The sequence below is a fragment of the Nuphar pumila genome, chromosome 3 (assembly GCF_984573655.1).
Source record: "Nuphar pumila chromosome 3, dmNupPumi1.hap1.1, whole genome shotgun sequence".
In the NCBI taxonomy this organism is placed as follows: Eukaryota; Viridiplantae; Streptophyta; class Magnoliopsida; order Nymphaeales; family Nymphaeaceae; genus Nuphar; species Nuphar pumila.
In genome coordinates this window covers 112,305,083-112,377,171 of record NC_143251.1, presented here as the reverse complement: position 1 = coordinate 112,377,171, position 72,089 = coordinate 112,305,083, and the positions used below count along the sequence as shown (strand labels likewise).

General features: G+C 37.3%; 2 protein-coding genes and 1 non-coding gene across 3 annotated transcripts; 1 reads left to right on the top strand and 2 right to left on the bottom strand.

Moving 5' to 3' along the window:
- The first annotated feature begins 10,929 nt into the window (after nt 1–10,929).
- On the top strand, nt 10,930–11,571 carry LOC149843326 (uncharacterized). Its single transcript, XM_090000885.1, has 2 exons — nt 10,930–11,415; nt 11,524–11,571. Exons 1-2 carry the CDS (start codon nt 10,930–10,932, stop codon nt 11,569–11,571), a joined length of 534 nt encoding a protein of 177 aa, XP_089857011.1.
- Nucleotides 11,572–23,170: 11,599 nt separating this feature from the next.
- LOC149843325 (proteasome subunit beta type-6) lies at nt 23,171–46,557 on the bottom strand. Its single transcript, XM_089999722.1, has 8 exons — nt 46,311–46,557; nt 45,487–45,563; nt 42,628–42,683; nt 42,354–42,426; nt 35,559–35,670; nt 24,904–24,977; nt 23,800–23,874; nt 23,171–23,480 (listed from the first exon to the last, which is right to left on the bottom strand). The coding sequence occupies exons 1-8, from the start codon at nt 46,432–46,434 to the stop codon at nt 23,349–23,351; spliced, it is 723 nt and encodes a 240-aa protein (XP_089855848.1). The 5' UTR covers nt 46,435–46,557; the 3' UTR covers nt 23,171–23,348.
- Nucleotides 46,558–54,180: 7,623 nt separating this feature from the next.
- On the bottom strand, nt 54,181–54,283 carry LOC149843324 (small nucleolar RNA R71). The gene has a single exon (XR_016431198.1). It is a non-coding gene; the product is annotated as a small nucleolar RNA R71 (small nucleolar RNA).
- Between the last annotated feature and the right edge of the window lie 17,806 nt (nt 54,284–72,089).

Below are 72,089 nucleotides of genomic sequence, written 5' to 3'. Positions count from 1 at the left end.
GGGAAAGGAGAGGATAATTTTCGTCACGGATGTGTTAAGCCGGACTTCAAATACTCACTTTCACCAAGAACTTCAAGGAAATTTTGTCAATGTGTCAATCAATTACCTGTTGATTTCAAAATTTTATTGCATAAATCTTTACCTCAGTTTACCTTCAGCATTACTTCCAAAAGAGTGAAGCTTTTGCGAAAAGAGATTCAAACTTCAAATTCTTTCTATTTGGCCAACCAAAGGGATGAAGGATAAATCCTCGATATGGCCAGCAAAGAAAATTCAATGTTTTGCAAAGCCATAGATGATTGATAGTGATCGCAGTCAATGGCACATTTTTAAAGGCTATTCTTGTAAAATGAGGCAGTGGAAATATCCTGAGTGCTAGAAAAGAGAGCATTTATCCAAGCCCTGTCTCCTCAGAATCACCTAAGCTGCAATTAAGTATCCGCAAAAGGGATCTCTCACCTGTCGTCAAGATGAAGGCGAATTAGGCGAGTAGACCCCCAGGGCCAAAGAAGATTCGAAACATCTCCAAGATGACGGAGTTTGTGACGGATCCTTTCAGAGAAAGTCCAAAGCACTGTCGAGATGAAGGCAGATGCGATGAACCTCTCGACAATCCCTAAAAAGATATTTAATTTTAGCTATCCTTCAAAAAAATCTCCAGCCAAGAAGCCAATATCGTCAAAGAAGGATCGAAACATCTCCAAGTTGAAGGAGTTTGTGATGTACCCTTCCAAAAAAGAGAAAGAGAGGAAGAAGAAAGAGAGAAAAAAATCAGAACATCTCCAAAATGAAGGAGAATGTAGCCAAAACAAAAGAGTGCAGAAAGATTACCATGAGAGAAGCTCTCAGGATATCAAACTGCCAGATCTATCAAGAATCCTCTTTAAATTTGTGAAATTCTATTATCAATATTCTTTTAACAACTGCTTTCATAATATCAAATTCTTTTTCCTGCTCATATCGAAGAAATTGATAGCTTCTTTAAAGAAGGTCAATCGCAAGTAATTTGGATTTCCAATCTCGATTCTACAAAGTGAACCTTGTTTGGAGGTAATGCTTTGGGTAGAAAAGAAAGAATATCTTTGCAACAATATGCAACATTTTCAAAAACTTTGAATCCACAACAGAATTCTCAACATTTTGACAATATTTTCTAGCTATCTTGACGTGAAGTGAGAGCTTGATGTCCGTCTTTGATACATCCTGACACCAATTTTTAAATCCCTCTTAAGGACTTGATTCCTTCCCTTATTTGAGAGCATGAACTCTCAGATTTGCACATTTTCCGGTGTCCCCACTGTCCCACCATAGACAGTCCCATTTCGGTTCGAGGTCAAACCAACAATCTTTTATTGCGAAAGGCAATTTCAAAAGCTTATTTCAGTCTCAGCAATGAGGCGCCCAAAATCAACCCCTTTTCAAGCTTTAGGGACCCCATTTTCCTTCCTTTTGCAAAACCCCTGTCGGATTTACTGTGCAAAATCCGAAAGTTCCATCATGGTCTCTTCCTGCGAGGATTCCATTCATTTTCCGCCCGATCAGGATAAGGGTACAAACCTGAGCCTCAATCAAAGAGGTATTTCATTTTCCGCCCAATCAGGTTAAGGGTACAAACCTGAGCCTCATTCAAAGAGGTATTTCATCTTCCGCCCAATCAGGTTAAGGGTACAAACCTGAGCCTCATTCAAAGAGGTATTTCATCTTCCGCCCGATCAGGATAAGGGTACAAACCTGAGCCTCATTCAAAGAGGTATTTCATCTTCCGCCCGATCAGGATAAGGGTACAAACCTCAGCCTCATTCAAAGAGGTATTTCATCTTCCGCCCAATCAGGTTAAGGGTACAAACCTGAGTCTCATTTCGATGAGATATTTCATTTCCCCAATCAGGTTAAGGGTTAAAACCTGAGCTTCGTTCCATGCGAGGTATTTCTGTCTCATCCAGGTTAAGGGCAAAACCTGAACTTCACTCTCATAGAGCAAATCTTCCCTCTTCATTCTTCGTTCCATATCTACCATCTTCCTCGGGCTAATTTCTTCACACCCAGTCAGATCCTTCTAACTGGGGCATTTTTTTATATATAGCCCAAATTTGGTGTGTTTTTCTTTGCCACTAAGCTGGGCCATGAGCCGGCTTAGTAGCAAAGAGGGGCATCTATAAACACCCCAAATTTTCACTCACCTCTCCAGCATTTCCACCAAGCATCACCATTCAACCTTTGAAATCGTCGGAGGGCAAAATGGTTATTTTCTGAGCCCGGACCTTGCAAAATTCTAAATTTCATCTGGAACTCTCAAAATTTCTCTATGTTTAGCTCAGATGTTCAAAATTTTATTCCTGACAAAAGACAGGAATCTCCAAGTCTTTGTTCAAAATTATATTGCATAAGACATGGCATTGCATATCATTGCATGAGCATTTCATATCACTGCACAGCATGTCATTTCGAGGTCCAGAACTCTTGATTTCAAAATTTTCAATCCAGATTAGAATTTCAACTCTTTTCAAAATTGATTTCAAAACCTTGGGTCTTCAAAGTTATCAATTCTTCCCATTTTACCCCCAGGGCTCTGAATTTCAAAATATTTCCTCAGAAAAACAATCTGGATAATTTTCAATAAATTTCATCTCAGACTTTGCCCTTTTGTCAAACAATTTCAAATAGCTTCATTTTACAAAATCGCCCTACAGGGACCAACTCTTTCCAAAAATTTATGTTTTTACCAATTAGTCCAGAATTTATGAAAATTCCAAAAAGAGGTTGTTGTTTTGTCCTTATTTCAATAAAGAAGCAATGTGGGACCCACATTGAGGTGGTGTCACATAGGCTTTTCTTTTGAAAAACCTAAACTTTGAAAAACCCAAAAATATAGGAGCCTTGCCCCCTGGATCGGCGCCACTTGTCCTTTCTCTCTCCTCCCATTTACCTGCCATGTGTCAGCATAGGGTTCACCTAGAGTTGGCACCACATGTCACCTTCTCTCTTCTGCCATCCTTTGACACGTGTCAGTGTGGGGCCACCTTAAGATGCCGCCACATGTCATTAGTCATCCTCTTCATTTTATGCCACGTGTCAATGTCTACCATCTTCACCCTGTGCCATGTGTCATTCCAAGGTCACCATGAGATGCCATGTGTCATGTGTTGTCCTGTTCAGAAAAAGTAGAACTTGTCTCCCCTGAGGTGGCACCATTTGAATTATGTCTTCTGCAAGTGACACATGTCACTCTATCCTTTCCTCAGGAAAAGCAAGCGACACGTGTCAATCTCCGCTCCTTTCAGAAAAAACAGAGGACACATGTCTCCCTCCTATTTTTCTCAGAAAAGTAGATGACACATGTCATCTCCAGCTTCCTTTAGAAAAAGTAGAAGACACATGTCACTCTCTGCTTTTCTCAGAAAAAGCAAGTGACACATGTCACCCTCTGCTCTTCTCAGAAAAAGCAAGGGACACGTGTCTCTCTCTGCTTTCTTCAGAAAAAGCAAGTGACACATGTCACTTTCTGCCTCCTTCAGAAAAAGCAACAATTCAAATATTCAAACTCCAGGCTGAGGTGGTGCAAATCCTGAACTTCACCTTTTCTATTTTGTCTGAGATGGTGCCACATGTCCACCCTCCATTCCTCCAGGGCCAACCTCCATTTGAAATTCAAATTCTCCTCTGAGGTGGCGCCATCTGAAGAACATTCTCCAGCAAGCTGACACTTGTCAGGTATGGAACCATCCTGGACTGCTACATGTCCAGATCTCCTTTCATCAGAAAAAGTAGAATTCAAACTCCTCTGAGGTGGCACCTTCTGAGCCCACTGCTCTGTTCTTATGACATGTGTCAAACACCTTTTGAGGTGGCGCCAATCCAGAGTCTCACTTGGCTTCAAATTTTATTTTTATTTTATTTTTAATAAAAAGTAGCCCACCATGAGGTGGCGCCACCTGAGGACTCCCTACAAAAGGTGATTTTGAAATTCAAACTCCAAGAGAGCACCCTCTGAGGTGGCGCCATCTGAGAGTTTCCTGCAGAGAGAATCAAGCAAGCTTTTGAAAAATTCCAAATTCCCCTACTGAGGTGTCTCACCCACAAAATTCTCATTTTTTTATTTTCTCAAAATCAAAATAGCACCCCTGAGATGGCACCACATGGAGGGCTCAGATTGAGCCTGTTTGAAATTTAATTTTTTTTTAGAAAATCTATAAAAACAAGGCTCCACGCCCAGCATAGAGAGACTATTTTTGTGAACTTGAAAATTCGACCTAGCCTTCCTGAAAATCCGATTTTAGCACTTTGGAATTCACGCCCCTTTGGCTCAGTGAAGAAGGTGTAGTGGGTCGATTTTGGTGAACCATCCGAAGCCCGGAGCGAAGGACGAAGGAAGCTCGTGATAGCCGCCCCTTTCAAGAGCTTCTACGCTGCGTAACGAAGCAAGGTGCACTTCTTTTCTCCTTGATTTGATTTCATAATTCGATTCGGGAGTCGTTTGAAGAAAAAGCTCATCCGAGAGATGGATTGAGCTATTCTCATAAAAGGACATATATAAAAATATTTAATTATGCTTCCTTGATGATTTTTAGCATTCATGCATTTAGCCAGGTTTAATTTGCATTTTATTTCATTAATTTAGCACGTTTCATGAATTAATTAGAATTAATTTAGCATTTATTTCAATTTTGCTCATTTTCAGTAGTTCTCTGTTTTTGTAAGTCAGTCCACACATCATTTCATGCACTTATTTTTTATTAAAAATCCTCAAAAAATCATGGAATGCGCCCTTAGGTGTCCCTAGAATTGTTCCAAAAATTCAGAAGCATTTGAAATTGTTTACTGTGGTAAACATTCAAAATGGCAAGTCGGGTTTTGTTACCTGGGATGCGTTTTGAAAATTATTTTCCGACTTGTAAACTCTAGATCTCCCTCATGAGAGATCCGATTTTCGATCCGAAAGATGTTCTGAACTAAGGAGAATGTCTAGTTTGTAACCTGATTTTATAAGATTTTTCTGATTTTTTGTATGTCTAACAAAAATCCGAAAGTTCGGGACACGTGTCAGAGCCTGATTTGGGCCTCTGAGATTTTGGATGGACTTAGGGCTTTGTCTTATCTTTGTGTGTTGCTCCAAATCCAAAACTGTAAAAAGTGAAAGTTATGTCCGAGGTGTCCTCTGTTTGCATCTGAAAGCCTGTGATTTTTAGAACAGTGTTGATACCTGCTTCGGATTTTTCTTGTCAGTCCTCTGTTTTGTCACATTTGTTTGTTCTGTCAATTTAGGATTAAAAAGTTATATTTTTATCCGGGTTTATGTTGATCAAATGCCGAAGTCATGAACATTAAAGTTGTTCATGTAGGTGTCGTGAGTAGCTCTGTTAAATATCATAAATTTCCACGGCTGTTTTTTATTTGTTTGGCATTTTACATCAGATTGGGGTGATTTTTACCTCTGTCAGAACTAAATCCCTGTTATTGAACTCACCATGGCTCAAATCCTGAGGCTGTAAAAACCAAAATTGTTCCATTTCGGGTCCTTTAACAGTCTGCAAAATATTAGAAGTTTTCATGGTGTAAATTATGCATTATCATATTAAGCATTGCATTTGGTTCGGATCCATAGGCAAAATCCATCATTTTTAGGACTTCCTTTAAATTTTAGCATTTAAATCATATCATTTCGTAAATTTTAGCATTCTAGGATGTTTATCAGAGTGGGTAGATGCTTCATACCGAATTTGATGTAATTTGGAATCCATTTGAGGTTCGGATTATCCATAATACCAAAACAGGGTCCCGCAGGACCTAGATCCAAGCGAAAAACAAGCGAAATTCGTTATTTTGGATAAATTGCAATATGTCAAATTCTGATTTTTACAGTCTTAATGTGTTTATCAGCATGTCATCATGTCTCTTACTGCATTTTATTCAATTTGAATTTCAAAATCTCAATTTTATCAAAATTTCCTTCAAAAACCCTGATTTTAAAGGTATAACTTTGATTTTAGGGGTATTTTGGTCATTTTAACCCCAATTCCGAATTTCAAATTATTTCTTACTGAATTTCCTGTATTTTCATCATTTCAAATATCAAGGAAAGCATGAAAATGGGGTTTATATCCAATTAAATCCAATAATTTCATAGTATTATTGGAAAATCTTGGAAAAACCCACATATTTGAGCTAACCTTATTTCAAGTTTGGCAGGGACATTCAAAAGAAGGAGCTGAAGTCTGAAATTTTCTTTTATTTCATTTATTTAGTGATGTAATAATGTAAATTTTGGAATAAGAGATTTAATTTCCTGCTTAGCCTAGGATGCATATCATATAGTTTAAATTTATGCAATATCCTGCTTATGTGATGCATGCATTTTATTTCAAAAGCACTATGGATGTTCACGAATGGCACGTGCACCAACTCTTAGGGAGTTGATGAACTCGGTGGAATCCATATTTACGGCCCTAGTCGGAATATGGACGAGACCCAGATCCATCATCTTTCTACTAGTCACATTGAGCCTACACTCTTAGGCTATTTTAAAATGCACATCATATTTCCAATGTTTTCAAAATTATTGTGCATTAAATCAATTAAACTCTAAGCATATTCATGGCCACAGTCAGGATATGTGAAGGATTTATTTTGACTTAATGCACATTTTTCCAACCAAATTTCTTAGAAAATCTTTCGAAGTGCATTCATTCACTCATATCATTTGCATCATGAAATCATTGGTTTTCTCATGATTTTCTTAAGAAAACTTCATTCTCAAAGAAACCGATTTCTCAAGAGACTCTGAGTATTTTCCAAAATCGGTTTTCCCAAGTCAAGTTTTCACAGTTTTCCATGAAAACCAGTCTCTCAAGAAACTTTTAAGTTGGATTTCCAAGATCAAAGTTTCCCTCGATTTTCCATGGAAAAGTTTATTTTCTTATGATCTTCAAAAAGAGTTTTCCAATCTTTCTCAAGAATCAAAAAAAAAAATTGGTTTCCAAGTATTCCAAGGGTAAGATTCGCAGGATTTCAATTTCTCAAGTTTTGAATTTCCCTCTCCAATGAGTTTTCCTATAAACTTTCCATCATTTTCCTGAGAAAATTCTCAAAGTCCAAGTTTTCCTGAGAAGTGTTTCCCTTTTCAAATGTTCACCTTTTTCTCAAGAATCACTTCTATTTTCTCAGGATTTTCAACCATTCATGATTTTCCCACAACTTTATGAACTTTCTCATGATTTCAAAAACACCTTTCATCTGATTTTCTTGAGAAATTGACTTCCATCCTTTTCCTGAGAAATGTTTTTCCAACTCCAAATGTTTTCTAAGCATACATCATGTTTTCCAATTTGCATTTTCCAAAATCTCATAGCACATGCCTGAATTCTCTGTGCATTTAGGATAGAACACGATTTTGATGATTTAACTAAGTCAAGCATAATTTTGGTCCTTGGTTCGATTACCCCTGTTAAAGGCGGCAGGAACGGTCGAACCTCGTACCGACAGGTCGAGCCCCATCCCATGGATTTTCCCGCAATTTTCAAAACGGAGGCGAGTATTTCAAAACAATTTTCAAAATCCGGTCAAGTTTGAAGCGCGAAAGCATTTTCCTCTCTCTCTTCCGCAAGGAAGGGAAGACGGGGGAAAGATTTTGCGACGATAACATGTTGTTGTTGTATATAGATCCAATATCCAAATCTATATCCAAAGTCTAATTGGATCCTAGTCTTGATCAATTCTTAATTAATATGGGTCTTGGACAGAGTCCAGATCTATAATAATTTGGATCAAATGCATTGGATCTAGTCTGATCCAAATCCAGAATTGGCCAGTCGAGGTAGTCTTTTTTTGAATATATAATTACGATTTTGGACCAATCGAAGCCCGAATTCAAAAAAGTAAAGTATCATTACGCTCATAATTTTGATACGCATTCAATGATATATAACTCAAATTTTGCATCTAAAATTCGTTTGAATTTAACCAGAATTTCGCTCGAATTTTGCTTGAACTTAAAGATAAAAAAACAAAACCTTTATCACCTTTTGATTGGCTCATTTAGACCTTGTCGATGAGACTTGGGCCAAGCCCAGACTCAAAGAACATCGGCCCTATATCAAGGTTCTACTGATTTTTCTTCTATACTTTAACAAATACCAAAATCAATTGTGTAGCTTGAAGAAACGTTTGAGCAATATATGACTTTCTAGATCACTGATGAAATACATGTATCTATACATACCTTCCCAATTACCTCCTTTTTCTCTACAAGTAGAATAGCAGGATAAATACAACCTCGTATATCATACCTATGGCTGCATGATAATTGATAAATAATATGTCAGAACAATAACCAAATAATAACGAGTAGAAGCATGCTTTTTTTCACAATGACATGCTCACCGAGATAACAATAGAATAATCAGTCAACATCAGAAGATCCTACTTCATTCCAAAATAACTACGATCTGAAGTCTGAACATGTAATACTAGCTAACATGAGTATATTCAAGAAAAGTTGAGCACAAGATGTTATGCAATACCAAGGAAACAAAAGGAACAACAGGATAGATGCAAAACCATAAACAAACAGGAGCCATGGCAAGAGTGAAGATTTACATCAAACCAAAGAGGAAATAGAAGAATTCATGGTGCTGAAGATAAATACTTTTCAGAAAAGTCAAAGAACCGTTAAAAATTTCTGTAGGAAAAGGTTAATAAATGCAAATCTTTCTAAAAAATAGCCTTAATTGCAGAAGGTCAGGCCCAATAATTTGAAGAAAAAGGAAATTAAATGAAATCAGATCAGACAATCACCATGAATCTATATTTTGATGATTCCATCTGTTGGGTGATCATATGACGTCGACACAGCATGTTCGGCTGATCAAAACCGTGAATCACCACTTTGGTGATGCTGGCTTATCCAGCATATAGCTAGATCAACAACCTGTGAATGTTGCTTCCGGTTGAATGTCAGAGTTGTGTTTGGAACTCCATGTGAGTTTGTCAAATACCACAGTACTCGTGCATGGGTTTGGCAAAAGACGGCTTGACCTTGGTTTTTGTTTTTTGTTGCACCATTGTTGCGGACCACAATGACCTGGTGGGCGTTGTACTCATGGGATGCGGTTAGTCATTTTCGCAACCCAATCGGCCCACTTTAACCAAGTGGGAGTGTGTACACCGGGTTTGGGCGACAGCTGTGGAGAGGGCCACAATGGCACCGATACGTCAAAATGTAAAGTGCATAAGAAGGGACAACAATGCTTGTCGCCGATATGTTGTTGTTCTAGGGTACAAAAGAGTACAACATAAATTTAAATTGTTGAATGTGGGTTTCGGGCCAAGCCGATCCCAAGGAAACTTCACTCATTGGTGGTGCGTATGTCACCCAGACTATAAAATGCATACAATCGGTGTGAACCCCGTGGCGGGTTTAGGACTTTTGGAAAATTCTTTGTGGTGCGATGACTCGCACAGGAGAAACAAACAAAAGAATGTGAAACATCAAATCACATGGTTCTGGGTATACCTGGAAGAAGGTATATGTTACCAGACCCCTCGTAGTGCGATAGCTCGCACTTGGATATAAAGAAAATGTAAAATGAAATATAAAACCTTTGAGACTCTGGGTATACCTGAAAGATGGTATATGTTACCGGATTCTCTGGGCTCTGGGTACACCTGAAAGATGGTGTATGTTACTGGACCCATGGTCTACCTTAGAGAGGGTAGGTGGTACAAGCTTCGTGGACATTCTTGTTTTCGTGAGAGCTAGGTGTCTCACTAGGTCCACAATCCACAAAGTTAGGGGACCAGGACTACCACTGCGTCCTAGGTGGTAGATCCAAGTCTTCTGCAGAAGTACAGGGTGCATCCGAATTCTTGTTCTAGCCACTGAGGAGTTCTCTCTCGGTCACTGACTGTCCCCTTTGGATATCAGTACGGCTAGTCATACGGGTTATTAAATAATAGACCCCCGTATGGTCTCGGTCTGCTACGAGGTCTATGCTTGTGCGTACCCACAGAGTAAGAGTAAAATAAACATTAAATAAGTTAAGTTAAATTAAATACTCATTCTTGAAGAATCGTGAACTGTTGATATGACTTTCGTAAAACTTGTAGAATCTACAGCTTATGCTAATGTGAATAAATGTATCTTTAGTTCAGTTATCTTTTGTACTGTATCATGAATTAGAAAGCATAATCTTTTTCTTAGAATGATATAAATTTCCATGCTAAATATATCTGCAATTGTTGCACATATTTGTACACAGGACACTGAGCACCACATATAAATATAAAGCTTCTTACGCAGACAGGGGAGTCTGACCCTTCTGCTTTAATTTTTTTTCAGGAAGCAACTAAGTCGGAGCATCGTGGGCGTCACGTATGGAAGTAGTCAAGAGATCTCAGTTTTTTAGTGTTTTATGTTTAAACTCTGATTAGTAGATTTACATTTCTGTTATGAGATGTAATTAATGACATTAATGCTTTAATTAATGAATGATATGCTTTTAGTACTTCTCTATTTTACCCTGTAATGCACCCGACTTGTGTTTTTCTTACTTCCGCTATTTCAAAAAAGAATTACTCCAAAATTTTTACTATAAAAAGTTGAGGCGTTACAGCTTTGGTATCAGAGCAGGACTGAATAATTTGAGATCTTGGCTCTTTCAGCGACCGCGATGGCTCTGTAAGTATGTAAAAATGTTGTTTTTATAATGTAGAGATAAAACCATATGAGTATGTACGATTATTTCACAAAATTATAGCTGAGGTTATAATGACTTTTAATTGCTCAAATAGATGGCTTGGGCAAACCGCTGCAACGACATTATGGAAACACTACATAACCTAACCGAGGTAATAGGTCAACAAGCTACGACAATGCAACAGATGGACAACAATCTACACCAGGTTGCCCATGAGAAGAGTACAAACGGTGGGACTATGTCCTACAAGAAATTCATGGACATTGATCCTCATGCTTTCTCTGGAAAGACGGATCCGAAGGCGGCTGAGAGTTGGATACGGGAGATCGAACGTATCTTTCGTGTACTGGAGGTGCTCGAGGAGCGTCGAGTAGACTTTGGGACTTATCATCTCAAAGACCATGCTGAAAAATGGTGGGAAACCACCAGGGCAGTCAAGTTCCAGGATGGTTCTGTATCTTGGACGGAGTTCGTAGAGGTCTTCAATGTTGCCTACTTTCCGAAGCATGAGAGGGCAAAGAAAATGCAGGAGTTCTTGGACCTGCAACAGGGCGAGATGCCCCTAGCCGATTACATTACTAAGTTCCATAATTTGGAACGCTATTGCCCAAATGTGTATAAATCGGATGAGGATCGGGCAATGAAGTTTGCTCGAGGCTTGATGACAGGCTTGAGAAATCGTCTGTATACTCGAGGGCCCAAGACCCTTGATGAAGCCATTCAGGTAAAATAACTATATTCATTGTGATACAAGTCTTATGTTAAGTTATCAAAGTTAACACTTAGACTATCAAGAAACGTTGACTAGTTATCAACTATCCTTGTTATTCAGGTTGCAACTCTCCTCGACGATGACTGGAATGATGGACAAAAGTCGTAAAAGAATAGAACGAGGATTCAGAAACCCGAGTTCAAGAAGAGGTTTGGTGGAAAGCGTTTCAACCATCAAACCAAGAAACCAAGGCATGACGGAGGTACCAGACCCAAGCCAGGGCAAAATCAAAGGTGTCAAAAGTGCAACTGTTTTTACCCCGGACAGCAGTGTCCCCGTGAGACAGGAGGTTGTCTCTACTGTGGAAAGATGGGACACTACATCAAAGAGTGCAGGAAGAAAGTGGCCGACGATGCGCGGCGTGGTACTGGAGGACAACAACCTCAACAACATCGTGCACCACCACAGCCTCAGGCGGCCCCACAACGCGTAGCGGGTCGTGTGTATGCTACTACAGCTGACCAACTGGAGAAGGGAGACCTTGTGCAAGGTACTGTGCTTGTTTCGGGCCAAGCTGCCCTTGTCTTATTTGATTGTGGAGCTTCACATTTATATCTGTTAATTTTGCAAAACAACTTAGTAATCTCACTGAATCATTGAACCATGAATTAGTGGTATACAACCCCATAGGGCTCAATGAAACCTGTGTGAACTATATGCCAGAAGTAGAGATCATATTAGGGAATCACAACCTACCTGCTAATTTAGTATTACTCGATATGACTGAGTATGATGTCATACTAGGCATGGATTGACTATTTGAACACTATGCCAGAATTCTTTGTGGGGAAGGGAAGGTCATCTTGTCCCGACCTAGTATGCTAGAGGTTGTATTTCATCTGGCAAGACCAGGTATTCAAAAGAGAATGGTTTCAACTCTCAAGGCCCAGAAGTACCTCCGCCGAGGAGACATGGCTTTTCTAGTTAGTATGATTGGAGGTGAAACAAAACTTACTCCACTTGAGGCTTTGGAAATTTTCCACGATTTTGCCGACGTATTTCCAGATGAAATTCATGGACTTCTTCCTCAACGGGAAGTCGAGTTCGGGATAGAACTGATGCCAGGTACGAAGCCAATATCAAGAGCACCCTATCGGATGGCACCAGCAGAGTTGGAAGAATTAAAGAAGCAGTTGCAGGAGTTGATGGAGCGTGGCTTTGTACGATCGAGCACCTCTCCATGGGGAGCATCGGTCGTGTTCGTGAAAAATAAGGACGGGTCTATGAGACTATGCATAGACTATAGAATGTTGAACCAAGCAACTGTAAAGAACAAATATCCTCTACCCCGTATTGAGGATCTATTTGATCAACTGAAAAGAGCAAAAGTCTTTTCTAAGATTGATTTGAGGTCAGGTTATCACCAGTTGAGAATAAAAGATGAAGATATCCCAAAATCAGCATTTCGAACAAAATATGGGCATTTTGAGTTTATGGTAATGTCATTTGGACTCACTAATGCCACAGCGGCATTCATGGATCTGATGAATCGGGTATTCAAGTCATACTTAGACTCCTTTGTCATTATCTTCATTGATGACATACTGATATATTCAGAAAATACGGAGGAACACAAAGAACATTTGAAAATAGTTTTGGAAACCCTCTGAACACATCAATTATACGCCAAGTTCTCGAAATGCAAATTCTAGCTTAAAGAAGTCATGTTCCTTGGACATGTGATCTCAAAAGACGAAGTTTCAGTAGATCCTGCCAAGGTTGAAGTTGTGATGAATTGGTCACAACCAAAGAATGTCAGTGAAATCTGAAGCTTTCTAGGATTAGCTGGCTACTATCGGCGATTCATTCAAGACTTCTCTCGAATCGCTATGTCAATGACAAAGCTTCTACAAAAAGGGGTAAAGTTCGAATTGAATGAGAAGAGCGAAAAAAGCTTTCAAACTCTTAAAGCTAAACTTACCACTGCTCCGGTGTTAGTCTTACCGTCTGGAAGCGGAGGATTCATGGTTTACACGGACGCTTTTGGTACTGGACTGGGATGTGTATTGATGCAGCACGACAAGGTCATTGCATATGCATCACGACAATTGAAGATTCATGAGAGGAATTACCCCACTCACGACCTGAAGTTGGCAGCCGTGGTTTTTGCTTTAAAGGTTTGGAGACATTATCTATATAGAGAGCAGTTCGAAGTCTTCACTGATAATAAACGTTTGAAGTACCTATTTTCTCAGAAGGAACTCAATATGCGACAAAGAAGGTGGCTCAAGTTCATCAAGGATTACGAATTTACAATCTCGTACCATCCCAGAAAAGCAAATGTTGTTGCCGATTCCCTTAGTCGCAAGGCTGAGGGAAATTTATTTAGCTTGATAAGTCTTGGGTGGAAGATGATTTCTGAGTTCACATAATGGAGACCTTTCTCCGACGATTAAGGCATACCTAGGCTGTCTAGCCTGACGGTACGATCAGAACTGCGAGAGCGGATCATGATTAAGCAAAAAAAAGACTCGCAGTACGGGAAGATATAGGCATTGGCGTTGCAAGAAGACATTGTTTTTCAGCGCAAAGAGGATGGAAGTATATGGTTTAAGGATCGACTATGGGTGTCGAGCGACCCAGAGACCAGAGAAGAGTTATTGGCAGAGGCACATAAGAGCAAGTATACTATTCACCCGGGCAGTACCAAGATGTTTAAAGATCTACAACTCAAACCAAAGAGGAAATAGAAGAATTCATGGTGTTGAAGATAAATACTTTTCAGAAAAGTCAAAGAACCGTTAAAATTTTCTGTAGGAAAAGGTTAATAAATGCAAATCTTTCTGAAAAATAGCCTTAATTGCAGAAGGTCAGGCCCAATAATTTGAAGAAAAAGGAAATTAAATGAAATCAGATCATACAATCACCATGAATCTATATTTTGACGATTTCATCGTGCAAGTGACTCCAAGAGACAACCAAAGGAGATAGTGTTAAAACACTTTCCATTCTGCTACTAGGAAATGAATAAAATTCTGCCTCAAGATAATCATTTCAGAAAACAAAGACAAAAACGAGACAAATATGAATACAAAACAAACCAAAAACAAAAAGCAGGGGAAACGAAAATGATTTTTGCTAGCCAATAAATTCACGTTATTAGTATAATCAACATGGGAAGAGAAAATGTACCACTTGTAACATCAAATCAAAGATTGTGAAACCGAAAGAGAAAAAACAAAAAGGAAAAAAAAATTCTACTACGAAAAAAACAAGAAAATGTATCAATGTATGATTTTGTAGTGTGCGCTGATACCAAAGATGTAACGACCCCAACTAATACGCATTAAAAAGTGGCAAATTTTTTTTTTAAGTATTTACGGAAACATTCCTAGAGACCCAGGGCCTTTACAGTCATAATCAATCTACAACCACAAGGGATCTTACACTACCATCATCCTAACCAAACTAGCTTTATTAATTAAAAGCATAAAGTCTGAGAACATATGCAAATAAATATAAATAAATCAAAATATGGAGTCACTCTGTCCCTAAAGGAATCTGTCAAGCAGTCGTGTAGCCCTCATATCTCTTCGTAATACCAGGTCCCCTCACTAGGCCTCAGAGGCTGTGAAAAACACAAAAGTAAGGATGTCAGAATCAAATATCCTGTGTATGAGTCTCTTTAATGAATCAAATAAGTAAAAAGAACATAAATAAGATTCATGCAATATTTTAGAGGGATACAACTATGATAAATTCAAAATTCAATTAACCATTCATGCATTAGGGAACTATTAATAAAGAATAAAGAATAATTATTAAGGAAGATAGAACAATTATTAAACAATAGGAACCATGAATTTAGCAATAGAGAACATTTATCATGCAGTAGGGAACAAATATCATGCAATCATTAACTTTACATAAATAAGGAAACAAGTAAATATGCATGGTCTAATGCATAATAGGAATATGCATGATTTTAATGCACATGCATGAGTAAACTATTATCTTTTATCAGAGCTTTCTTTTATATGCATGTCCCTATTAAATGAACACAATTTTAGTTTCTCTTTTTATTATCTTTGTTCACGGATACTCAAAATGGGTGAAAGAATTTTGAGGTCAAGTTAGGTCCCTAGTTGTAGCTTAACACACAATTTGTATATTATTACTGAGTTTCACACTTAGCCCTCGATTGATATCAGGAATCAACATCATCCATCAGAACATTAGAAATCAATATCTAATGCTGGGACATTATGAAAATCAACATCAACTAATGTTACTTTCTTGGTATATCAAAAATAACAGTCGTGTTTACACACCACCCCCAAATAAAGTGACAAATTTTCTAAAGTCATGGCCGGGAGAGCACAACATGCGCACAGGGTTTTAGTATCCTCATGGTCCCCCAAAACTACAAGTCCAGAATTTTCACACTAAAAAAGGGACATCCAAGAAGCATGAATTACACTATTCTCTTCTTTTATCTTTTTATTATTTCAATTTCTTTATTTTGCAAAACCAACAACATATGTTTTGCAATTCAACATGCAAAACTCATCACAGGACCATAGCTTGTGGCAACATGGAACAGTGCAATTAGAATAATAATATTGAGTGTGATTTTTGTGATGCATAAAAACAACTAAACAATGTGCAACATTCGCTCAAGGCTCACAAGACCTACGATGATCCACTTTCGATCATCGATGCACCCAAAGCAAAAATCATAAAGAACATCACTTATGCATTCATTTCACATGCTTTTTAATGCACATTCATATATGTTAATCAAGGATGTGCATGAATAACAATACTCATATGCATGTGTTCACATGATCATTCTAAATACATGCTTTCACTCATGAATCATCTCAAACTAAAACATGTTCACTCATGCAATTTTGTACATACCGAAACACAAATTTTCAAGCTTACACATGCACATGTAAATAATTTTGCATGAAGACATTGATCAAGCATAAACAATCAATTCTAAACATGTGAAAATCTCCTTCTTAACATGCATAAAGCCAAATTTATTAAAATAAGCAAATCTAAAAATTTAGTACACCATACTGAAATTTTCTTTATGCTCAAATCAATGCATTTAATGTGTAAAAATGTGAACATTTGTCATACTTGAATATGAACCCCAACTATACATAAATCTGAACATAAACAATGAAATTTGAAACATGAACAGTCTTATTTTGACATTCATAAATTGTCGCATGAATATGCAATTAAACAATCCATTAATATGTCATATACAGGCTGAAATTCAGAGAAGACACATTGCTAGTTTTTTTTTTTTTGAAATCGGGCCAGAACGAGCCTAGCCGACCCAGTCGGTTGGGGCTCAAACTCTGCCCGACCAGCCAGTTGGTTGGACCCATACTTAGCCGATAGTGGGTTGGCTGGGACTCCCTGTGAAACAGAAAAAATTATTTTCGTTATACACATATATACATTTTTTTTCTTGACCAACCAAACCCAGCCGACTCAGTCGGCTGGGCCTGGCAGGCCCATCACCTGCCCAGCCGAATCTGGTTCGGCTGGGCCTGACAGGTCATGTTGTCGCCTAGCTGAACCTGGTTCAACTGGGTCGGCAACAACCCAGCATCACAATAATAAATATATATATATATATATATATATATATTATACTTCTTCTTTTTTTCATTTTAACAAGTGTATGCCTGCCCAACCAAACTTGTTCGGCTGGGCCTGGTAGACCTAGTAGGGCCTGGTCAACCGAACCCGGTTCGGCTTGGGCTGCCAACCAGCCCATCAAATAATGGGTGTTTTTATAACATGTCAGCCCCAGCTAACAATCGACTGGGACTGGACTATCCTAGTTCAGTCCAGTTGACTGAATCAACTGACACTCTCTCTCCCTATATATATATATATATATATATATATATATATATATATATATATATATATATATATATATATATATATATATATATATATATATATATATATATATATATATATCTTATTTAAAAAAAACCTTTGGACAACAGTCTAGTCCAAATCTGGACAATTGCCTGGGACTGGACAGTAGACTGTCTGGTCTCAGCCAACTGTCCAGGCTAGGACTAGACAGTTGTTCGTCCTGTTTCAAACCAAAAATCATCGAAAATCCAAAATTTTCATTTTAACAGAATATGCATATATTTCTATTTCCACAGATCTGATTCATTTTCAAGGACTACAGTCCCATGTCCATCTGTCCATACATACATATTTGTCTAAGGGATAGTTCTATCTAGGATGGATAGAACGGACATGGCGCTCAAATCTAGCAAGATCTGCCCATCATCAAGATGGACAAATTTGTTTGCTAAACACATAGAACAGGTATGTCCAAGGTGTCCATGGGGGCACATATATATATACATGTTTTCTTCATGTATATGTATATATATATATATATATATATATATATATATATATATATATATATATATATATATATATATATATTGAAAGGAATGCAAAAACATGTAAAAAATCATAGAAAAACAAATCTCATATAATCTAGACTTACCTTCATCGATTCCCATGGATTAGATGATGAAAAATCAAGATGAAATTCATGGTTCCCTGCAAAACCGTTGCCTAAAGCTTATTTACGCTCTTTTTCTCATCTGAGACAAGAGCAAACACCCGTACCTTTTTAAGAAGTTCAAAAAAGATGGAAGAAATGCCGGATGATCAGATAAGATGATGGATCATTTTTCTTGTTCTTCTCTTCTTCTTCTTTTGTTCTTCTTCTTTTGTTCTTCTCTTTTCATTCTTTATTTTTTTTCTCTCTTCTCCTCTGTCTTTTCCTTCTTCTTTTTTTCTGAACTATATATAGAGAGGATAGGGGGTGACCCCCCCCCCTCTTTTTCAGCCCTTCTAGAATGGGTTGGAGGGAGGTCTTCCCCTTTTGGAAGTCTCTCTCTCCCTTACTTTCCAATTTTTTTAAAATTCTTTATTTTGACTTTTTCTAAATTTTTGTCCTAAAGAAGTCTTTCTTCTTTTCTTATCTCTTAGCAATTTAGGGAGTCCATTTAATTAACCAAAAATGAAATTCCGAATTAATTTTAATTTTAAAATAAATAAATAAATGATTAATTATTTATTAATAATTAAATATCTAGAAACTTTCAAAGGATACCTTATCCCTTGGGAGTCTTTTTAACTCTAGTTAACTTCAATTTAAATATAAAAATTAAATTTAAAGTTGTATTTTCATTGGGTATGGATTTTAGATCTGAATCTTGATCCAATATCCAAATCTATATCAAAAGTCTAATTGGATCCTAGTCTGGATCAATTCTTAATTAATATGGGTCTTGGACAGAGTTCAGATCTATAATAATTTGGATCAAATACATTGGATCTAGTCTGATCCAAATCCAGAGTTGGTCATTCAAGACAGTTTTTTTTGAATAATTACGAATTTCAGACCAATCGGAGCCCGAATTTGAAAAAGTAAAGTATCATTACACTCATAATTTTGATACGCATCCAACAATATATAACTCGATTTTTGCATCTAAAATTCATCCGAATTTAACCAGAATTTTGCTCGAATTTTGCTTGAATTTAAAGGTCACAAAACAAAACCTTTATCACCTTTTGATTGGCTCATTTAGACCTTGTCGATGAGACCTGGGCCAAGCCCAGACTCAAAGAACATCGGCCCTATATCGAGGTTCTACCAATTTTTCTTTTATACTTTAACAAATGCCAAAATGGATTTTGTAGCTTGAAGAAACATTTGAGCAATATATGACTTTCTAGATCACAGATGGAATACATGTATCTATACATACCTTCCCAATTACCTCCTTTTTCTCTACAGGTAGAATAGCAAGATAAACACGGCCTCGTATATCATACCTATGGTTGCATGATAATTGATAAATAATATGTCAGAACAATAACCAAATAATAACGAGTGGAAGCATGCTTTTTTTTTTCACAAAGACATGCTCACCGAGATAACACTAGAATAATCAGTCAACATCATAAGATCCTACTTCATTCCAAAATAAGTACGATCTGAAGTCTGAACATGTAATATTAGCTAACATGAGTATATTCAAGAAAAGTTGAGCACAAGATGTTATGCAATACCAAGGAAACAAAAGGAACAGCAGGATAGATGCAAAACCATAAACAAACAGGATCCAAGCCAAGAGTGAAGATTTACATCAAACCAAAGAGGAAATAGAAAAATTCATGGTGTTGAAGATAAATACTTTTCAGAAAAGTCAAAGAACCGTTAAAAATTTCTGTAGGAAAAGGTTAATAAATGCAAATCTTTCTGAAAAATAGCCTTAATTGCAGAAGGTCATGCCCAATAATTTGAAGGAAAAGGAAATTAAATGAAATCAGATCATACAATCACCATGAATCCATATTTCGACGATTCAATCGTGCGACTCCAAGAGACAACCAGAGGACATAGTGTTAAAACACTCTTCATTCTGCTACTAGGAAATGAATAAAATTCTGCCTCAAGATAATCATTTCAGAAAACAAAGACAAAACCGAGGCAAATATGAATACAAAACAAACCAAAAACAAAAAGCAGGGAAACGAAAATGATTTTTGCTAGCCAATAAATTCACATTATTAGTATAATCAACATGGGAAGAGAAAATGTACCACTTGTAACATCAAATCAGAGATTGTGAAACCAAAAGAGAAAAAACAAAAAGGAAAAGGAATTCCATTACGAAAAAGAATTGGCATTAAAGAGCCCACAAAAAAATTCTTCACATGAAGACAAAAAAGAGAACTAGAATTCCAACACGTAAAGAAGTGAAATTAAGGATCCCACCCAAGAAATTCTTCATGGTCATGATTATTGGGATAGACTTTTCACAAACCAACATTCTAGAAATATGATTTCTATAAATTCACTATACAAAAGAAGTAAAAAAATAAAATTGTAACCATGAAAAGTGCAAAGTTTCAATATCCAAAGGGCATGTAAGAAAATGAACACAAGGACATCCAAACTGCTAATGGTGAAGAGGGTGGTGACAAATACACAGATTTAGTTCAACATACATATAACATTTTTATGAGAATGGGGGGTATTGTTGAAGAATAAAAAGGAGGAGCATCTCACTAGTTGGGGAGGAGGGCAGGGGCAGAGGATGGCACTCTCTTGAGCAGTACATGCACCACCTCGTCCGCAAGAAGGCTGCCATACACGAATACGTTGTGGAGTGCAAGAGATGGGGAGGAGTAAACAGACATTCCTCTCTCTCTCTCTCTCTCTCTCTCTCTCTCTCTCTCTCTCTCTCTCTCTCTCTCTCTCTCATGAATCAGCTCCATGGATCTTGGGTGGCATGCAGTGCGTCTGCTGTGAACATGGAGAAAAGGAGCCCACAATTTGCAGATTCGGCATGGCCGAAGTGTAATAAAAATTACACTTTTCTTTCAAAAAAAATAAAAAATGACACGACACTATATATAATGATACGTAGGACACAATTATTTTAATGTTTTGAATAATAAATATATTCTCGTATATTAAAATGTTTAGAATGTATTTTTTAATCAATAAAAATGAAAGAATCTGTTTTCTCGTATGTTATTTTTGAGAAAATTTGCTTGTTCGTGTCTCATTGCCGTATTTGGCTTGCATACGTATCCGTGTCCATGTGATGTAAAGGAAAACCGTGCAGAATGTTTCGGATGCATTGCCACTGCATACCCATTTTCAGGGAAGTTTTTGGATTTGTCATGCACGGTACCCTATTGGATATGGATATGCATAAGTTCTTACAAATATGGTTGGGTAAACCTGAACGGAACCAATGAACGAAACCTATTAGATTTGACCCAATCATGTTTCAATTAACCCATGAAATGTGTAAGGCCTAAAACTTGGACCTATTTGAAAATCCAGGTTGGCTCTTGGACATGAAAAGAGAAATTAAGACCTGAACCTCTTTATAACCATTTGACCCACCCAATTGATTCTTTACAATATGCACTCAAACCGACCAGAACTCAAGCCCAATTTGTACCTGCTATTTAAACTCGTAGCCATAACAAAATTAACTAAAAAGGACCCGAAGCAGTTTATAGACAAACTAGCAAAAAAGCAAAGAAATGTACTCTCAGGAATAGATTTAAGCCTTGCAGGAGTCTAGGCTCCTAATTTTGTAGAGTTCAACAGTCAAGTGCAAGTCCCATGACTTGGTTTTAGTAACCTAACTAAAGCTCTGATTGGAAGTCAGAGATGGGAGGAGCTAGGAGTGGAGATGGTATTTAATGAGAGTGTAATTAATACCACCTACCCTCAATGGTGTTTGGGAACCCCGTTTTGGGATGAGGCTGGTGTTGGGAGTGGAGATGGGCTATTTTCAATTACATCCTCACAAATGTTGTTGACAACTCCAGCCTCATCTCTCATTTTCATTTCCACTTCCATCATCCCTCTCCAACACCGGTACCTAACACAGCCTAAGGCTATGCTAGAGAGCCAGTGTGGTATTGAAATGCCAAATCCAATAGCTGTTTGGGAGCTGGTATTTGGCAACCAGCTGGAGTTGGCATTTCTTAGCGTACTACCAGCTCCCAAATAGCCAATTCAATAGAACGATAGATCCAGGTGTAATCTCATAAGGGGTGATTGGAAGAGTGATGAAAGGACACTTGGAAATCATGATCTCGTGATGATATAGTTAAAATTAGTGGATGGGAGACGGATGGTGTGGAGGCGCATGTCTATTGAGAATTTGCCATATCAATGCATCCAAACAGCGGTGGGCATTGGGGCTTTGGTGAATCCCCTCCAACACCGGACTCCTGAACATAAACTAAATCAAACTTGATTTGTTTCCGGACTCGGATCTGATTCTGATTGAAACCATAATGTGATTAAGCTCTGTTTGGGAGCCGTAGTTGGGAGTAGTGATGGGGAATTCACTAAATCACAAGCATCTCCATTGATTGAAGTCTCCGCTTTGGGAGGAGACCCAGAGAGGAAAGCAGTGTTGGAAAGGGAGATGTTATAAATGCATGGATTTCAAAAACGTTCTCATGAGGATGTTAAATCCACAGATTTCATCGCCACTCCCGATAATACAGCTCTCAAACATAGCCTTATATTTAAACTGAACCCAACCTAACCCCCACCCCACCCCACCCAATTAAATTTTGATCTAATAACTCATGGGCCTGAACCAAGTTTATCTAAAATGAACCCAAGCCCCATTAAAAGATTGAATTTTGGTTCAATTTACAAAGTCAGATCCAAGCTAGAATAAGACAGACCCAAAGGGGTTTGGCCTAGTGGAGTGGAACCTAGGCCGCTAGGCAGGTGGTCTATATTCAAATCCAATAAGCATCACTCCTTGTGCATGCCTAAGTGAGCCGACTCCCTGGAGGTAAGGAGTAAGCCCACAGAGTTTTATGCTGCTAGAAGAGCAACAATAAGTACAGCAGGCAAAGCCAGTGCACCTAGGTCTCTGATTCTGAGGGTGGTTTCTCTCTATAAATATCAAAAAGCTAGCATAAGGCCCAATCACGCACTCAAAGCACGCACCTCTCTCTCTCTCTCTCTCTCTCTCTCTCTCTCTCTCTCTCTCTCTCTATATATATATATATATATATATATATGTGTGTGTGTGTGTGTGTGTGTGTGTGTGTGTGTGTGTGAGAGAGAGAGAGAGATCATGGAACCGTTCCACATTGTTAATCATTGCATTGTGAAGAATTTGTCCAGTCACAAGTAACACGCGGTGCTTGATAATTTTTCATGTTTTTAAGAAGAAAAATAAAGCGTTCAGCAAGGTTGCTTTCTTCTAAAAATGTATGCGGCTACGCCCTAAGCGAGAGATATAGACTAAAAAAACACGGGATTTTTTTCCTTAGGCATGAAAAGCCGCAGAAGCACAGCCAGTAACTCAAGAGGTCATGGGCTCAGGCCCAGAAGGTTGAAGCAAATCCAGCAGAGAATTGGTGGGTTCGAGCTCTTCATGCCACAGGGGAAGGGTGTCTCCTGGATAAAATTTCCTTTCCACGCCCTCTGAGTTGATCTAACACACAAGAAAAACTTATGATAGATAGAAAATCACAAACCAATATAAAATAATGCAGTCTGAAGTGAATTATGTGCCCCTCACATTAAATAACAGGAAGTAACCATATTTGGCCATTCTAAATTATCAGACAGATGCAGGTCATTTCCCCAAGTAATTAGAAGGAATTGGCAGCACTAGCTTTTGTGGTTTGGAAGTTTGCTATAGTAACAATTATGGTAATTGAGGAATGGTGCTCCGAATTCCAGCCATGCAAAGTCAGTGATCAGATTGCACAATGCATTAATACCAGAAATGATGGGGAAAGAAAACTCACAATGACTGTGCGCACAACTCCCCCACTAGCTCCATCTCGAGCAATGGCAAGAGATACGGCCTTCACCACTAACCCCTGCAATTCAGTAAATAATGTCAAAAAGTATAATGAAAGGCAATTTTGAAGAACAGATGCCTAGTAATAGTAATTTATAATGATGATCAAATCAGACATTAAACAAAACTGGTTGGTTATTCTTAGAAAGAAATGGCTCACTTTAATTTCACAAATAGCACAGGTTTGTTCCAGGTTGTTGAAGATATACTCCTGATTCTAGTCAACGAAATATTTGTGGATCGCTAAAGGATTAAACAGAACAATTGACGCATGACAAGACTGACATTCATATCTAAAGTCCGTAGACACACGAGCAACAACAGCACAACCTAAGGGAAAAAACCAAAGGATGAGGAGTATTTGCACAACATAAGACCATTTCTTTCAATTGGGTCAATACCACCTTGTCCACTAGTTTAAACCAATCAATTGCACAAGAAAGGTCGGCTAGAAGGAGAGGGGAGAGGAAAGGAAAGGATAATCCACTCTGCTACTGCAATTATTCAAGCTCTTTCATTTTGGACTCCACACAGTAGATCATTCTTGTCCAAAATAAAGGGAAAAGTGCCCTTCTGCAAACTAAATTACACAATTTTCCTGGTTAGATAGACAACCTTTACAGTGTGGACAAAATTTTCAAGCATAACAAGAAAAACAGATCAAAAGTATTGCACCTCCCAACAAATTCAATAAGAAACGAATGCAGACAAAGAGATTCAAAAGATTAAAGAGGAAATGTAAACTGCTTTTAAAAAATACTAAAAAATAATTGCTTGGCTTTGTCCTATGATATGTTCAAAGTCCTTGGATACTCAGTCTTTCATCATAGGAAAACTCTGAAAACAATGCAATATAGTTGAATGTAGCACAAAACTTATAACAGTTATTATAACCACCAGTCTCCATCTCAAGTTCCATACAATATTTAAGTACTAACTTCAATACAAATCAATATGCAACTACCTCAGAATGAATGTAGTTCAAAGTTTTTAAAACACAAAGCGGAATGCACAATCAAATAACTCGACAGCATTAGATTATGCATACCTCAGCTTCATCCTTAGTCATCCTTTCCTTCCAGGCCTGGTCAAAGAAGCCATACAGGTAACTTGAGCCAGATCCTGCAAGACCAATTGATGTTCACCATAAACAAAGTATAAAATGTTATGTCTCATCAGTAGCATGTCTTCAGGAAACATCCACTGAATTTATTCCAACCAGTAACTACATGGCATGTAAAATTATGCATTGAGATAATTAATATACCTAATTTATCAGATTAAGCAATAAAAAAAAAAGCAAAAATGCAATGAGGAAATGTCATCATCATCATCAAGTCTTATCCCAACTACATGAGGTCGGCTTTATAAGTCCTGTTTCTCCACTCCTTCCTATCTAGAGCTGTATTTTGCATACCGTCCAGTCCTTCATATCACCACTCACAGCCTTCCTTCGAAGTCTTCAATGAACTTCCTCTTTTCCTAATTCCTATCACTTGCATCGTGGCAACCTTTCTTATAGGCTTTGTGATGGATCTTCGCACATGTCCAAACCATCTTCAATGACATTCTATAATTTTTTCTTTTTATTGAAAATACTTCCAAACATTTTCTGATATTGTTATTTTTAATTTATCCTTTTCTGTAACACCGTCCATCCATCTTTTCTTTCTTGAGAAGAAAGAAAATATTGTTAAGCAAAAAAAACAAGGTCATGAGTACTCACCAAACAAAACAAACAAAAGCAGGTATTAAGGTGCATATGAGCCTAATCTAGTGTCCGCAATCAAATCAAAATCCACATTCCCGCATTTAAATTTTGACTATATACATCCCTCCATTTAGATTTTGCACTATATACACCAGATTGATCTTTATGAGAATGGCCAAAGAACTACAGACTCTTGGAATAATTAATCATGCTCCAGGCAAATCATCCGTCAGGCTGAAAACAGACACCGCTTCCAGATCTTACACCATTTATGAGCTTTACTGTTCCATGAAGGTCCCATAATAAGGTCATGTATGGAAGATTCTAGGCCTATATCACATGGAGACGTCTGAGGATATGGGGATACCGCCATTTTTATGAAGTTTCGAACATGAATTGTATATAAGGGGATACGGAACAAGAGTCAAAATGGAGAGTCCATGTGACAGCTCTAGGCAGACTGTCAACGAAAGTAGGGGCCAAGAAAGTCTTAAAATCAGGTGAAAAAAGAACAGCACCAGAATAAATGCCAAACGGACTTCTTGGCACAACCACATAAAGTGTACATATTGGAAAGCTGAAGCCCACATTTCTCTAGATGGTCGAAGTTGTTGACAAGCTCAGAGAGGAGAATCCAAGCAAAGATCCTGCCCGTAGGTGAAGGATCCCAACTTCAAATCCTTTGTTTCACAAGGAGGCTATACCTGGCTAGAACCCAGCCATGTAAAAGGAAGCAACTGAGTATACACTATGTATAGACATGAGCTCCACCCATCAAATCATGTATCTTTGATCCTCTATGGAGGAGGAGAATCCACTCTCCTTCAGGTGACATACATTGAAAAACTGAGCAGCTATGTCACAGGGATTCGCCTAGACAGGTGCCGCACCCGCGTCGACGCGACGCGAGTGCAGCACCCGGTGTGGTCAACCCGACCCTGGGTGCGGTCAACGCACCCAGGGTCATTTTGGTCCATTTTTTGGATTAAAAAATCTGCTTTGGAAAATAAAAAAAGAGACCCTTGCTTTAAATTCATTTAAAATGCATTGAACAACATTATTTTCAAGTGAATAAATTCTCATTAAACTCTCTCTCTCATTTAATAGTAATAAAACTTCCTCTCATCCACCAAAAACATAAAACGAGTTTCTCAACAAGGCAGCTTTGGAAAGTGTTGATAATAGAAAATGGTTTCCTAAAATCTATCTTGGAAATTAAAAGCTTTCATTGAGAATAGGAAAGGTCTCCTAAAGTCCAACGTGTAAATTAAACCCATATTTTGAAGTTTTAAATGATTTTATTTAGAAGTTTCAATTTTGGACCCCCCCCCCTTCTCTCTCTCTCTCTCTCTCTCTCTCTCTCTCTCTCTCTCTCTCTCTCTCTATCTATCTATATATATATATATATATATATTTTTTCCCGCACCCCCGCACCCAAGGTTTTTGAAAGTGCCGCATCCCCGCACCCGCACCCATGTGACATAGCTGAGTAGCCTTGACCTCTAGCAATGCAATAGAGGGATTGCCCCTAGTGCATAAGGGCACCTCATCCAACAATGTATCATGCAAAAATCAGATAAAATGACCATGCCTCATTGAATCTAGACATGATCCCTAAAATCCTCCAAAACAGAAACGAAGCATTTCCAAATGGCTGAGGCCTTCCTCCAACTATTATTCCGCTCACATCTCCAAATGTCACCACACTTGATAAGCCATATTTGGCCTTGTGCAGCCTCTTACACGTACTATCATGAGTGCTAAGCCTCAACCACCACTTGGCATGGAGAGTCATATTCATCAATCCCAAACTTCTAATGTGCAAACTGTTAAGTTATGTAATCGAATCTTGTAATCCAATATATATTTTATATATTTAAGGTAATACATATACATATATATAATATATGTATATGTATCTACCTATTATATATAATACATTTATTTATTATTAGCCGTAGGGGTAGTTCAGTATTTTCACACATTTTACGCATATTCAGTTCTTGAATATGCTTTTTGTAATTTCCTTTTTCTTTTCTTTATTTTTCCCATTTTTTTTCTTTTCAATGTACTCAAGTACCTTGGGGGGGCCACCACTAGTCGTTGGAGCGGCTCCAACGACTATGTGGGAGCCCCTCCAAGGGTCTTCCCTTGCCCTATATAAAGGGCCTCCCTTTATTATATTTTGGTATGCTTTGGGTCAAAGCCCAAGTGACTAATAAAGTGTTTTTTATTCTTTTTATGCCTTTGTGCATCTGTGAGATTTAATGGATTGTGCTTTTGTGCACAAGTGTTCTAAGAGTTCTTATTGTGCATGTGTGCACGTGTTTATCATCAAGAATATTAAGGTCTTGATCATAGTATCTTATTGAAGATACTTTTACATGGTATCAGAGCGAGGTTGAAGAAAGAAAGATCGTGTGGATTCTCACATTTTTTCGGTGCCTCAAAAAATGTGCCCTCAAATATTTGGTGATTGGGACGGATCCTTTCGTTCATCCAATACTTTAGAAGATTCTTCCACCAAGAAAGATCTAAAAATCTCTTGAGGTACGTATCTTTTTTCCTCATTTCTCCTCTCCAATGGGTGAAAAAGACTCATTTTTTCTCGGCTTTAAACTTAATGGCTCTAACTATCACGTTTGGGCCAGAAATATGAAGGCGCATATTAAAGGAAAAGTGCTTTAGTGATATGTCCAAAGCTCGATTCCCGAACCGGATCCTAAGATCACCTTGATGGAGAGAGGAGAAATAAAAATTCTTGAAGGAGAAGAAAGAGCCAAGGCTCTTGAAGATTATAGCAAAAAACATGAAGAATGGGAGATGAGGAACTTCAAAATCCGCTCACGGATTTTCTTGTCCGTGGAGACAAGAATCAATGTCAGCATTATAAAGTTCAAGAAAGCTTCTCAAGCGTGGGAATACCTTGAAAAAATGTACACTTCAAGGGATTTGTCCCACAAATACTATCTTTAAAAAAGAGACTTGACCCTTCAACAAAACGAAATTACTATTAGAGAGTATTTCACGGAGTTGTCTTCTATTTGGGATGAGTTTGCCATGCTTGAACCCAAATGGAGCGGATAGGCTATTGAGCTTAGGTACAAGCAATTAGAAGAAGATCGTTTTTTCAATTTTTTGAATGGGCTTAGGCCCGAGTTTGAACAAATCTGATTGTCTCTCCTATCCGCCTTCACTTCCCCCTCTATTGAAGATGTAATTACAAAACTAAGTGGGGAAGAGACATGTATGGGTATAAGTAAGAATAACCCAAGTGTTCTAGCACCACCTTCCAATAATAAAGAAAATAAAGGTGTTAATGATGTTTCAAGACCGAGGAGCAATTTAAGGACCTATAAGCGTCCTCATTTCAAGAATCAAAACCAAAGTTCAAGCGGTTGAGGAAAGAGGGATTATAGCAAGCTCTTGTACCACTTTTGTAAGGAACCGGGGCACATCAAGCCAATATGTTCAAAATGGAAGAAGTTGCTAGCCATGGCTACTACATCCCAACCTCAAAAGAAAGAGTGCTCATCATCTTCAAATAGAGTTCTCTCATAGCAAATTGTGGATGCTCTTTAACCTCTTCTCAAAAGGGCTATTTCCGGATCTGCCATGTCAACCTCTTCTCCTCCTGGTAAGACATCGTGGCTTTTAGATTTGGGTGCTTCATTTCACATTACCCCAAGTATGAGTTCCTTTTTCGATTACTCAAATAATCGCTCTTCATCCTTTGTTTCAACTGCGGATGGAACATCTCTTGAAGTAAAATGAATTGGAAATTTTAAAAAACAAGATTTTTTTATTCTAAAAATTAGATTTATACCTAAATTAAACTTAAATTTACTTTCGGTTTCTCAACTCTCGGATCATGAGTGTGATATAAAATTTTCATCTAACAAATATTGGATACAGGATCGCGGGTCCAGGAGGTTGATTGGGGAAGGCTCTAGGAAGGGCGATCTTTACACGTCGATTCACTTCAAATTTCAAAGAACTCATTTTTTAATGTTGTCCAACAAAAAGATATTAATGTGTGGCACAAGAGACTTGGACATCCAAATATTAAAAAAAATCTCATTTACTTTTTGTTAAAAGTCTATGTAAAAGTGATTTCAATTATAACGATTGTATACTTGGAAAAATGAAAAAATTACCTTTTTGTCAAAGATCTATGTTTACAACAAGACCTTTTGAAATTGTTCATTCGAATGTATGGGGACCGGCACCTGTTTTGTCAAAAGGAGGTTTTGTATATTATGTCATTTTTGTTGACGACTACACGAGATATTGTTGGATTTATTTTCTTAAACACAAATATGAAGGTTTTTCGACTTTTAAAACTTATCATATGATGATTAAAATCAATTCAATGGGGATCTAAAAATTTTTAGAACTGACTCTGGTGAGGAATACCTTTCAAGTGAATTCAAAAATTATCTTGAAAGTCATGGTATTCTTTACCAAAGATCTTGTCCGAAAACCCCTCAACAAAATGAATTAGCCGAAAGAAAGTATAGACACATAATAGAGACAACTCGAACTCTACTTATTTCTCAAAACATTCCAAAAGGTTTTTGGGTTGAAGCTGCTTTAGCGTCTGTCTATCTAATAAATCGGCTACCTTTGAAAAACTTGAACAATATCTCGCCTTTTGAAATGTTGTATACCAAAGAACTTGACTATAGTCGGTTGAGAATTTTCGGTTGCAAATGCTTTGTTCTTACTGATAAAAACGACATGCTTTCACCAAAAGCCATTGCCTGCGCCTTTCTTGGATATTTCGAAACCCAAAAAGGATTTCGTTGTTATGATATTAAGAATGATAAATTATATGTTTCCAGAAATGTGAGTTTTCTGGAAAATGTTAATGGTTTTAAAAGAAGTGAACCTTTTAAAGAAAACATGGATTACTCCTTTTTAGTTGAATTATTAGCTCATGATGATGATAGTGACGATGAACTCACTCCTAATGAGGCCAATGATAAAGAAGACGAAGAAGATATTCCCTTCAATCCTCCTATCTCCCAACATAGTGATGAAGGGGCATCGAGAGACCCTATAACATATACCCATAGAGACAGAAACAGTTTTAGGAGTGCGATTGAAAAATACAGTGAACCTAGTGGTTCCAATTTAACAAATGATGAAAATCTACGAAGAACTAAGAGAAATAGAAAGATGCCTTCTAGGTTCATCTCATATGATTCATTTACTCCTAAACATAGAGCATGTCTTAGCGCCATTCATTCTTATGTAGAACCCAAGAACTTTGAAGAAGCCAAAAAGAATGATGAGTGGCTGAAAGCAATGGAATGTGAGATTTGAGCTCTCAACAAGGCAAAAACTTGGGAATTTCAAGTTCTTCCTAAGGGTAAGAAAGCAATAGGGTGCAGATGGGTATTTAAGGTAAAGACTAAGAGCGATGGATCTCTTGAAAGATATAAAGTTTGGTTAATTGCAAAGGGATATAGTCAAGAATACGAGATTGACTATGAAGAAACGTTTGCCCATGTGGCCCGAATGGTCACTGTCTGATGCCTCATCCCCATTGCCTCAATTAACAAATGAAACATCTATCAAATGGATGTTAAAAATGTCTTCCTAAATGGCGATTTAAATAAAGATGTATATATGGATGCTTCACCAGGAATAGAGACTCGCAAAAGAAAAGTGTTTCGCCTTCAAAAATCCTTTTATGGTTTAAAAGGAGCCCCAAGGCTTAGTATGATAGGTTTAACTCCGTAATGTTAGAAAATGGATTTTCATCATGTTTCACTGACACTGCTTTGCTCGTTAGAAAAACCAATGTAGGGATTGTCATTCTGCTTTTGCATGTAGATGATATGCTAATAACCGAAAGTGATACTAAAAGGGTTAAAAGCATAAAATCAATTTTAAAAGATAGATTTGAAATGTTTGATTTGGGATTTATAACTTATTTTTTGGGTATTGAAGTGGCATACTCGCATAAAGGGTATTTTTTGTCTCAAACTAAGCTTGCATCCGAGGTTATTGACAGGTCAGGTATTACGGATGATAAAGTCTGTGAAACTCCTACTATAGTAGGAGCTAAAATGAAGATTGATGATGGCATTCCTCTCTTTGATCTCACCCCTACAGGCAGCTTGTGGGATCATTGATGTATCTAAGTATTACTAGACCAGATATTTCTCACGCAGTTCATACTGCAAGTCAGTTCCAATATGCACCAACATCAGTTCACATGAGTGCCATCTTGCGGATTGTGAGATACATAAAGGGTACACTAAACAAGGGAGTATGCGTATCCGCTTCTTCTGAATTAAAATTAATTGCTTATACTGACTCTAACTGGGGAGGTGACCCAAATAACCGTCACTCCGCCACTGGTTTTTGTGTGTTTTCAGGAGACTCGCTGATCTCATGGAGATGCAAAAAGCAGCAAAAAGTGTTTCTATCCTCAAAAGAAGCTGAATATTGTGCCATGGTGACTACTACCTTGGAAATTGTATAGATTCATCAGCTATTAGAAGACATGAGGATCACAATAGAAGGGCCCACCAAGCTATGTTGTGATAACAAGAGTGCAATATACATTGCCAAAAATCATACTTTTCATGAGCGGACTAAACACATTGAGATGGACTGTCACTATGTTCGGGAAGCGTATCTGAAAGGAGTTATAGATCTTTCATATGTAACTTCAAAATATCAGTTGGCAGATTTCTTCACCAAAGCTTTGTGTGCTCTGCGGTTCAATTTCCTCTTCTGCAAACTTTTGGTCATCTTGCCCTAAGTTTGAAGGGCAGTGTTAAATTATGTAATTGAATCTTGTAATCCAATATATATTTTATATATATAAGGTAATACATATACATATATATAGTATATGTATATGTATCTACCTATTATACATATATATTTATTTATTATTATCCGTAGGGGTAGTTCAGTCTTTTCACACATTTTACGCATATTCAATTCTTGAATATGCTTTTTGTAATTTCCTTTTTCTTTTCTTTATGTTTCCCATTTTTCTTTTTTTTCAATGTACTCAAGTACCTTGGGGGCCCACCACTAGTCGTTGGGCCCCTCCAACGGTCACAAAATGTGATCGTTGGAGGGGCTCCAACGACTATGTGGGAGCCCCTCCAAGGGTCTTCCCTTGCCCTATATAAAGAGCCTCCCTCTATTATATTTTGGTATGCTTTGGGTCAAAGCCCAAGTGAGTAATAAAGTGTTTTTTTTATCTTTTTATGCTTTTGTGCATTTGTGAGATTTAGTGGGTTGTGCTTTTGTGCACTAAGAGTTCTTATTGTGCATGTGTGCACGTGTTTATCAACAAGAATATTAAGGTCTTGATCATAGTATCTTGGTGAAGATACTTTTACACAAACCACCTATTTCCATGGGTAGTTACCTTATTCCTGGAGATCAATGCCCACACTCCACACTTTACCATGTTGCGAGTCCTCTTCTATGGTATTCCTCTTTGTACTTGTTACCACCCCCTTGCACTCCCCCCACTCGGTTACCACGTTGAAGTCCATGCTGATCATTGCTGGAAGTCAGCCAAAGAAGTCTGTTGGCAACCCTTGCAAGATGACAAAACCTCCTAATGAGAGGCACAATGTCCTGAGCTTCAAGAGACCTATGAACCAAAACAGCTCATGAACATCTCGAACCATCATTCAACTAACCTAGCACTGCTGTTACCATTTATAACCAAGAGGAATCTAAATGCATCCCTGCACAAGAACCCATTAATCCTTAGGAAGTTCTTGGGATGTATGATTAGTTGACCATTTCATCCTCTTTTCCATCTTAACATTTGCATCTATGCAACGTGCACTTTCTCTTCACTTTTTAGTGATCAACAATCAGCATCATATAAAAGTGTTAGTCATATAGCAGTCTTGTAGAAACATTCTTTTAATGGTATAAGTATTTGTTTATCACATCACACTCCACTACCACTACTATGTAACATGGGTGCTTCTACACCCCTGAAGCACCCATGTCAACACAAAGCAGGTGCGGCAACCCAACATCCAAACATTTTCGTCCAATTTTGGACTTGGTCAACTTTGACCAAGTAAAAATTGCCCAAGTTTTTTAAATTTTTAAAAGCCTAAAGAAACTTATAATTATATTCTTGTAAATGAATTCTATAAAATATACACACACACACTCTACGTACATATACATGTACATATTTATTTATTTATAAGGTGTACATTTATGTACTCCCGCACCCAAGTTTTATGAGATTACCATCTTGCACCCTTTGCACCAGCACCCACACCTATAACATAATTCCACTAGCTTGACGCCACTTCATCCAGCCAGCACAAATCCTTCTAGTGATATCTTCCTCCAATCCACCATTTAGTTCTATCATATATCCTAAATATGAAAACTTTTGACATTGTTGCATTGCAAGATCATGTATTTTTATGACATTATCTTCACTGACTTCCTCACTAAACTTGAACTATATATATTCTGTTTTTTATTTCTACAAATGTCATTGCAATGGGGAAAATGACTAAGGAAGCCAAAATTTTAAAAGACTTTATATCTATCTGCTTTATCCGAAAGATCATTCCATCACCTCTGCAAAGAGGTTAGTTTGTTCCCAATGTGTTCCACGACCCCGTCAAATGAATCATTACCAAAAGGAATTTAGTTCAGGTGGAGGATACTTGCCTAGAAGATTTCACAACTCAATCACATATGACAGAATCGTCAAAGGTTTGCTCTTTTCCCTGCCCCTACCATACTCCACCTTAGTAGTTTCCATTGCTTGTCGAGTTGAGCCTTGAGGTTTGATGGCAGACTTGAAAAGCCTGCACAAGATGGAATAAGCTTCCCATAACTGGAATTTCTCTTGCACTTGAACCCATAACTGATGATGGAACTGGAGTAAAAAATTCTTACGTGCTTTTATTGCTTCGGTGCTTCCACTGCTTCAAATATTTTCACTCAAAAGTTCACAGCCAAAGGCAGAAACAAACATATTTAACATCTAAGTAGTCTCTAAAGCTGCCCTTTCAAAAAAAATATCTACAGCTGGCAACACCAACTCTCATTGTTCTCCCTATGCAGATCCTAGTCACTTTGTACGCGGTGCATCTTTGATGCTCTTGCTAGTGATTTCCGGGCACTTCAAAGAATCATATATTATACAACCAATTGATCCCCAGGGCACATATGCTAAATAAATACAAAATCTCACCAAACTAAGACAACTAAAATTCTTGAAGTCATCCTCAAGGCCTCCATGTCCAATAAGCCTCACTTTCATCCAAAACCAGAACCAAACATGAACTTCTATCTTTTGTATACGATCTTCACCAATATCAATCAGTTTTTGTTCTAGACAATTAGCCTAAAGGCAGTATTCATGACTGCCTACTAAAACAAACCAAAAAGAATAGGACAAAAAAGTAACTCTTATCTGCGCAACTAGAAGTTGGTAACATGCCAAGCCCATCACAGGCTGTGCCAGTCTATTCCCCACTCAATGAACCACACATTGATCTCCAGCCCAATCTTTCCTTGCCTAGGACGGGATTAATTGTGGATACACTAAAAGTTGACAACAGGCCAGGCCAGCCAGAGGTTAGGTGAGTCCCCACTCAATGTACCATGTATGAAGCACCAATCAATGTTTCCTTGCCTAAGGCTGGATCAGTCGTGAATAGGGCCCTGATCCAGCCTGCTGGATACAAATATCTTTAAGGTGATCATCATAGTGACATGCTTTTCCCACAGTTTCAGGTTACAGAATGATGAATTTATTAGCAAAGTGTAGCTTTGTTATTCGGTTGCTCTCACCACCCCTTTCGAATAAACCTGATTTATTTGTTTGGCCACAGAAAAAGAAACAAACTTATAACTACATGCATCTGTTCAACAGAAAAAAACCAGATGAAAAGACATGAACCATAATATCCATGAAGGGCTATAAAGGGCATCATCTACGAAGCCATGATACCAATGCATACCTCCAATAGCAAAAGGTTGTTGTATGACAGTCCCTCCGAGGGGAACAGAGTATATTTGTCCCCCTTCATATTTATCCCACCCACCAACAATCAAGCCAGTTTGCAGCATGTTCTACCAAATGACAAAATTAGAGGTACAAAAAGACATAAAAGATGTGAATAGCACAAGTAACAAAAGCATAGAAGGCTATATTACAATTACAAAATGAATATTCCTCACTCGCTGTCTGAGAAGTCAGTAAAGCACTCCTTATCCAGGCTCACTCCGTAAGCAGGCATATCCATAACTAGATCCAAAACTCAGTTTGACCTTCCAGCCAATATTCTAGTGAACTTGCTATAGCATGACCAGTTTTAAATTTAGAAAGAGATATTACTAAGAACACACAAGCACTTCATACACAAGTCAAACAAGGATCCACTCAAATACCAACGAGCATAGAATCTATAGATGAGGAATAACTGGCTTGGAACAGACAAAGTAGTATGGAACATTGTTTTCAATTACCAGGCCATGATCTTATCTATAAAGTGAACCAAAGGCAGTGGAAGATCAAATAGATCATATATCTAGCATAAATATTTTTTCCCGAGGCTTGTTAGGCTCTTCAAATAATTCTCATAGACATTTGGAAAAGAATTAGCTGTTTAGGGGTTTAAATTTGATAGAAAGTGTTAAAATATAGTGTATATATTTTTATACCTAACTGATATATGTATATTTATACAATATACGTATATCAGGGGTATTTTGGTCATTTAATGGCATGTAATATAGTACAGTCCAATAGGAACTGTAGAGTTTTTTTTGTTTTTTTATTTTCTGTTTTTTGTATGACAGTCAATATTACTGTTGAAGAGGCAAAGCCCTCAACGGTCATAAATATAACCGTTGGAGGCAGTTTGACTGTTGGACTGCCTCCCTTTCATTAAATCTTAAGCATTTTCTAAGTGAGTAAAATATTATTTTTTATTTTTGAGTGCTCTCTTATAGACTTTTGTGAGCTATTGTGAAGTGTGCCCTTGTGGCCTTGTATTTGCCCATTAGAAGCTTGTGTATTGCCTTTGTGTCTTTGTGCTTGTGCCCTACTATGTGTGCTCTTAAAAGCATTGTGATTGTTCTTGTACTTGGGCTTTCATTACATGGTATCAGAGCCTATAGACTCTTTGACTCTTCAGAGCCTATAGGCTCTTGACTCTTGGACTCGTGGTTGGCGGTGGTCAAGTTCTCATCAACAACATCCTTCTTTTCACCTTCATTCTAGTGGTGATTGTGGGTCGTGGTGATCGAGTGCTTGTTGCCTCTCCTTTCACATTCTCTCTTCTACTTTCTTTATTCTTTCCCTTTATCTTTGTCATAGTCGAACAAGAGGCGAAAATTGCACTCATTCAAATTAAATGGATCAAACTACTTAATGTAGGTGGCCGCTGTGGAGAACGGCCTCAAAAGAAATAAACTTTGGGTTATGTGTGGCACGGTTCCTGAGACACAATTCAAGCTCACCAAGAAAGAGGGATACCAAGAAAAAGTTCTTGTTGGAAAACAAAATTATTCGAGAATATCAAACCAAGATAGAGGATTGAGCAAGCAAACATGCCAAGATTTTGACATGGTTTATGAATAATATGGAGTTGTCATTAGAATGGTTTTGCCGCCATTTGGTCTACATTTGCATAAAGAATCCAGATAAACCTCTAGAAATCTCTTATCTCTATATCAAAAATTTGTTTTCTTTGTTCATTGAACCTAAACTAATCTTAGAATCCTAGGAAGCCATGAAGTCTATCTTCTCATCCTACAACCTTAGCTCTTAAGCTGAAAAACCTCCAACCGATAGGAAGGAATAATACTAACAATCACCAAATCAGATCTCACCACATCATTCATGGATAGATCTGAATCCTCGAATCTCAAATATACAGAATTATGATCCATATCCACCTAAATAACTATAAATAGAGGCTTGATCTCCCTAACCCAACATCTAAAATCTAAAACCTAGGAGCACCATTACTCAGCTTCATTCCCTACTCATGCTAGCCTCCTAGAGCCTAGCACCCAGACTCTGCTCAAGTATGTCTAGCCTAGCTGAACCCACTTAGCCTAGTTTAGATTCAGATCCCCTATTCCACATAGTCTCTTAGAGCCCGCGCCTAACCGAAGTGTTGTTTGAATCTCTACGCACTCATTTACATCATAGGAAAGAGTTATCTAAGCATGTAGTGAGATTCGGTTACTTTGTGCTTTTATTTCTTTTATTTATTATTATAAGCGCGGATTTTTCTAACATTTAGCATACTCATTGTGTTTACATACTTGTTTTGAGCCTTGATGGTGGCTCACAACATCAAGCTCACCTTTTTATAGGATCCGTGTATGATGTAGGAATTCCCTGGCAAGCTAAAGCCCAGATATTGAAGATGGGGATCCACCACTACAAGGATGAGGGTCAATAGCGGCGACTCAATAAGGGTGACAACAAAAGTTGTTGCTATTGATCAATCATTGATGGCGAGATTTTTATCTCCGCTACTTGCTAGGTAATACGCACGACATAAATATCATGCCATTATTAATCTACTATGATCCAAATGGATCTTAGGGGTATTTTGGTTACTTTCCATGATTTAATTTTTTGGGATTTTTGTTCATCCATCTCAAAAAATTAATTTTGATGTGGTTCCATTTTTGTATCTTTGGAATCACCGTTTGTATTTTATTTATTTTATTTTTTTAAGGTGTCAGATTCTATGGATCCGGATAGGTCTGGTATTCGTTAGGCTTAACTTTTGGGTACTAAAGGGTGTATTGGGAATAAGGGTAGTTTTTATTTTTTTGGATCCAGCTTTGGATTTTCGAGAATCAGAGGGTTAACCATGTTTTTTTAAATATTCACAAGGTCAATCATTAGAAGAACCTACTCTTATAGAGGGATCCAATCTTAGAAAATCCCAACGAATCTCTAAGCCACCTAATAAGTTTGTATCCTATGAATCTTTTTCTTGAAACTATAGGGTTTGTTTAATGGTTATTCATGTTTATCATGAACCTTCAAACTATAGTGGAGCTAAGAACCACCCTCATTGGATAGATGCAATGCAATTGGAGATAGATGGCCTTAGTAAGCCCAACACTTGGGAAATTATAGACTTGCCCCCAAGAAAGAAGGCCATTAGTTGTTCATGGGTATTTAAAGTTAAGACCAAACATGATGGTTCCCTACAAAGATATAAAGCTAGATTAATTGTCAAGGGTTATTCACAAGAATATGAAATTGACTATGAAGAGATTTTTGCCCTTGACGCAAAGATGATTAGTGTTAGGACTTGAATATCTTTAACATCCATCAAGCAATAGCTCATCTATCAGTTAGATGCAGTGTTGTGAAAAGCGTTGAGGCGTAGCGAGGCGCTCCACCAAAATCTGAGGCGAGGCGTAGAGCGTAAGCCTCAAAAAAAAATAACTTAAAAAACTATAAAAAAATATCTAAAATTATAAATAAATAAAAAATTCTTTATTGATGAAGCAACATCCAACAAGAAATAAAAAAACTCAAATAAATACTGGAAAAATATGAGATTAACATGTAAAAGTAGCATTAATGCAACAACTTGATCTATGTAAGTATCTAAAAAATAAAACATGGGCATTCATTAAATAAAAAATTAACATTAAAGAACATCCAAACGTGATCTCAATGTCCAAACGAATATTCTAAATCTTAAAGACCATTTAGATGATCCTGTATAAGGAGGAAAGAGGATAAAGACATAGCACGATATAATTTAATGCAACAAGAGAACATCCAATGAAAATAAAATGCTAATACAAATACAGCAAGGGAACAAAAAGTAGAACAATACAACAATCTATTGTGTGCACATGCTAATAAAAACCATTCATTATAAATTAAATGCAAACGACACTCATTTCAACAATATAAAAACAAAACAGGAAACAAAAAAAGAAACCAGCTAAGGTTTTTCAACCGACACTATATGGGATGTTGTTCATCGCATGGATGAATGGCATTAGGTTGACCTCTACCATCGGAAGTAGAGGTCACGCGTGGGCTGCAAAATCCATCAAATGCACTAGACGTGCCTTAGATAGCACGCTAACAGCACAACAGTTGCATAGTCGTTGATTTTCATAGACACACTTGTTGAAAGGGGGGAAGAGCATCAACGATTGAGAGAGATGGGGGAAAGAGCACACTTGACCTCCGAGAGAGGGAGAGCGAGCCAGCTTAGTGGTGGCGACGTGGGCAGGTGAGGAGAGGGAAGCGCGGGCAGGAGAGGAGACGGAAGCACGAGCCGAAGAGGAGCTTGAGGTCGAGCAGGCGAAGGTGGAGCGTGAAAATGCCTTTTTACTAACCTAATCAATTAAAACTGTGTGAAAACCCCTAATTTCTGGTCAAATGGGGGCTTTGACCCTCAATTGACCAAAAAATTAGAGGCGTATACGCCTCGACTTGAGGCGTGTGCCTCAAGGCGTATGAGGCACACGCCTTGAGCCTTTTGCGCTTTATATGTGCGCCTCAAGGCATAAAGCCCCTCGCCTTGAGATTGAGGCGCGCTTTTTTGCGCCTTGAGGCGCATTTTTAATAACACTGGTTAGATGTTAAGAATGTTTTTCTTAATGGTGATATTTATGAAGAAGTTTACATGAATCATCTTCCCGCGTTTGACATTGAAAAGAGTAAAGTCCTTAAACTTAAGAAAGCTCTTTATGAGCTCAAGTAGACCCGTAAAGCCTAGCATGATCGTTTTAGTAAGATTATTACTGAAGTGGATTTGTTTTATGTTATATTGACACTACTCTTTTTGTTAGGAATGCCAGAACATGTATATTATTTTATTAATATATGTTGATGATATGATTGTCACTAGAAATGATTAAAAGGGTAATAATGAGGTTAAAAGTATTCTTAAAACAAATTTTGATATGTTTGGCCTTGGTTTTGTAAGGTATTTTTTAAGTATCGAGGTTGCATGCTCTCCAAGACGATATGTACTCTCCCAAATGAAATTAGCATCTAAAATAATCTGACGGATGAAAATGTAGTGTATACTCCCAAGAAACTCCGAAAAAATGAGAGCCAATATTGGTACTCCATTAGAAGATCCTACTCTCTATCGTCAACTAATTGGGTCTCTCACAAACTTAGCTATCACTCGACCTGACATAGCACATACAGTTCATAGTGCAAGCCAGTTTCAGCATGCGCCAACCTCAATTCACATGGCAGTTGTTATGGAATTGTCATATATTTGAAAGGAACCATAACTAAATGGCATTTCTTATCCTCTTCTTCATCTCTTAATTTGATTGTTTATATTGATTCATATTGGGGAGGCAACCCTAATGATCATATTTCTAATACAAGTTATTGTGTTTTTCTCGATGACACACTCATATCTTGGAGGTATAAGAAGCAAAAAAAGGTGTCACCACCAAGATTGTTTTGCTAATAAGTCTATTGAAAGATATGAGTCTTAAAAGTCCATCAAAGGTGTGTTGTGACAACAAGAGTATTATCTACATTGCTAGCAATCACATCTTTTATGAGTGAAAAAAATACGTAGAGATGGATTGCCACTATGTTCGAAAAGGGTTTCTACCAGGCACTATTGAACTTCATTATGTGACATCCGAATACCAAATTGCAAACTTCTTTACCAAGGCTTTATTGGCAACTCGTTTTTCTTTTCTCATTAGCAAACTTTTGGTTATTTCACTGTCTGTTTGAGGGGGTGTTATATATATATATATATATATATATATATATATATATATATATATATATATATATATATATATATATATATATATATATATATATATTCACTAAAATATGAGAACTAGAATAATGAAAACTAGAAATACAGGCATTTCCCACACTTTTTTTACAAATCCAACCATGCGGATGTGCTTGGCATGGTGAATTTGCTAGGAATCAACCATTGGATCGTGTATTTTCGATGAAAAAATGTGTTTTTTGAATGCTTGAATTTATGAAGATTATGAGCCATTGATTTTAAAGCCTTAAAAAATCTCATTTATGCATCAAAATCGGATGATTCAAGAGTGGGTTCTTATAAAACCACACATGTAGATCACATCCGTACGGTTAGATTCAAGAGAAAAGAACAAAAGCTCCATGAAAATAGTGGTTCACACATTAGTTATCACATTTTCAGTTCTTATATTCTAGTGACTATATATATATATATATATACATGATTGTATGTATTAATATATGTATATATATGTATTTTTAATTATTGTAATATTCATGTAATATGTCATGCCCTCTAGGGGCATTTTTTGTCTTTTATGGTGTAATAGGGCCTGCTCATTAGGGGCAGTTTAGTATTTTTTTGTCTTCTTTTTATTTTTTTATTTTTGGAGCTGTTGGAACTAGCCCAACTAGCTGTTGGACTAGCCCTATTGTCTCTCCTTTATTGTATATAAATGGGATCTCTACCATATTGAAGATATGCTTCTCTCAAGCATTTTCTAAGTGAATAAAATATTACTTTTTAGTTTTGACAGCTCTCTTGTAGACTTTTGTAAGCTATTGTGAAGTGCACCCTTGTGGCTTTGTATTTGCCCATTAGAGGCTTGTGTATTGCCTTTGTGGCTTGTGCCCTACGTTGTGCGCTCTTAAGAGCATTGTGACTGCACTTGTATCCAGGCTTTCATTACAACACACACAAGGTATACAATTCAGATATTGATCAAAAGAAAAGATTGGAAAACTTGTGTTAAAGCTATCAAAGATAACTTACTTTGTTTTGGTAAGACAAAAGCCGTATTAGATTAGCAGCAACTTTCACAGTAGCAGGTTGTCCAAGTTGTATTCTGTAATCAGGAATCATGATGGTCATTTATTTCCAAGCCAAACAATATATGAAAAGGATAGGTAGCCAACCATAACCATCCAAAACACATACGTATAACAACTGATTACTGCATCTAAACAATTTAACAAGCTGTTCAATCCTTAAGTTAAAACATCAAGAGAAGCATAACAAGAGACAGACACAACAGCAACATTCTTACGTGTGTTGATCAAGAAAATATCGAACATAATCAGAAACAACCTGTGAATCAGCAGCCTGCAAGGAAAGAACAGGAAAATAGAAAAATAAATAAACGATAAAATAATTCAAGCTGTAAATATCAATACAATCCATATTAATGGGAAAAGAAAGCTTTCAATTAGAATGCATATCCAACAGTGTGCATGTCTGTGTGGCCACCCATGTGTGTGTGTATGCATTTATTTAATCAGAGAGAGGTGGTTCAGCAAAAGGTTATCCATTTTGGTGAACTTTAGATTCATCCATCTAACTTGGTTTAAAGTTGGCAATGATAGTTAGTTTTGTTTACAGTTTTAGGCTCTGTTTGGGAGCTGGTATTGGAGATGAGATGAGAGAGGTATTGGGAGTGGAGATGAAAATGGGAGACGAGGCTGGAGTTGTCAACAACATTGGCCCATCTCCACTCCCAACACCATTCTCATCTCTCAAAAAAGTGTTCCCAAACACCTGTGGGGGTAGGTGATATTAATTACACCATCATTAAATACCATCTCCTCCCATATCCAGCTCTCAAACAGAGCCTTAAATTAGTCTATATAAGAATCCTTCATTCAATTGAATGGGCATGAACCTTGTTTAGGGTTATAATTTCCATTTTGATACCCTCCCAATTATCCTTGAAAAAACAGCTATAGCATGCATCTGTGATCCACTTAAAACTGAATATCCAGGAGCCAGGTGACTAACGATCCACCTAAAAACCTAGTTACACTACATTAGTTACCTCTGAGCATACACAAGACTACTGCTCACTCTTTCATATGCTCGTGCATGTAATACAGGATGGCAAGCTTGTTGCAACCATAATGGCCCTAGCACTCAAGTTCATTTTATTTGGCCCAATCGAAAAGGCATGTGTCCTTAAGTCATTCACGCTATGCCAAGTCAAGATTCTCTGCAGACCAACAGATGGTCAACGCTACTATGAACCAAGAAAAATATCTATGAACCGAACTAGAAGGCTCAAGTAGAACCACACATCAAAATGACAATATTTTTTTATTCAAATAACAGTTTCCTGCCCTTCATGAGGATCATAATGATTCTGTATTGTGTTTCTAAGGCCTGACATGGCATAAAGAGATTCCTGGATGGCTCTTGGGAGAGATCCTTCCAGACGATCTCTAATGTAGGATGGTATGGTCGTGATGATCTTCCAACTGGTCTATTCAATAAAAATTTCTTCTTCCACCAGAATTTATTCATCCTTGACTGCATTTATTAGCATTATGCATGTCATTCATAATAATTTTAAGCCCATATGGCAAAGCAATGATTCTATGACAAAACAAATTGCACAATGTGCACACTTTCATTAGGCAGGGCACAGCGGAACGGGTAAGGTTTAAGATCTGCATATTTAAGCTCAGCCAAGCTCGCGCAACAAAGTAACTCAACCGAGACCAGGCACCATGCCCAGGCTTGACCATTTAAACAACATGGGCTTGATCAAGCAAGTGAGCTCGATTAAGTTCGTTAAGCTTGACTAAGCGCGGCATACATGTATAAAGGGGACTTAGTTTGCAGACATGTCAAAAAAAAAAGATTCCTACCCTAATGAGTAGGCATTTGCCTCCCATGCAAGAGGTGGCAGGTCTGAATCCCAACCCTTCAAAGCAATATGTCTTAGTTTCTTTCTTCTTTTTAGTAACTATCATAGACTTCACTTGAAATAGGCCTTACCTGAACCAAGCTTGAACAAAGACATTCAAACTCGGCTCAAGCTCTAGTCGAGCATGGGTCTTCCACATTTTAAACGAGCCGAGCTCATCAGGCCTCAGGGTCAAGCTTGGCTTAAACTCAGCCATGTGCAGGCCTAACTTTCATTAAAATCTATAATGGTTGTTTCTTGTGGTCAACTAAGCTAAACTAAAAACAAGAAACTTACAAAAGGAAATATGAACTCATTTAGTCCACACAACTATCTGATGACTCAACTTTCCCTCACAAGAATATCAAAAGTTGAGCAATAGACAAACTACATAACAGGCTAACAGCCACCCAATATAGTACTCTAGCAAGTGAAATTAAAAGCAACTGTCCAGCATCAAAAACAGCCCCATAATTGCATCTACTTGAATAACTTGAGATTGAGTAATCATACAGTACGTAACTACTCTTTTGTTCAACCTATTTTGTTCTTCTATTCTTTCTAACTTTTGAAAAGATAATCTTTATTAAAAGGGAAGAAGAATAGTGAAGCTACCCTAGATACAAAAGAGAAATTAAAAAGTAATGAAAAGTGTACTTCTCTTTCAAAAAAGAAACAAAAGAATGCTTCCACAACTACAAATGATAGCATGTTCTACATATGAGCCAGTGGAAGTGTTACACAGTTACAAAATATTCCCACTAATATGACGCAAAGTGTGAGCTTGGCCAATTGATCACTCCACTTAACTAGATAGGCATATTAACCAAAATCTTGTCCCGGGAATAACATCATAGTGGGTAATTCATTAGAACCAACATTCAAACTGTCTCAAAACAGTAAGGAGATCGACCTTGGCTTCAGCCAAATATAAACTTCAAACCTAGTTTCTGATTTACAGACCCACAACATTATTTTGTTGAAGAATTCAAATTGAACCAACCAAAGATTTCAAAGTACTCAACCAACTATTCTGATCAGTATTCATCTACATTAGTTCCACAAATCCAGAATGCATATGCATGTAAGTTTTTTTTATGGTTAAGAGAAGAAGTAACAGAACTACTCGATCTGATCACCAATTCATAACAGTAGAACAATGAGAGCAGAACTACTCATGCCTAAACAGTGGATATGCAAAAAACACAAAAAAAATATAAAAATTACCGATCCAGAGCGGCACACATAGACGTTATCAGTCAACTGCGTGATCTTGTCAGACGCCCTGTTTGCAACATACATCCCTAATGAACATAATTACATGGCTCAGAAACCCAAATAGACAATGAATGTTGTGTTTAGCATAGCAATTTACACATAAATTAACAATATAAAATAATCGAGAGAAAATAAGAGCAAAAAAGCGAGCTGTAAACATACACAGTAACACATCAATTTTATCAACCTCATAATGAGATTAAGGGTATGTTTGGCTGAGTCTCATGAGATTCGGACTCTAACGCAAATGAGAGAATGAATCTCAATGGCATTGGTAAATAAACATCATAAAATGAGCGGTGAGAAATGGACTCTCATTTGCCTTTACAAACGAGGGCATCTTTCTCATTTAAATGAGAATCAGAATCGCAAGGAACCTCGTGTGATTCTGATTCCTATGACTCCAAATCAAATTTGATCTGGAATCACATGCGTCACAGCCAATCAAACCTACCCTAAGTTCCAGAAAAAATCCAGGCCTCAGAAGCAATCCTAGTAACAGCAAGAACTAAATCGTCGGACGCATCAGGTTTTTGTTTGATCAGATTGTTCATGCATCTCAAACGAGTGAAGAAGAATATGTGTATACACACACTGTATAACTCAATAAAAAGGACTAACACTCGACGAATCGGGTCCCGACGGAAGATGCGGAGCCGCGGGAACTCGATCGAAGGAGAAGCCCTAGAAATCAAGAAACTACGAGAAAAAAGAATATGGAAAAGAAATGGAAGCATAAAACTCGAAAATTTATGGGCAGAGAGAAGCGGTACCGGTGCTGGTTCGCGAGTCGGCGCCGAGAACGACGCCTCCGTCGTAGGTGACTCCGATGATCGTCGTGCCCATCGAGTGAGGAGCGTTCAGATTCACGTCCATCCCTGCTTCTTCTGGGCCCATAAGTGGCACGGAAAGAAGAACCCTAAATCTATATGTACGGACAAGCGAGAGAGGGAAAGGGATGGAGAAACCCTAGCGGTTGGGGAAGAAGAAGAAGAGGGGAGAGACTGCAACTGCGAATCGAAGGCTTTCTCTTTTCCATCTTCTTCTTTTTAAATTGAGGGGAAGGCCTTTCAGGGGGATCCTCGGGCACAGGTTACTGCAAACGGGTCGGGTGAGAATATTTGATCCGAACAGTTTAAACATGTTTCCGAGCCGAACTGATGCCCTTATGTTGGGTCGGGTGTGGGTCGAGCCTGCTTTGCACCTACTCGTCTGATTCGCCCTTGATTTGCAACAAAGCCTATGGGACGTTGTGAGTTCGAAACCCACATCTGATTCGCCATTGATTTGCAACAAATCCTAAGGGACGTCGTGAGTTCGAAACCCACGGGTGTGGGTATCTAGCTACGACTAGTCCGTTTTTACCCACTAGGGCTCTACTCATCTGGTAGGTGCAACTACGTCACAAGTTGATGAGATGTCATGAGTTCAAAAACCCATGGGTGTATATTCCTTGACACGAGGCCGGAGCTAAAGTTCTCGAGAATGTTGGGATACACCAGCAAATCACATCACATTTTTTTAGTGGAGCTTGTGTTTTGTTGTCGTGGAGCCTATGGAATGTTGTCTTGTGATGGGCTTGCGTTACATAAGTGATCGCTTAAATGATCTTTACGGGCTTGTTTGATGGCTTGTTCAGGATCGGATGAAATGAACAAACAAAGCGGACAGAACACTTGTTCGGCAACAATTGTACCAAGTTCAATGTTTGTTTAGAATATACAAGAGGTTGTGCTCCTTATGTTCAAGGTTTGTTTTGCGTTGTGCATGGACAGCATGAACACTCACGAATAATGGGTCGAATAACTTCGTTTTGGATTGTACAATTCGATCGGACCAACCATATGAGTATTTTAACATGTTTATTATGGATTTTAGCCCTTGATATGAATTTTGGATTTTATATAAAAACTAAAAAATATTTATAATTTGAGTAATTTGAGAAAAATAAGAATTAATATTTTTTTATATATAAATGCTTTAATCAATATCATATCGCATCTAATTATGAAAGTTTATCATAAAAATATTAAACCTTAAAATCAAATTAACTATAAAAAATCAAATTATCAAACTCTATTAAATCATAAAACCTTAAAATACAATAAAATAAATCATAAATAAACCAAAAAACTTAAACTATAAAAAAAATAAGTCATAAAATTAAATAAAAAAACCCTTAATTCTAACCCTAACCAAAGCAAATAAAAAAATCCCTAATAAAATACAAGAAAAAACCTAATCAAACTAACTATAAAAAACCTTAATTAAAAAATTTGATTTAAAGCCCTAATCATAAAAACCAAAGAAAAAAATTATAATCAAATCAAAGAAAACCCTAATCAAATTAATTATAAAATCCCTAATTTAAAAAATTTTATCCAAAGCCCTAATCCTAAAAAACTGAATAAAAGCCCCTAATTAAATTAACTACGATAAAAATATAAATACAAAAAACATAAATATATCATAAACCCCTAAAATGCAAGAAAATAATTCATAAATAAACCAAAAAATCCTAATATACAAGAAAAATAAACCATAAATAAACAAAAACCCCTAAACTACAAGAAAAATAAATCCCAAAATTAAACATAAAATGCCCAAATTCAAGCCCTAACCAAAGAAATTCAAAGAAAATCACCTTTATCAAATACAAGAAAATCCCTAATGAAATGAACTATAAGAAGCCTTAATTAAAGAAATTTAATTCAAAACCTAATCAAAGAGAGGAAGAAAAAGAAAGAAAGAAAGAAGAGAGAGAGGAACGATGAAGAAGTGGAAAAAAGAATAAGAGAGATAGAGCATAATGATAAAGAATGGGAAGAAAGAAAAAAAGGGAGAGAGAGAGAGAGAGAGAGTCAGGGATGGGAGGAGGAGGAGTAGAGACGGGAGGGGGCGAAATGAGAGGGAGTCGGGGGGTAATTATGCCATTCGCCATGTCCCTGTTCTTTTCATAATAGGTGGTCTTACAAAAATAACAATGAAAAATGGATGTGGCAGATTTGTTCCTCCGATCTGCCGCATCCAGTGTTTGATGGGCTCTGTGTCCCGCACAACCCTGACATCCCATGCGACACACAGGAAGCACCATCAAATGTACCATATATCACTACTAGTACTTCATGGTGGGAAGAGGGATATGAGGTTTTCCTTTTTTATAGGCAAGCTGAGGTTAGGCAGACCCCCACCAGTTATACAATATACCATTGGGTTTTGAACTTGCAATGTCCCAACAGAAGGTGTCTGTCTTTGCGCACATGATGATGCATAAATATCACATTTTATTAATATATTTTCACTGCATAAATGCATCATCTATAGGTTTAAAGCATACACTTAGGTGCATAATATGATTATAGAGCTTGGGTTCGAATTTCATTGAAATCAGACTTAAAACGAAGGAATTATGGCATTTACAGTGTAACGGGTCAATTATCGGATCCGATTTGAGAGATTTGGATCCAGACGCCCATTTGGACTTTGGATATGGACCAAATTACATGGATTTAACCCAACTCCAGCCCACTTAAGTTTTGTAAAAACATTTTCTAAAAAACCCCTGCAGAAAGAGGCGCCCAGTAAATATTTTTATTTTAAACCTGTTTTTGTAAAATAGCCAAAAGAAGCCAAATCGCCTAAAAGGAGAGGGGCGCCCATTCCAGCCCTGTCTTTGGCTATGTTTGGACGTCCCTTGCAGTGATTCTAACTCCAGCATCTTCTTCCCCTCCAGCCCTCCACGTTTTGGCCATTGAAGACCAGTCTATGCTTGATTTTCAAGCATATTTTCGATCTCTCTTGTGTCCTTTCCATTTCTTTCTTTCTCCTTGCTGTAGTTTCACCACTTTTCTGTATTTTTGCAGGTGTAGCAGAGGTGGAGACCATTAACCTTGTGCGGGAGTGCGAAACACACCAACAAGGTGAGCCGGCCCTACCTCCATCCGGCTTTCTACACCCTCCGATCGAGAATCGGCTCACATTCCATCGTCGGTGGATCTCCAACGTGTAGCAGCTGCAAAGGTGCTATTTTTTGGTGAAGACCAGCATTCTCGAACTGCGTAGGACGTCCATCTCCAGCCACGGTCCGCTCTTCTTCATCCCCCCAGTCGTCGGATCTTCCAAAAGGTAGGTCTTCTTCTTCCTTCTCTTCTAGCTAAAACCGAATTGGGTGTTGGTTTTCTTTTTATTTTATTTTCTGAGTGTTTCTTGTTTTCTTTTCATTTTCAACCTTAGGATAGAGTTCGTGCATAGGCCAGCACGCTAGATTAGGTTTTCTTTCATTGCTTACACATTTAATTGGTGTTTTTCCATCGTTTTTCCCTAAAAATATGTAAATCGGCTAGAGGCTTTTCTAGCCGATTTAGAGTTTTTGTTTCCAACGTGTTCTTGGGTCTGTTCTATTGTAAATCCAATTATAAAAGTCATTTTGATTCATCTTATTTGTGGATTCGATTGTGTCTTGTGTTGGTTTCCATTTTGAAAAAGAAAAAAAAAATCGGCTAGATTTATTCTAGCCGATCTTTGCATTTTAGTTAAATTCGTGTTTTTAGGTTAGCAAGTCGTGTGTTTTGCTGTTTGTTTTGCATGTTAACAGCAGCATAAAAGCATGTTAAGACATTTTATTATTTTAGGATTGGTCTAGAGAATCGTTTTTAGTATTTTGTATTTTTGGTGTTTTGGATCTATTGAAAAACAAAAAATTACAAAAGTCGATTTTTCATGTCTTTATGTTCTTAATAAATTCCAGCATAGTGTTGTTCATGTTTGCAATTGTGGAGTTAGGAGTTCTTTTCATTATATTTTAATTTAATTTCATCAAAATAGTGGTTCCTTAGTAAGTCATTTTTCTTTTTAGTTAAGTTTTTATTCTTTTAAAAAAAAATTTAGTCTTCTTCTTCCCCAAGGAGGGGCGGCAGCCATTAGAGCTCCCCTTGAGCTCTTGGTCGATTTTTTTAGTAATTCTTAATTACAATTAGGTAGGTGTAATTAGGTTGTCTAGGTTCAATGTATTAGAGTTTAGTGTCTTAGCCGTTTTTAGGGGTCATTTAAGTTAAGTTTTGGGGATTAGGTTAGTATTTAATCCTAGGAAATCGTTTTTCTATTTAAATTCCTTTATTCCCTAGGTAAAATTAATTATATTAGTTTAGAAAGTAGCACTTTTAGAAGTTGGCGATTTTTGAGAAGGGAGGTAATTAAGGCATTGAAATTTGGAAAGTTTTGGAAAAAGTAAGTTTTAAAAATCGTGTGGGGTATTTAAAGTAGGAATTAAGTCTAGATTGCTTTTTAATAGAGAGTTACGAATTGAGCTTTGAAAAGAGATTTTGAAAATCAATTGGATTTCCAAAGTGGGTGTGTATGGTTTCAAGAAAGACTTAATTGCATTTCATTTCTTGTTGGGAAGCCAAAATCGTGTATCTATCTAGGGTGGACGGTTTGACTTCTCCAAAAAGGAATTAATTTCAATTAAAGGCTTTCCCTCACCTTGGTTTTGGAAATTGCATTGATACACGTTTCTCAATTGGATTTAAAAGCTCATTAAGGTTGTAACTCCCCATTAGAAGGACGATTTTTGGACTTCTCCATTTCCAAAATTATCTTTGAATTTTTATTGGGTGCCTATCCTTCTAACCGACCTTAGTTGACTAAGTTAACCCTAGTCAAGCTTTAGTTCAACCCTTGAGTCTAGTCAAGACCGAGCCTAGGTCGAGTCTAAGACCAAGATCCAACCCTGGTCAAGCCTAGTCAAGTCAACAATAGTCCAAGTCGAGTCAACCTTGATCCGAGCCTATCTCACCCAACCTAACTCAAACCGAGCTTAGTTGACTAAGTCAACCCTAAACCGAGTTCAACCTAGTCTTAATAAGCCTAAGTCCAAGACCAAGACCAAGACCTAAGCCTAGCCAAGTCTTAGTTCAACCCATGGTGAGTCAAGACCGAACCTAGTTGAGTCAAACCTAACCCCTACTTACTCCAATTCGAGCCTAGTCAAAGGCCCAGACCTAACCTTAGTCTAAGTCAAACCTAATCTAGGTTAAACCAAGTTAACCCAACCCTATCCAAGTCAAACCGACTCCACCTAAGTCAACCGAACCTAGTTGACTAAGTTAACTCAAAACCGAACCCAATCTTAAGTCAACCGAACCCAACTAGTTAGGCCAAGCCTAGCCGAGTCCACATTAGTCCGAGTCGAGTCAAACATAGCTTGAGCCTACCTAATCCAAACCGAGTTCACCCAAACCAACCCGAACCTACCCAAGCCAAAACCAAGCTTAGTTGATTCAACCGAGTGAATCCTAACCCTAGCCTTTGTTCTTTAGTGCATTAATTTCATTTAGTCTTATTTATTTTGATTTTTATACTAATTTAGTTTAGTTATTTAATTTATTTTTCGTCCAAAGTGTGTGTGCGTATATCGTATTTGTTTTGTATGTGGGAAATGTGTTTTGTGATTGTTTGATTGGTAGTTAGATATTATTTAACTTAGTAGTAGGATTGCATTTTATTGTCTATCATAGCTGCATTTGCATCGTTATTTAACGTAGTTTTAGTCATAACTTGCTTAGCGTATTTTGTTTGTCGTGCATTTAGCGTATTTGTAATACTCATCTGCATATGCACTATGATACAATGTCATTTAGACTGCATTAGGTTTAATTTACGTTTTCTAGTGTTTAAATAGATTCATAAAGTGAATAGTGCACTCAAATAAAAACCCGATTTTTGCCCTGTCGCACCAGCATTTTTTTCTGTGCAAAAATTCTGTGTTTTCCAAAAAATTTTATTCTATTCACTTTATTGACGTGTTATTTGACTGCAGACAAAATTTCAGCTCTTTCGGAGTTGATTTGGTCTAATTTTTAAGTGTTTTGCGAAAACCGCTTTTTCTGGATTTCAAATTACAGGACTTTCGATATCCTGATTTTCCCCAGATTTGAAACGCTTATATCTAGAGTTCCAGATACTGGTTTTCCATTCTGTAAAAACTGTCAGTTTTCTTAATCTGTCAGTTGCAGAACAGAACAAATTTCGGGAAAATCGGACCTCGTTTGCCTTGTCAAACAGTGGTTTTCCGATAACCTGTCAGAAATCTATTTTACACTAGTTAGGGGCAGTTTTGTAATTTTCTTAGTTTCGGCATTTTAGGCCTGTTTTCAGTAGTTGATGCATTTTAGGATCTGCATCATCATCATACAGCATTAGTAGAACTAATTTAGTTAATTTTAGAATTAATTTAGTATTTTATTTAATTTTTGGTTGATAAGTAGCATTTGTTTTATCATTTTCGTAAAATTAGAATTAGTCTTAGTTATTGTTTGCATTGATAGAATAGAATACTAACTTTATTTTTTGTCTGCATTTTTAGGTTGAAAGCATATTTATTTTCCAGTGTTATTTTCCAAGTGCGAAGAACGAATAGTGGGCGAAAAGACGAAAATACCCTTGGTGTGGAGCAAAAGATTTAATTGCTTTTTCATTTTCCTTTTATTGATTAATTGTAGTTGTATTTACTTTATAGTTGTAAACTGATATTGTTAATTAATAAATCAATTTTTCTAGAAATACCTTAATTAATTCCTGTTCCCTGAGGATTCGTCCCGAACTTACCACTTTGTGGAAAGTCGGTTTTATATTTTTGGTTGACGATTTTCCAAAGTTTATTGCAAATACTTGTTTTAAAAAGATCATTTCAAAAGATCAACCAAATTTTGGCGCCGTTGTCGGGGAACGGCGAATTAATTACTTTATTTCTTAGAGTTTGATTTACTAATTTGTTTTAGTTAGTTAATTAGTTGTTTTCTTCTTAGTTAGTAGGATTAGTAAGTGAATATAGGAGTAACATAGTTAGTAAATATAGGATTCACGTACTGTTCTTTCTAGGATTCACTTAATTATCATTCTGCAAGGAGCAATTAGACAGGTGGGTTTTAGAAAAACATAGTTTGTGATTTCCTGTATTTATTTGTTTGTTTTAGCATTTTAGAATAATTTGCTTTATTATTTATTTATTTAGTTATAGAATATCTGACATAGCTAGATAGCATATCTGTTTGTTTTTAGTTACTATCATTTGTTTATTTACATTTTAGTACCTGTGTTAGTTTAGATTTAGAGTTAGGTCATTTTCTTACATCTGGTCTTAGTACCAGTGTATGCAGGGGCGACGAGGTCTAGGAACCCCATTACACCCATTTGTTGACAACCCAGAGAGAATTTTACATTCTCATCGAAGTTCGGCAACAATGGCTGACATGGATCATCCACCTCCACCCCCAGTTCATCCACGTCCTCTGCGGGAATACTTCATTCCCACAGACTATGTTCAGGCATCCTGCATTCGGAGACCCGATGTAGGAGCGCCGCATTATGAGATTAAGGCCAGCATTATTCAGATGCTTCCCTCCTTTTATGGCCTTAGTCATGAGGATCCCTATCGACATTTAGATGAATTTCTCGAAATCTGTTCTACTGTCAAGATACAGAATTTCGATGATGATGCTTTGAGGTTGACTCTATTCCCCTTTTCATTGAAGGACAAAGCTAAGTATTGGCTAAAGTCCTTAGATTCTGTAGAAATAGAGTCCTGGGATCAGTTGCAATAGGAGTTTCTTCAGAAATACTTTCCCATTGGTCGCACGAACCAATATCGTAGAGCAATCACTAGCTTTTCAGAGCTAGATGGTGAGCACTTTCATGAGACCTGGGAGAGAATGAAGGATCTCCTCAGGAAATGTCCACATCATCAGGTGCTGAAATGGCAACTGGTGCAGAGCTTCTATGATGGATTGTCTGACAAGAATCGTCAGATGATCGACTCTTCATGTGGAGGGACATTCATGCTGAAGAGCGAGGATGAAGCATGGAGGCTATTTGATACATTGGCCGAGAATTCACTCCACCATGCTTCGAGTTCTCATTCTGATAGAGCCACACCCAGCATTCAGAAGAAAGCTGGTGTTCTTGAGATTGGTCCATCTACTGCACTACAGTGCAAAGTAGACATGATTTCTCAGAAGCTGGACCAGCTTCTCTCAGGACCATCCAGTACACAGCAGGTGTGTACTCTTTGTGCCAGTCCGGCACACGAGATCACTGAGTGCCCTTCGGCAGCTCAGTACCCTGAATTTGTTCAAGAACAAGTTCAGGCAGCTCAGGGTTACGTCAGACCGCCGAATAACCCATTTTCATCGACATATAATTCGGGTTGGCGTAACCATCCCAATTTTTCATGGAAGACTCCACAGTCTTCTACGCAGATACCTACATCCTCTCAGCCAGTTCGGCAGCCATCTTTTACTCAGCCATTCCAAAGACCGAACTATTCTCAGTCTTCTTCTTCTTCAGTCACTCTCCCGATGCAGCAGGAGTCTGCTCCACAGACATCTTTTGAGGAGAGACTTCTTCAGGCATTCCAAGAGGTGAAAACCTCTAATCAGAATGCCTTCGAGAAGTGTAGCCAGATTTTGAGCTCGCATACGCAGTCCATTGCGAAGTTAGAGTCGCAAATGGGACAGTTAGCTGAGGCTATTAGTAGGAGACCTGAGGGTACATTGCTGAGTCAGGCTATCATGAACCCGAAGGGTAAGGACCAGATGACTGGAGGCCTATTTCATACTGAGACACAGCAGCAGGCAAAATCAGTTATGGCCTTGAGGAGTGGACGTGAGTATCACGTCGAGAGCAGAGAGCGAGAGAGTAGAGAGAGGATAGAGGAGCCAGAGACCATTGTTTCACCTACGTCGGCTCAACCATCATTATCATCCCCATCCTCATCTTCATCTTCATTATCTTCATCATCATCATCTTCATCCGCAGTGCAGAAGAAGGATAGGGGTGAGCCTTCTTGCAAAGAGGAGGAGCCAGCAGAGTATATTCCCCCACCACCCTATCCCAAAGCATTAGAGTCTCTTGGATATAGAGGGAAGCAAGGTGCGAAGATCTAGGACATGCTTGACATCTTCAAGCATGTGCAAATCAACCTACCTTTGCTCGATGCGATTCAGCAGGTGCCGGCATATGCCAAATTCCTGAAGGAGCTATGTACGCAGAAGAGGAAATCTAGAGAGCGAGTTCCTAACAGGGTCCATCTGACTGAGCAGGTGAGTTCAGTACTTCAGCATCAGACACCACCAAAGCTCAAGGACCCTGGAGCCCCTATCATTGCTTGTACTATAGGTAACATCCGGATAGAACGCGCATTACTCGATCTTGGAGCAAGCGTGAACATTCTGCCCGGGTATTTCTTTGATTCTTTCGGGCTAGGAGAGATGAGATCGACTCCGATTACCCTTCAACTGGCAGATCGTTCTGTCAAGGTACCGAGAGGTGTCTTGGAGGACGTGCTAGTTAAGGTGGATGACTTTTATTTTCCAGTCGATTTCATTATTCTTGATATGGAAGGAATAGATAGCCAGCACCAGACTCCGATTATTTTAGGCAGACCATTCTTGGCGACGGCCAATGCGTGCATCAACTGTAGGACCGGAGCCATGGATCTCTCATTCGGCAATAGGAAGGTAAAGCTGAATATTTTCAATGCCGCGATGGGACCAGCAGGAGACATGGACTGCTTTCATGTAGATATTGCTCATGAGTTAGTGGAAGAGCAGCCCGAGTTGTATATTACTGAGGATTCTTTAGATCTATACCATATAGAGAAGAATAGTAGTGTAGATAGTGTAGATGTGTCTAGAGTGTCGTCAGAGAGACCACCTTGGGGAGATGTCAGAGAGCCTCTTCCACCACTTGCGGAGACCCCCGCCAAATCGTCGATCGAGTCACCTCCGAAACTTGAGCTGAAGCCCTTACCAGATTCACTCAAGTATGCTTATCTCGGAGATGATAAGACTCTGCCTGTGATCATCTCATCCTTACTCACTGAGGAGCAGGAGCAGAGATTGCTGACTATTCTTCGAGAGCACAAGGCAGCGATTGGCTGGGGAGTTGCTGATCTGAAGGGGATTGATCCTTCATTCTACATGCATAGAATCCATTGTGATGAGGAAGTCAAGCCATTTAGGGATATGCAGAGAAGGCTAAATCCCAACATGAAAGAAGTGGTGAAGAAAGAGGTGGTGAAGTGGTTGGATGCCAGAATCATTTATCCTATTTCTGATAGCCAGTGGGTCAGCCCGATTCAGGTTGTGCCGAAGAAGTCAGGACTCACTGTGGTTGAGAACGAGAAGGGTGAGAGAATTCCGATGAGAACCACCACAGGATGGCGAGTCTCCATCGATTATAGGAAGCTGAATGTGGCAACTAGGAAAGATCATTTCCCATTGCCATTCATTGATCAGATCTTAGAGAGACTCGCAGGGCAGAGCTACTATTGCTTTCTAGATGGATATTCAGGATACAATCAGGTAGCTGTCCATCCTGACGACCAGGAGAAGGCCACGTTTACATGTCCTTATGGCACCTTCGCGTTTAGACGTATGCCGTTTGGGCTCTGTAATGCCCCGACCACTTTTCAGAGGTGCATGCTTGCTATCTTCTCGGACATGATTGATGATGTGATGGAAGTTTTTATGGACGACTTTTCAGTGTATGGCTCTTCTTTTGAAGATTGCCTCCAAAAACTTACTCGAGTACTGAGTAGGTGTGCGGAGACAAATCTCATTTTGAGTTGGGAAAAGAGCCATTTTATGGTCCAGGAGGGGATTGTGCTCGGACACATTGTGTCCAAGCGTGGCATTGAGGTTGACAGAGCGAAGGTGGAATCCATTTCCCGTTTGACTCCACCCACCTCTGTGAGGCAGATTCGATCATTTTTAGGGCATGCGGGTTTTTATAGGCGGTTCATAAAAGATTTCAGTAAAATCTCTCGATCGCTATGTACGTTACTGGAGAAAGACCAGCCCTTTGTTTTTGGTGAGGATTGTATGAAGGCCTTTGAGATTCTCAAAGAGGCCTTGATTACTGTGCCCATTTTGAGACCTCCAGATTGGAATCTCTCATTTGAGATTATGTGCGATGCGTCTGATTACGCTATGGGGGCCATTTTAGGACAACACATTGATAGGAAGCCCTATGTGATCTACTATGCGAGTAGAACTCTGTCTGATGCTCAAATGAATTATACTACGACAGAGAAGGAGCTACTTGCAGTAGTTTTTGCATTGGATAAATTCAGATCCTATTTACTCGGTTCGAAGGTGGTTGTCTATTCTGACCATGCTGCATTGAAATATTTGTTGAATAAGAAAGACACCAAACCAAGATTGATTCGTTGGGTCCTACTACTATAGGAGTTTGATCTCGAGATTCGAGATAAGAAGGGAAGCGAGAATGTAGTAGCAGACCATCTTTCCAGACTGATCGTAGAGACCACGCAGGATTAGAGGCCGATCAGTGATTCTTTCCCCGACGAGCAGATCATGTCAGTCAGTACACCGCAGTTACCTTGGTTTGCAGATATTGTAAACTATTTGGTTTTGAGGCAGATACCTGAGCATTGGAACAAGAATGAGCGTGAGAGATTCCTATCTCAGGTGAGGCACTATTATTGGGATGAACCAGAGTTGTTCAAATACTGTGCAGACCAGATCATTAGGAGATGTGTTCCGGAGGAGGAGTACCAGTCCATTCTGAATTTTTCCCATTCATTAGCCTGTGGAGGGCATTTTAGCAGTAGGAAGACGGCTGCAAAGGCTTTGCAGTCAGGATTTTATTGGCCCACACTCCACAGGGATGCTCATGAGTTCTGTAGGCGATGCCTTCGATGTCAGCAGATTGGGAACATGTCCAAGAGGGACATGATGCCCTTGCTTCCGATTTTGATAGTCGAGATTTTTGATGTTTGGGGCATTGATTTCATGGGACCATTTCCGCCTTCATTCGGAAATTTATACATTCTGGTGGCGGTTGATTATGTGTCCAAGTGGGTCGAGGCTGTGGCAACCAAGACCAATGATCACAGAGTAGTGCTTAAGTTCATTAAGCACAACATTTTCAGTCATTTTGGTGTGCCACGTGCGATGATTAGCGATGGTGGCAAGCATTTTAGGAATGTACAGATAGCTTCTCTGTTGAGAAGATATTCTGTCAATCATAGATTCACCACTCCATATCATCCGCAGACTAGTGGACAGGTTGAAGTGTCCAATAGGGAGATTAAGCGAATTTTAGAAAAGATAGTTCGCCCGGATCGCAAGGATTGGTCCCAGCGCTTAGATGATGCACTTTGGGCATATAGAACTGCATTCAAGACTCCCATTGGTATGTCCCCGTATCGCCTTGTATTCGGGAAAGCATGCCATCTTCCTGTCGAGCTAGAGCATAGAGCGTACTGGGCTATCAAGAAATTGAATTTTGACCTTACCCAGGCTGGCAAAGAGAGAGCATTGCAGCTCTCAGAATTAGAGGAACTCAGGAATGATGCGTATGAGAATGCCAAATTATACAAAGCTCGCACGAAAGCATTTCATGATAAGCATATTGTCAGGAAAGTGTTTGAGCCAGATCAGAAAGTGTGGCTATATAATTCTCGTTTGCATTTATTCCTAGGGAAGTTACGATCGAGATGGACAGGTCCTTACATTGTGAAAGAAGTATTTCCCCATGGAGCAGTAACATTATTCGATCCTATGACCCAAGGTACATTCAAGGTGAATGGGCAAAGATTGAAGCCCTTTATTTCAGATGCCCTGCAGGATGGTGAGTGTGAGATAGTGCATCTCACGAAGGCATGAGGATTCAACCAGAGGGATGTATCATATGTATATTAGTTTGTTTGTCATTTCAGTATTTTTTTTATTCATTATTTCATATTTGCTAACTTTTGGTTTTGATATATGCAGGATGAATTTAACACTTAGTGTATCAGTTACCAGGTACAGAGCAGAGCGTTCAAAGAATTCAAAGATCAGATGAAATTCAACTTCAGAAGCTCAAGAGCAGATCAGGTTGTATCTATCTTTTCTCCCATATTCTATTGTCCTTTAGTATGCATGTGCATTGTATTGTAATATATTTTGTATGCCACTAGGGACAGTGTCATTCAAGCATGGGGGTGGTGGTTTAGATGCATGCACATAAAAATTTCAATTTTTTTTTTATAACTGGTAATCAAAGTAGGCAATTGAGAATAAGTTGTAGCATATATGATTGTTTTTGGCATAATCTAATAGTTTATAAATTTTTAAGCCCCATAAATTTTTTTTTTCTGAACTGAGTCAAATAGAGTAGTTATTTATGAGAAAATTCAAAGAAAAGAAAGTATTTGATTGTTAAAAATTTCTGAATCACTTTTGTATAAGTATGCACAGTATGCTTTGTGAAAGAAATAAGCAATGGAAAGATGTGTTTGAAAAATGAGTTTAAAAGAATAGAGCTACGTTTAGTTGTTGATGTCTTCGTGAATCCTAGTAGTGGAACTCAGACACGAGATGAAATGTTTGAGTCTCTTAACGAAAAGGATAACGAAGGAGATCATCTTCTTGTCTAAGTCGATATCTGTGGCCTTTGTAGTTCGAGTAAGTAGAATCTGAAGGGTGTTTTACACCTGGTGCCCCAAAGACAGCTGGTTTGGGAGCCACCGGTTCGAAAGCTCGTTACATGAACTACATAGAAAGCCTAAGAGATAGAGACATTGCACAGGACGAGAGGAAGACTATACGTAAACTATTAGAATAGAAGGTCTAGTGACTCGAGCAATTAAGTCTGAGGGATACTCTGTATCTAGTGCCCTAAGGTCGGCCGACTTGGGAGTCACTGACCCAAAGCTCGCTACACGGGTCACGAAAACTGACTATTCGAAATAGTGCTCATATGAGAAGAATGCGCAAGAGATCAAAAGTTGAAAAAAAGAGTGAAAATGAAAGAAAAAGAATGTGTTGAAAGAGGAAATTTTCATTGCTTAGGCATATTTGTGTATTACTGTGCAGAAAACATACAAGTGAGAATAAATGAGTAAAACATGAAGAATACTTGAATTTCGGAGAAAAATCATGAACTAGCTACAATATTAGAAAAGTGAAGAAAAAGAAGTTTTACTGTGGGGGCATGAGATTTTTAAACTTGTTTTGAGAATGTCAATTACATGAAATATTTGTTACAACTGCATTCTAAAGAGCCTAATATTTTTGAAAGATCATCCTCGCATTTCATTGATGTTTGTGGGTAGCATCTCTGCAAACCCTCACGAGACCTTACTCGTCCACTAGTGTAAGCTAGGGGTTTAAAGGGCTTGTTGCATACGCTAAATGCAACCGTGATTCCTACGAAAGTGAGTTCGTTTTATTTTATTTATTTATTTAATAAGAGCTTTCATGATTATTGGGTAGCCCATATTTTTATTGCATGTTAGAGTGTATTGCTAGGGACTAGCAATTATTCTAGCATGGGGGTATTTGATGATGCATAAATATCACATTTTATTAATACATTTTCACTGCATAAATGCATCATCTATAGGTTTAAAGCATACACTTAGGTGCATAATATGATTATAGAGCTTGGGTTCGAATTTCATTGAAATCGGACTTAAAATGAAGGAATTATGGCATTTACAGTGTAACGGGTCAAATATCGGATCCGATTTGAGAGATTTGGATCCAGACGCCCATTTGGACTTTGGATATGGACCAAATTACATGGATTTAACCCAACTCCAGCCCACTTAAGTTTTGTAAAAACATTTTCTAAAAAACCCCTGCAGAAAGAGGCGCCCAGTAAATATTTTTATTTTAAACCTGTTTTTGTAAAATAGCCAAAAGAAGCCAAATCGCCTAAAAGAAGAGGGGCGCCCATTCCAGCCCTGTCTTTGACTATGTTTGGACGTCCCTTGCAGTGATTCTAACTCCAGCATCTTCTTCCCCTCCAGCCCTCCACGTTTTGGCCATTGAAGACCGGTCTATGCTTGATTTTCAAGCATATTTTCGATCTCTCTTGTGTCCTTTCCATTTCTTTCTTTCTCCTTGCTGTAGTTTCACCACTTTTCTGTATTTTTGCAGGTGTAGCAGAGGTGGAGACCATTAACCTTGTGCGGGAGTGCAAAACACACCAACAAGGTGAGCCGACCCTACCTCCATCCGGCTTTCTACACCCTCCGATCGAGAATCGGCTCACATTCCATCGTCGGTGGATCTCCAACATGTAGCAGCTGCAAAGGTGTTGTTTTTTGGTGAAGACCAACATTCTCGAACTGCGTAGGACGTCTATCTCCAGCCACGGTCCGCTCTTCTTCATCCCTCCGGTCGTCGGATCTTCCAAAAGGTAGGTCTTCTTCTTCCTTCTCTTCTAGCTAAAACCGAATTGGGTGTTGGTTTTCTTTTTATTTTATTTTCTGAGTGTTTCTTGTTTTCTTTTCATTTTCAACCTTAGGATAGAGTTTGTGCATAGGCCAGCATGCTAGATTAGGTTTTCTTTCATTGCTTACACATTTAATTGGTGTTTTTCCATCGTTTTTCCCTAAAAATATGTAAATCGGCTAGAGGCTTTTCTAGCCGATTTAGAGTTTTTGTTTCCAACGTGTTCTTGGGTCTGTTCTATTGTAAATCCAATTATAAAAGTCATTTTGATTCATCTTATTTGTGGATTCGATTGTGTCTTGTGTTGGTTTCCATTTTGAAAAAGAAAAAAAAATCGGCTAGATTTATTCTATCCGATCTTTGCATTTTAGTTAAATTCGTGTTTTTAGGTTAGCAAGTCGTGTGTTTTGCTGTTTGTTTTGCATGTTAACAGCAGCATAAAAGCATGTTAAGATATTTTATTATTTTAGGATTGGTCTAGAGAATCGTTTTTAGTATTTTGTATTTTTGGTGTTTTGGATCTATTGAAAAACAAAAAATTATAAAAGTCGATTTTTCATGTCTTTATGTTCTTAATAAATTCCAGCATAGTGTTGTTCATGTTTGCAATTGTGGAGTTAGGAGTTCTTTTCATTATATTTTAATTTAATTTCATCAAAATAGTGGTTCCTTAGTAAGTCGTTTTTCTTTTTAGTTAAGTTTTTATTCTTTTTAAAAAAAATTTTAGTCTTCTTCTTCCCCAAGGAGGGGCGGCAGCCATTAGAGCTCCCCTTGAGCTCTTGGTTGATTTTTTTAGTAATTCTTAATTACAATTAGGTAGGTGTAATTAGGTTGTCTAGGTTCAATGTATTAGAGTTTAGTGTCTTAGCCGTTTTTAGGGGTCATTTAAGTTAAGTTTTGGGGATTAGGTTAGTATTTAATCCTAGGAAATCATTTTTCTATTTAAATTCCTTTATTCCCTAGGTAAAATTAATTATATTAGTTTAGAAAGTAACACTTTTAGAAGTTGGCGATTTTTGAGAAGGGAGGCAATTAAGGCATTGAAATTTGGAAAGTTTTGGAAAAAGTAAGTTTTAAAAATCGTGTGGGGTATTTAAAGTAGGAATTAAGTCTAGATTGCTTTTTAATAGAGAGTTACGAATTGAGCTTTGAAAAGAGATTTTGAAAATCAATTGGATTTCCAAAGTGGGTGTGTATGGTTTCAAGAAAGACTTAATTGCATTTCATTTCTTGTTGGGAAGCCAAAATCGTGTATCTATCTAGGGTGGACGGTTTGACTTCTCCAAAAAGGAATTAATTTCAATTAAAGGCTTTCCCTCACCTTGGTTTTGGAAATTGCATTGATACACGTTTCCCAATTGGATTTAAAAGCTCATTAAGGTTGTAACTCCCCATTAGAAGGACGATTTTTGGACTTCTCCATTTCCAAAATTATCTTTGAATTTTTATTGGGTGCCTATCCTTCTAACCGACCTTAGTTGACTAAGTTAACCCTAGTCAAGCTTTAGTTCAACCCTTGAGTCTAGTCAAGACCGAGCCTAGGTCGAGTCTAAGACCAAGATCCAACCCTGGTCAAGCCTAGTCAAGTCAACAATAGTCCAAGTCGAGTCAACCTTGATCCGAGCCTATCTCACCCAACCTAACTCAAACCGAGCTTAGTTGACTAAGTCAACCCTAAACCGAGTTCAACCTAGTCTTAATAAGCCTAAGTCCAAGACCAAGACCAAGACCTAAGCCTAGCCAAGTCTTAGTTCAACCCATGGTGAGTCAAGACCGAACCTAGTTGAGTCAAACCTAACCCCTACTTACTCCAATTCGAGCCTAGTCAAAGGCCCAGACCTAACCTTAGTCTAAGTCAAACCTAATCTAGGTTAAACCAAGTTAACCCAACCCTATCCAAGTCAAACCGACTCCACCTATGTCAACCGAACCTAGTTGACTAAGTTAACTCAAAACCGAACCCAATCTTAAGTCAACCGAACCCAATCTTAAGTCAACCGAACCCAACTAGTTAGGCCAAGCCTAGCCGAGTCCACATTAGTCCGAGTCGAGTCAAACATAGCTCGAGCCTACCTAATCCAAACCGAGTTCACCCAAACCAACCCGAACCTACCCAAGCCAAAACCAAGCTTAGTTGATTCAACCGAGTGAATCCTAACCCTAGCCTTTGTTCTTTAGTGCATTAATTTCATTTAGTCTTATTTATTTTGATTTTTATACTAATTTAGTTTAGTTATTTAATTTATTTTTCGTCCAAAGTGTGTGTGCGTATATCGTATTTTTTTCGTATGTGGGAAATGTGTTTTGTGATTGTTTGATTGGTAGTTAGATATTATTTAACTTAGTAGTAGGATTGCATTTTATTGTCTATCATAGTTGCATTTGCATCGTTATTTAACGTAGTTTTAGTCATAACTTGCTTAGCGTATTTTGTTTGTCGTGCATTTAGCGTATTTGTAATACTCATCTGCATATGCACTGTGATACAGTGTCATTTAAACTGCATTAGGTTTAATTTACGTTTTCTAGTGTTTAAATAGATTCATAAAGTGAATAGTGCACTCAAATAAAAACCCGATTTTTGCCCTGTCGCACCAGCATTTTTTTCTGTGCAAAAATTCTGTGTTTTCCAAAAAATTTTATTCTATTCACTTTATTGACGTGTTATTTGACTGCAGACCAAATTTCAGCTCTTTCGGAGTTGATTTGGTCTGATTTTTAAGCGTTTTGCGAAAACCGCTTTTTCTGGATTTCAAATTACAGGACTTTCGATATCCTGATTTTTCCCAGATTTGAAACGCTTATATCTGGAGTTCCAGATACTGTTTTTCCATTTTGTAAAAACTTTCAGTTTGCTTAATCTGTCAGTTGCAGAACAGAACAAATTTTGGGAAAATCGGACCTCGTTTGCTCTGTCAAACAGTTGTTTTCCGATAACCTATCATAAATCTATTTTACACTAGTTAGGGGCAGTTTCGTAATTTTCTTACTTTCGGCATTTTAGGCCTGTTTTCAGTAGTTGCTGCATTTTAGGATCTGCATCATCATCATACAACATTAGTAGAACTAATTTAGTTAATTTTAGAATTAATTTAGTATTTTATTTAATTTTTGGTTGATAAGTAGCATTTGTTTTATCATTTTCGTAAAATTAGAATTAGTCTTAGTTATTGTTTGCATTGATAGAATAGAATACTAACTTTATTTTTTGTCTGCATTTTTAGGTTGAAAAGCATATTTATTTTCCAGTGTTATTTTCCAAGTGCGAAGAACGAATAGTGGGCGAAAAGATGAAAATACCCTTGGTGTGGAGCAAAAGATTTAATTGCTTTTTCATTTTCCTTTTATTGATTAATTGTAGTTGTATTTACTTTATAGTTGTAAACTGATATTGTTAATTAATAAATCAAATTTTCTAGAAATATCTTAATTAATTCCTGTTCCCTGAGGATTCGACCCGAACTTACCACTTTGTGGAAAGTCGGTTTTATATTTTTGGTTGATGATTTTCCAAAGTTTATTGCAAATACTTGTTTTAAAAAGATCATTTCAAAAGATCAACCAGCACACAATGGTTGAATTTTATGTGGATCGTAGTGGGCAAATTTTAAAATGGCCAAAAAAAAAATGGTCATTATGTGCCCCCTATTTAGATCAATTTATAAATTGTTCCTTAACATTTATACTTATTTTAAATAATAAATTTTGGTGTATAGATAATTTATCTTTAACTTTTTAATGATGTTTCATAAATTTGACCCTTTTTTCAAAAAAAGGAAAGACATGCTTTTTTTTAAGTGATTATTTTCTCTCATTACATCCCATCACCATTACTACCATCATCACCACCATCATTGTTGTCCCAAACATTGAGTTCAAGCATGTGGAGGGCATGTAGTTGCCCGAATCAATTAGGGATATAGATGTTTGATTTGAAGGGAATGAAGAACTTTCGCGAACAATTGATGTTGTACATGATCAGAGGATGTGAAACTACGTCATCAAACCAATGCTAATGATCTTGACTGTAGTAATTTGGATGACATCCAACCTTCCATAGCAGATGACATAACTAGATACAAGTTGTTGTACTTTGTAATTTATGCTTGAGATATAGGTGTGAAGATGTAAATGTTATTTTTATAATTAATCATGAAAGTTTGAAATATGGGAATGTTGCATGCATGAAAGCAAATGAAGTGACAGATATAATGAATTTTGATTTAGTTTGTATATCTGAACAATCAATTAGTGGTAGCAATGATCACATTGATAGTGGATGATCGAATAATAATGATGATAATAACTATACCATGTTGGTTGAGGATGACTAAAACAATTGAGAAGTCAAACCCTTGGTATATTGTATAAGTTATATTATTATTTATTGGGCATTATAATTATTTTATGTTTTTATACTAAGGATATGTGGTTGAATAGGTTCTCATTCAATGGATTCTCATACAATAAAGAATATTTGAAAATCATTGAAGTACAGGCATCGCAATTGTATGACGAGTTGAGTAACGAAAAAACTTAATGATTGAGAAGCTTTTCAGTAGCTAACAATAAGCTCAAATAATTGAGACATTGTTGTTAATCAAAGGTTTAATGATCTTCAATACTATCATGAGTTTTTGAAAGATCATGCAATAAAAAATAACTATAAAGCAAAAATTATAAATAGTTACAATAACAGAGTCATTATTGTATTCACGAGAAAGAACCTACAGACTATGGATGATTGTTCTTAGACGATCCATTGCACAAATGTGCGTGCAATAACATTTTTTCAAGTGAATAAATATGAAACAGAGAATAGATGTGATGGATCATTAAGCAACCTTTAAGTTAAAAAAGTGTCTTCCAAGTGAATTTCAAGTGTTATTTTTTAGTACATGCATGATAACCCGAAGATGACTAAAAAAAACTATGAATGACATAAGTTGCGAGGAGGATGTGGAGATTACTTACAAACAGGCATGGCGTATACGATAACACACAAAGAAAGAGCCATATAGTTCATTCGAAGAGTCTAGTAAGATGCTTCTCGCCTATTTGGATAATTTGATGAAGAAAAATACAGAAACACTAAGGTACATTTAGACCGATAAGAAAGATAGATTTAAGTACTTGTTCTTATCTTTCTGCCATGCATGATGGGCTTTTGAAAGAATGTTCTTCAGTTATTATGGTAAATAAAATATTCCTAAAAAAATACATGAGTATATTATTATCGATCCATAATATTGATCATTGTAGTGAGATGTTTTCACTAGCATTTATAGTTGTAAATAAAGAGCCGAACAATTCATGGGTATGATTTTTGAAGCATGTTAATAAAGAACTCACACACTTGGTGTCCCCCACGTATGACCTATATATCATGTTGGATATTGCATAAAACACTTGATGAAGAACTTTACTAAGAAATTTGGTTTACCACTCACTGCACTTTGGTGAAGCGCAACTTGAGCAACCATGAAATGACAGTGTAATTATTTTCTTTAAAAAGTCTAGGAGTAAGATACAACCACATACCATTATATTGCCATCGACGTGAAACAGTTATTTTTCAACAAAAAGATATGGGTTTTTAACATTTAATATATTAGAGAACTTTATTTCATGGATTATAGCTCTTATATATTAGATGTTAAAAACCCATATCAAGCATAATATATCAGACATTATAATGACTAAGGTAAGTAAAAGGTAGAGGTGCTGAAGAAAATGGCATAACAACTACGTGTGCAAGAAGTGCATTGTCATCGACATAAATATAAAGCTTATGACCAATATCATGATTACAATATTGATCTTGAGAAGGGATTCTCTTGTGAAGAGTGGCAGGTCAGTGAGATTTCATATGAACATGTGATCACATGCATTTTGTATTAGAGATAGCTAGTGGAGGATTTTTGTGACAAGTTCATCAGAGTTAAATTATATAAAGTTGTATATCATACATTTTTATTTCTTTTTATAGTGGATAATGTCCCGCACAATGTTTCATTGACTCCTATTCCTATCTATTCACCAAAAGTGATTTGTAAACCAAGGTGACCTAAGATAAAGAAACGAAAACACAAGATGTTGTATCATACAAGTGCAATGTATATGGTGAGGTTGACCACAACAGGAAAAATCATAAATAACGGCCAGATTGAGTACCTCTTATCGCAAAATGTGTATTTGTTAAAAGTTTTTTCATTGAATTGCTTTTATGTATTTATCTAGAGTTTTTTAATGAACTTCTCTAATGTCTTATGTCTTCTATGTATGTCTTAAGCCTTTTGCGATATATTATACACCTAAAAGAAAATGTGGTAGTAAAAAAATAGTCAAACCCCCACCCCCAAGCAATGATCCAGTTATGGTAAGATGTATAATGAAACAAGTTATGTGTGTAACCAGTGGTAGTGACATGTAAGTGTTTATATTCAATTTCAATTGGTCATGAAAATAGGTTGATGAGAACTAGACATATGACCAACAAAAAAACTCTGAAATAACATAATTTTTACTTGAATACTATATTGATCAATGATGTAAGTGTTAGATTTTCATGTTTCTTTGTTTATTTATTATGTTTATATGTAAACTCATTTTAATCTAACATGAATGTATCACATATTATTTAGCATCTAAAAAGATTCATAGAAAGACTCTAATAGCAGCATAAAAAATACATGGTAACACAAAGGGAACTACCAAAGACCAATTAACTTACCTCCTATTTCTCGATGAGTCTGGAAAGCTATCTCTTCCTAATTTTTTATTGACTAATAGAAATTAAATGTTCAACATTAACTGTTCACAACAAATGATCGAAACAAAACCATTGCAAGAAGGATATTGTTTCTTCTTAGAGAACAAAAAAGTATTATAGCCTTTCGAAGAATGTGACAAGGTATATGTTGGATAACTTTGCATACTTATATTTTTGTTTACACCACATAAATTTTTATGTGCTTATATTTTCAACTTGATTTATGTTACAAAACTTAATTTCTCTTAGCTAGGGCAACCAACAATCAGTTCTTTGGAAAATGGTTATGAATGTGAGGGAATTCAAGTTGTATAATTTCACAAAGACCACAACTAATATAGATAAGAACATTAAAGATCTAGTATGAATTCATTACTTATTCAATAATATCTTTATTTTTCTATCTTACTAGGCAAGTTTATTGTTGGGTTGCAAGTTTATTTTTTGTAGAGATGTTTGACTATGATGCTTACTCTGATTGAATGGCATTTCTCATAGATAGTGTTCCTCAACAAGATAATAGGTAGTTACCTTAATATGTTTGTTAACTCAATTTGTACATGTACATGTTCTTGACTTTGCATATGATTATTATAGGATTGATTATGGTATATTTGTCATACTGTACATGCTCTAGTTGGGCAGAAATATGAAACTTAGATTCATTCTGGTACGTGTTTATATGTCATGATTTATTGTATTTTTAGTTAGTTGTTTGCTAATAACCTTTTCCTAGGCTGATGCAATAGACTGCAGAAAGTGTATGGTCAAATTCTACAAGAAAGTGCAAAAGAAGAAGGAAAATGAGGTTGCCCAAAAGAAGGTTGAGGAGGAGCCAAAGAAAAAAAGAACTACAATAAAAATCAACCACAAAAGGTCTGAAGGCCAAGCAAAAAGCGAAGAAGGAGGAGACATCAGATGATGAGGTGCCGAAGGTTCTTGGTCTGGAAAACGAGCTATGGAGAATTCCAGGGCATTTATAAAGGCTAGTTGATTACTAATTTGACATCATTGTAATTATAAAATTGACAACATGATTGATTACTATTTTGTTTTTGGGATATAAATTTTGCACAATCGACATAAGGTTAGTTGTTAAAGACTGAAGTTATGCAAATATAATAGAAATGTTAACACATTTGGATGCATAACTTTAGTTCAATTTGGATGTTTTATTGTAATGTTAGGTTATGGATAATAGCAAATATATGTCATACTTTGCAAATAGAAAAAAAATGACTTTTATGCATTAGGTTCTTACAGATCTCAGTTAAATATACAATAATTTAAGTTGAAAAATGACATCCACAAATAATAGAAGTATGTTCACAAATATCTGATGTGAAAGTTTCGACCTTTATAAATAGGTCCTCACCTTTGCATTACAGACTTATGGACCTGAGGTCCATCGAGCGTTAGGTGTATGCAAATCTCATTTAAGTGTATAGTAACTTAAGTTGGAAATGACATCCACAAATAATAAAGTATGCTTGCAAATATTTGATGCAAAAGTACCTACCTTCACAAAAGCAAAGGTGAGGAAGAGGTCCTTACCTTCGTATCACAGGCTTGTGAACATAAGGGCCATCGCGTGTTAGGTGTCTTTGGATCTCATTTAAGTATACAGTAACTTAAGTTGGAAAATGACGTCCATAAATAATAAAGTATGTTCTCAAATATCTAATGCGAAAGTACTGACCTTCATAAAAGCGAAGGTAAGGAAGAGGTTCTCACCTCTACATCACAAACTTGTGAACCTGAGGACCATCATGCATTAGGTGCCTATGGATCTTATTTAAGTACACAGTAACTTAAGTTGGAAAACAACATCCACAAATGTATGTCAAAGTTAACAACTTTATATTGCAGACGTCTCGACCATCACAACACAAACTTCCGCAAATAGTTCACTATTTTCACAAATACGCACATCAAGTTTGCATGTTTTTATTGTGAATGTCTCAACCATCACAACACTCATATGTGAATGTCCTTATGTTCACACATGTTGATATGTGAATGTTGTCCAATCACAAATCTTTTGTGTGAATGTCCTTAGGTTTGTACGATATAATGTGTGAATGTCATCCAATGTTTAATATTTATATAACAGACATTTGGAGTGACGTAAAGACATTCACACTAAGTGGTTTGTGAATGTCCTCTTGTTCACACATTCACAATTAATTACATATACATTCAAACATTCAAAATCAAAGTTTGTAATTTATACAAACTGTATATACATTGAAATTTACAAAAGTATTACCTAAAACATTCACATATTTACACAAACAAAAGTGTTCACACAAGTTGTATATTTAATGTTAAACTATTCACAAAGTTGCGTATTTAAATTTAAACTTAACAATCAATTATAAAACTATATACAAACATTCATAAAGTAAATTACTGCAATATTTACTTGTTAACTCAATTACAAGTATTCAAAGTTATAAAAGTATTCAAATTTAAACATATCATTGTTAAACTAACTCAATTACAAAAACATTACAAAAAATTGTTAACTCAATTACAAAAAACATTACAACAAACGGTTAACTCAATTACAATGATTTATAACAAAATGTATTTATACATAGAAGTCAAGCTTGTGGATGTTGCCATCGTGCTCTTAGCTAGTTGAGCTCCTTATCTTTGTTAGTGAGCAACTCAACTTGAGTTTGTATAGTAGACTCCTTTGCTTGATGCAGTTCCTTTAACATATGGATTTCAACTCTTACAAGAGTCAACTCTGCATCCACTCTACTTGCAACCCTTATGTGCTTTAAACTCCTCACCCCAAGTTTCTCCTCCTCAGTGCCTCGCTTTACAGAGGGATTATCTGGCAACTGCAAGTTGTCAGCATCTACATCCTCCACGCATCTAAACATGTTTCTACACACATACATATATGATAATTTAGTCAATGATTAAATATAAAATTGACAATAATTACAAACATCTTACAAACATATTAAACAAAATAATAAATGAATAAGGTACCTATCCATGAGCACCAAACCTTGTTTGTCACTGCGACCTCTTCCTCAGGGCATGCACTTGCTCCTCAAAGGGTTGATCTACCACCTCTTTATCCAAGACCTCCACCTCAGACTCCTGAGGATCCTTCTATGATTTCTCCAAATAATCCCCTTAAGGATCCTCATGTGCACTCTCCACCTCAGCCTCTACCTTTTGTTGAGCATCATCCTCTGCAAAATAACCCTCACTCTCCTCTGCTTCCTGAGGACCCTCAACATCAATCTCCACTTCAACTTCTCTAACTTCTCTATTATCTACAATCACCTCAACCTTAGGCTTTATATCCGTTCTTTGCTGAAGTACCTCCTCTGCCATTGTAGAGGATCCTTCCCCTCTATTCTTCATACTCTTCCTCTCTATCTCGCCACTGCCACTATATGTGGTAGCGTCTCCAACTTCATGTAGTTGTGCATTGAGGTTAGCAACAACCTCAGACTAAGCCAATGGCTCAAACTTCTTTACCATCGGTTGAACACATGAGTCCTTCT

Excerpts from the sequence above, each read along its gene's own strand:
- LOC149843326 (XM_090000885.1), top strand. The coding sequence starts at position 10,930 with ATGTCCTACAAGAAATTCATGGACATTGATCCTCATGCTTTCTCTGGA. Across the intron at positions 11,416-11,523 it reads CCCTTGATGAAGCCATTCAG|GTTGCAACTCTCCTCGACGA; the intron begins GTAAAATAACTA and ends CTTGTTATTCAG.
- LOC149843325 (XM_089999722.1), bottom strand. The coding sequence starts at position 46,434 with ATGGGCCCAGAAGAAGCAGGGATGGACGTGAATCTGAACGCTCCTCAC. Across the intron at positions 42,427-42,627 it reads TATTTTCTTGATCAACACAC|AATACAACTTGGACAACCTG; the intron begins GTAAGAATGTTG and ends TCCTGATTACAG. Across the intron at positions 35,671-42,353 it reads TTTTGTCTTACCAAAACAAA|AACATGCTGCAAACTGGCTT; the intron begins GTAAGTTATCTT and ends GTCATTTGGTAG.